This window comes from Diceros bicornis (genome assembly GCF_020826845.1).
Source record: "Diceros bicornis minor isolate mBicDic1 chromosome 1 unlocalized genomic scaffold, mDicBic1.mat.cur SUPER_1_unloc_6, whole genome shotgun sequence".
Lineage (NCBI taxonomy): Eukaryota > Metazoa > Chordata > Mammalia > Perissodactyla > Rhinocerotidae > Diceros > Diceros bicornis.
The window spans coordinates 663,659-735,747 of NW_026690859.1; the positions used below are offsets into that span (position 1 = coordinate 663,659).

At 39.3% G+C, this 72,089-nt stretch overlaps 2 long non-coding RNA genes across 2 annotated transcripts; one reads left to right on the top strand and one right to left on the bottom strand.

Annotated features, from left to right (window-relative positions):
- Window positions 1-15,396: 15,396 nt before the first annotated feature.
- On the bottom strand, window positions 15,397-43,694 carry LOC131401576 (uncharacterized). Its single transcript, XR_009217764.1, has 3 exons — window positions 43,639-43,694; window positions 17,733-17,918; window positions 15,397-15,844 (listed from the first exon to the last, which is right to left on the bottom strand). It is a non-coding gene; the product is annotated as an uncharacterized LOC131401576 (long non-coding RNA).
- Window positions 18,299-46,813, top strand: LOC131401577 (uncharacterized). Its single transcript, XR_009217765.1, has 3 exons — window positions 18,299-18,409; window positions 46,296-46,342; window positions 46,721-46,813. It is a non-coding gene; the product is annotated as an uncharacterized LOC131401577 (long non-coding RNA).
- The last annotated feature ends 25,276 nt before the right edge of the window (window positions 46,814-72,089 follow it).

Consider the following 72,089-nt stretch of genomic DNA (forward strand, 5'->3'; position numbering starts at 1 on the left):
TTTTATATAAAGAGGTTACATCAACTTTGCCTGATTATATTTTAAAATGTCTGACTGGGAATTCTTCCCTTGTCCAAAATCAGAAGACCAAGCCTATTAATAAAAGTCTTAATGATAACTATGTTTAAAGGTATAAGAGGTGATGAAATTTACATGAACTTTTGTACAAAAAACTGATGTTATTTCTATTACAGAACTGGTTAAGAAAAATAGTAATTTAAATGATGGCTAATTTTATCTAATGTCTTATGAAGTCTTATAGACAATCTAAATAATTATTGGGAACAAATAAATAGTTGTGAAAAAGATGAATGTTGGGTGAACTTTAAATAATAATTATGTGTTATGGTGGTTACAGCTTCCAAACTCTTTTTGGTGACATAAAACTTTAGAGTTTTGCTAAATTTTGTGATAAAAATTCACTGAGTATCATCATTTCCAAATAAAATAAGATATTAGACATTGATTGCTAAACTTACATTTGTCTACTTTTGGCTTTTCGTTACAGGAAAACTAAAAGGCGTTTTGGGTGTATTGGTAAAAGTGTGTCTTATTAAAAGATTGTACTATAAAGTAACATATTTCTAGAAGTTATGAAGTCTTTATAAATTTTCCAAGCCACAAGATCCTAGTGTAAAAGAAAGTTTATAATTGTTTACTTTGTTTTTAATTACAAATTGGGCTTTCTAAGAGTTAAAATTTCTAATTAGTATATGTGATTGAAGCTACAAAATATTAAGAAAATTATGTCTGTGTACAAGGATAGTAAGATGTATAAAGAAGGAACAAAGAATGGAGATATTTTATTTGATTGATTAAGAAAGATAAATTTGTCTTCAAGTAGTAGGAGGGAAAAGAAAGACATGGGACAAATTCTGAATGTAAAAAGAAAGTTATAGGTTTGTGGAAGAGGAATTCTGGAAAAGGTGTTTTTGTATGGTCAAGTTGGCACAGATTGAAATGAATTTAATTAAGTAAATGAGTTTTACTATCAGAAGGAAGCAGGTACAAAATTATAATTTGGTCTTATTTCTCTTAAAAGGATAATTTTCTTGAACTTGATAAAGAGGTTATAAAATATTTTTCGTTACCTTTGTGTAAGTCTACCTAAAAGACAGAAAAAAAAAACTGTTAAAATAATTTCCTGTGTTCAAAAGACTGAGGTCTCTCTATCAAGGTTTTTGGACTGTCAATGCTCTCTTTGCTTTAACGTTTTCTATTTTTGACAAGCTCCCCAAAATTCATATAAATAAAGTCTTTTTTTTACTTTTTTTCTTTGAGAATTTTCAAAAGGTCCTGGAACTTCTCAAAGAAATTTGCTCTCTTCCTATAAGGGGAAAGATACTAAATTTATTAGGCTTATTCAGTATGTTAAATTACATGGAAAGCATTGTCAGACAAGTGATGATAAGTCTGCTTAGGTGCTGTTATGTGGGCAAATGTTATTGACATAGGTGTTTTAAAATTGTATAACATTACTGAAATTCTGATCTGTCCTGATTATCAGTCATATTTCTGGTTATTATTATTTTAAAGTGTTGTATGTCACAAAATTAACCAAATTTCTCTGTCAATTGCCATTTTGAGGTCTTGTTGTTTACAGACTTATTTCTTTGCTCTAATGCTTTTGCAAAATGTTTCCACTTCAGAAAAAATCATGGAAAGTACTCTGACATTTACGCTGGAGTACAGGTTTCTGACAAACTTTCTGATCATAAAACTGAACTTGGTAAGAAATTACAGAAATCTGATGGAAAGACTGATAACTTCATGAAGCTGCTAACAAAAAGATTGGGATCAAGAATGGATTACACAGGACTGAATGAACTGATAAGGATGATTATAATTTTTATGATTTTTCATTTGAAGTATTGCTGAATTTTTAATGTTTTGTTTTTTTAGATATAAGGAAAACTTTTTCTCTTTTCTCCTGAGCTAGCTATGACTTATAACAATTTGGTAAATGATATTTTTGTAAGTAAAATTGAAGTATTTTTCTTTCTCCATCTGATCCCTCGAATTTGGAAACTCTTAGTAAGTGAGTATTGTTTTCATGGCAATATAGTTATTTGCATAAGTTCAATAAGAATCTGTTCTCCTTATAACAGGACACAATTGGAAACACTGGTTATATTACCAAGGTTGTGACTGGAACATCATATTTGCGATATAACCATACAGCTTTTGAGGAATGAAGATTGGACTTTATGGAATAAAGCCACGTGGAAATACTGGCCTGGTACCTTATGTTCCAAGCAGCACTTACCAGGATAAGTAAAGAATGTCACTTATCTGGCAGGTACAAGGAACCTCAAAATATTTTGGGGGATCCTCGGAGGAGAGGAAGTCACCTAAATCTGTAGGTATTACAGGCAAATTCTGATGACAAAATCCTTGGCTTGGCTTTCCTGGCCTGGAGAGGCCTTTAAAGTTCAATCTGAGATTCCTTATAAAAAGTTCCAGCAAAGCAGATTTAAAAGAGCCTATGTGATCAATTGCTATTCTTGCTGTACTTATGTAAATAATTGGGCCAACTCTATTGGAACTAGACTTATTTTGCAAACTACTTAGTTTTAATTTGTCTATCTTTGATAAAAATGAGGGTGATTTTAGAAAGAAAAATTATATTTCAGTAAAAACTATAGTGTACATTTGTGGATATTAGATCCTAGTTTTGTTAATTGTCTTTTAACGTTTTTGTTTTATATTGTTGAATTTACTGGACCCTGATTTCTTCTAGTCTCCTCAAATACCTGGCTACACATGTCCAAACTAACGTTTTTCATTTTTTCCATCATTTTCATTTCGAATCACTGAAAACTGAACCTGCCCTTTTTCCTGAAGCCTTACAAACTGAAGCTGATGGACTTGATATAAACTTAAGAGATTACCCGATGACATCATCAGAGACATTTTAAACTCAAAAGCTGCTTTGACATTGACATCTAAAAATCTTATCTGGCTCTCCTCTAAACTCAGAAACTGCTTTACAACTTGCTTCAACCATTAACCTTGTTTTTCTTTTGTTTACATAGAAATGTTTCCATTAAATAGTTGATTTCTTGCCTCCACAATATAGGTGTAACCTTGAGAACCCACCTGCATCACCACCTTCTAAAATGTATGTAATTGAACTATCTATTATCAGAACTAAGAAATGTGCTCAGTGAGATGAAACAATCTACCAACTCAGCTTCTGGACTATGAAACTTCTTTAATTTTCAAAAGGACTGTGAAACTTCTAGGGAAGTTTCAGGGGAGGGAACTGATGGTGCTCAGGGCAAGTTACCCCAGGAGGCACCACTCTGGTATGCAGATTATTTCAAGCTGAAGACAATAAGGACTCAGAGAACTCAGGAAGAATATTTGAGTTTCCCCTCCCAAACTGCCTAAAGAATTTAAAACAAAAGATCTGTTTCAGGAAGGAGTTATTATCATGATGGCTGTAAAGATAACATAGGATAGAGGTTACAACAGGAAAGACACCAAGCCCCTTATATCAAAAACTCTATCTCTCCCTGACCACATTATCTATAGATGACCCTGAGAGGAGTTGTCAGGCAAACATTTGCATTTCTATCTCCATGTGAGTTGCCTCTTGCTCTCTGAGATCCCAGACCACTACCCACACCCAACACGTTCCTCACCTTTAACTGCAATACTTAAGTAGGCAGCTTAGACAGAGGGATGAGTTGCTCATTTCTGAGTTTCTCCCATGTATACCTGTTATTAAACTTGGTTTTATTTTCTCCTGCTAACCTGTCTTGTTAATTATTTGGCCAGCCATAAGAACCTTAAGGGAAAGGGCAGAGGGAGATTCTCCCTCTTCCCCCAACAACAAGATTATCTGATTCCCAGAAAAAGAAAACATTACTATAAGATTAAGGCTGCAACTGTCAAAATGAAGCCAAGATAAACTCAAGTCAAGCTTTTGCTCAAAAGTTAATTGGCTCCTCTTTGAAACTGTATCATGTTTATTATGTCAGCATAATATAGAGCCTAGAATATAGAAAGTGCTTATTGGTAAGTTAACATTGTGATCATTTATTTTGTAAATGTTAGTATGAGAGATGTAATTTATTTTCTAGTCTATTCAGATTCTCAAGTTCTGCTAAACCTAAAGCCACATTACTGGCAAGTGGGATACCTCTAGCCATCTGAAAAATATGAATCCTAAACAGAAGCATATAAATTCTCTATTCATCAGGTTTTAAGTTCTAAAACATTCTAAGGTTTTGGAACAAATCAATGGCATTCCAAATTACAGTAAGACTACATGTGCCACACAGGATCCTACAGGAAGAGAAATCCAGATTTTAAATAGAGGAGATTATGCACAAAAATAAAGTAGGTTTTCAAGTCTGAAAGGGGATTTCAAGAAAGAAGAGACTCTCAGAACATGTGGGAAGTGGTAAATAACTTACCACGGGCTCTCTAAAGGAGAACATATTGTGGATAAAAGAACTTCACACCAGAGAGCTAAAATGGCATCTCAGGAATCCTTCCGATAAAACAGATGCTGAACTACTATTTCCTGAAACTTAAAATGCACCTTGGGCAGGCCCCGTGGCTTATAGTTTAAGTGTGCACGCTCCGCTACCTGCGGCCCAGGTTCGGATCCTGGGCGCACACTGACCCACCGCTTCTCTGGCCATGCTGAGGCCGCATCCCCCATACAGCAACTAGAAGGATGTGCAACTATGACAAACAACTATCTACTGGGGATTTGGGGGAAAATAAAAGGAGGAGGATTGGAAGTGGATGTTAGCTCAGAGCTGGTCTTCCACAGCAAAATGAGGGGGATTAGCATGGATGTTAGCTCAGGGCTGATCGTCCTCACAAAAAAAAATAAAAATAAAATGTATCTTATCCTCCAAACAAATACCACCTCCCTGCCTTGCAGCTTACCTGGACATAGTGATGTGTTGGAATCGTTTTTCTAATTCATTGGTTCTTCTTTCTTTTTTGAAGAGGATTGGCAGATGTTAGCACAGGGCTGATCTCCTCACAAAATTAAAAAAGATAGGCCTTGGCTCAAGCACGGAGTCTGCAGGTGGAGGAGGCCAGGAGGTGGGAAGCAATGCTGGGTTCCTGCAGGAGGAAACTGAGATGCCTCTCAGTCACGGGAAGACTGTGCCTGTCATGGTCCCCCCGCCCCCATGCCCAAATGCCATGTTCCTTTCTACTTCTATACCTTTCCTCTCTTCTCCCATTTGAAATCCTCACTCTTTCTTCCCTCCACCTGCTCAAAAGTGGTCCCTTTGAGGACTTAATCTAGTCCACATCTCCTTAGAAGCTGTCCTTAATTACAATTTCTCGATAACTTTCTCATTTTTTTAAGGTTCTGTAATACAACATACACTAAATAACTTGAGAGAATCAAATTATATCTTGCAAACAATTTCATGTATATGGAGGAGCTTGGAACCTTATAATTCGTTATATTTCCTTCAATACCTATCACAAATAACTTGCACATAGAGGTCAATGGATGTCCAGTAAAGTTAAATAGAGTTGAAGCACACTTTATAAGCTAAAACTTTTATGAGTTCAGTTATTTCTTTAGATCAGCTGCTTGAACCATTTGTTTTTCTCCACAGGTCAACAGTGTTGCCTAGCACAAATGAATTTTACACCTTCTCAAACTCAATAGAGCAAAGATGGAACTTCATTCCCCTTGCAAGCCTTACTGCCCCAGAGGAAAGCAAAAACATGTGATGTCTAATACTTTCTTCACATTCTCATCTCAAATTTTAGCTGTTTCCCAGTTGCTAATTGGTGTTCATTATTAAAACTGACAAAAAAGAGTGACGTTAGCATCACGGCGGAGTGAGATTTCCTGTGAACTCTTCCCCCGACAAGATACAACAAAAGCAACAGCCACAGACCAACAATGGAATCCCAGACAGTGAAAACCTAAAGCGGAGGGATCCACACTGCCACACATCTGAGAGCAGAACGTGCTGGGCCCCCGGAGGAAGTGGGGAGAGGTAAGGAGAACTCCGCTCCCTCCCCATCAGATCAGCGATCCCGGGCCACGCGGCTCCCAGAGAGGGGGGAGGGGCGGCCCTCGACGGGGAAACCATGGCTCTTTGGACTCTCTCAGCCAGTGGGAAACTCCCGCACAGAGGACTCAGAGGAGCCACAGGGCTACCATCAACATCTGAGCACCCCAGAGAGCGGATAAAGTGGGACAATCGAGAAGCTTCCCACGTCAGGAACCCAGAGGGCAATAGAGAGAGCTCCCCCCTCCCCGCAACCCGGAGTCTGCAGCTTGACCAGACCAGACCTAGCGATCCGAGACAGACCTGATCAAACGACTGGACCCGTGGATCGCAGTGGGAAAAAAAAAACAAAACTGCGGATCACAGCAGAAAAACCGGAGCAGAGTGCAAGAGGCTTAGACTACACAGCCCTTTACCACCAGACAGTGTCGGCAGGTAGAAATTGCAACCAGAGACTTCCAGGATGAGGAAAAACAAAACCAACACGGGAACCGCAATGCAAAAATATATGAAATCACCAGACAAGAAACAAAATGACAAGCACCCAGAAATCAACCCCGAAGACACAGAAATCCATAAACTAAATGACAGAGATTTCAAAATAGCTATCATAAAAACACTCAACGAAATACGAGACAACACAGACAAACAATTCAATGAGATTAGGAGTTTCTTCACAAAAGAGATTGAAATCATAAAGAAAAACCTATCAGGGCTGATGGAGATGAAGAACACAATGGAGGAGATAAAGGAGAATCTGGAATCTTTAAAGAACAGAGCTGACAATATGGAGGAAAGAATTAGTACTTTAGAGGATAGGAATACAGATATACTCCAGATGGAAGAAGAGAGAGAACTAAGACTAAAAAGAAATGAAGAAAGACCCTGAGAAATATCCGACTCTATTAGAAAATGTAACATAAGAATTATAGGTATTCCTGAGGGAGAGGAGAGGGAAAGAGGAACAGAGAGCCTATTCAAGGAAATAATAGCTGAAAATTTCCCAAATCTGGGGAAGGAGGAGGAAATACCAGTAAGCGAAGCCAACAGGACACCTATATATATTAACAGACAAAGGCCTTCACCACGACACTTAGTGGTAAGGTTAGCCAGGGTCAACGACAGATAAACAATATTAAGGGCAGCTAGACAAAAACAAAAAATAACGTACAAAGGAACTCCCATCAGGCTCTCAGCGGATTTCACAACAGAAACTTTTCAGGCTAGAAGAGACTGGAATGATATATTCAAAATACTGAAAGACAAAAACTTTCAGCCAAGAATACTCTATTCAGCAAAAATATCTTTCAAATATGATGGAGAAATAGTAACTCTCCCAGATAAACAAAAGCTAAAGGAGTTCATGGCCACGAGACCCCCACTACAAGAAATACTCAAGAAGGCCCTCAAGCCTGAAAAAAAAGAAGAGAAAGGGAACACAAAGCTTGAGGAAAGAGAAAAGTAGGTAAACAAAATCAGAGAAATAGTAGATCTTTACCAGAATAGGTTAGCAACCACTTAAATACTAAACTCAAAGATCAAAGGAAGAAATTCACCAAAAATAAATTTAACCTCATCACTGTAAACACACAGACACAACACAAGATAGAATAAGGTATAACAAGAGCAACTTAGAAGGGGAAGAGGAAAGTGACTGAATTGACTTAGTATAAGGAAATAGGAGGCTATCAGATAATGGACTATCTCATACACAAGATTTTTTCCCAAACCTCAAGGTAACCACTAAACAAATAATCAAAGCAAAACCACATATGATAAACACAGAGAAAACTAGAAGAATCATAAGACAGAATAACCAAACTGAATTGGCAGTCCAAAACAAATGGGACAAGAAACAAAGGAAATGCAAAAGAAACAGAAAATAAGTGACAAAACAGCAACATTAAGCCCACATATATCAATAATTACCCTAAATGTAAATGGATTGTACTCTCCAATCAAAAGATACAGAGTGGCAGGATGGATTAAAAAGCAAGACCCAACAATATGCTGCCTTCAGAAAACACATCTTAGCACTAAATACAAGCACAGGCTCAGAGTGAAAGGATGGAAGACAATACTCCAAGATAATGGCAAACAAAAGAAAGAAGGTGTTGCCATACTCATATCAGACAAAGTAGACTTCAAGATAAAACAGGTTAAGAAGACAAAGAAGGTAAATATATAATGATAAAAGGGACACTACATCAAGAAGACACATCACTTATAAATATATATGCACCCAACATAGGAGCACCAATGTACATAAAGCAACTATTAACAAACCTAAAAGGAAAAATCAACAACAACACAATAATAGTAGGGGATCTTAACATCCCACTTACAGCAATGGATAGATCATCCAGACAAAAAGTTAATAAAGAAATATTAGACTTAAATGAAAAACTGGACGAGATGGACCTAGTAGACATATACAGAGCACTCCATCCAAAAACAGCTGACTACACATTCTTCTCAAGCATGCATGGAACATTCTCTAGGATAGACCATATGTTGGGAAACAAAGTAAGCCTCAATAAATTTAAGAAGATTGAAATCATAACAAGCATCTTTTCAGACCATAAGGCTATGAAACTGGAAATGAACCATGAAAACCAAACTGGGAAAGTGACAAAAATGTGGAGATTAAACAACATGCTACTGAACAACCAATGGATCATTGATGAAATTAAAGGAGAAATCAAAAACTATCTGGAAACAAACGAAAATGATAACATGCCATATCAAACCATATGGGATGCAGCAAAAGCGGTCCTGAGAGGGAAACTCATAGCGATACAAACCCACCTTAACAAACAAGAAAAAGCCCTAATAGGCAACCTTAAATTACACCTAACAGAACCAGAAAAAGAAGAACAAACAAAGCCCAAAGCCAGCAGAAGGAGAGAAATAATAAAAATCAGAGCAGAAATAAATGATATTGAGACCAAAAAAACAGTAGAAAGGATTAATGAAACAAAGAGTTGGTTCTTCGAGAAGATGAACAAAATAGACAAACCCTTAGCCAGGCTTACTAAGAAAAACAGAGAAAAGTCTCCAGTAAATAAAATTAGAAATGAAAGAGGAGAAATTACAACGGATACCATGGAAATACAGAGGATTATAAGAGAATACTATGAGAAATTATATGCCAACAAATTGGACAATCTAGAAGAAATGGATAAATTCTTAGACTTATACAACCTCCCAAAATTGAACCAAGAAGAAATGGAGAATCTGAATAGACCAATCACAAGTAAAGAGATTGAAATAGTAAGCAAAAACCTCCCAAAAAATAAAAGTCCAGGACCAGATGGCTTCCACAGTGAATTTTACCAAACATTCAAAGAAGATTTAATACCCATCCTCCTCAAACTAGTCCAAAATTAGAAGATGGAACACTTCCTAAATCATTCTATGAGGCCAACATCACCTTGATACCAAACCAGACAAAGTCAATACAAAGAAAGAAAATTACAGGCCAATATCGCTGATGAACATTGATGCAAAAATCCTCAACAAAATATTGGCAAACCGAATACAACAATACATTAAAAAGATCATACACCATGATGAAGTGGGATTTATACCAGAGATGCAGGGATGGTCCAACATCCGCAAATCAATCAACGTGATACATCACATCAACAAAACAAAGAATAAAAACCACATGATCATCTCAATAGACGCAGAGAAGGCATTTGACAAGATACAACATCCATTTATGAAAAAAACTCTCAATAAAATGGGAATAGAAGGAAAGTACCTCAACATAATAAAGGCCATATATGACAAACCCACAGCTAACATCATACTCAACGGGGAAAGACTGAAAGCCATTCCTCTGAGAACAGGAACGAGGCAGGGCTGCCCACTCTCACCACTCCTGTTCAACATAGTGCTGGAGGTTTTGGCCAGAGCAATTAGGCAAGAAAAAGGAATAAAAGGATTCCAAATAGGTAACGAAGAATTGAAACTCTCACTATTTGCAGATGACATGATTTTATATATAGAAAACCCTAAAGAATCTGTTGGAAAACTATTAGAAACAATCAACAACTACAGCAAAGTTGCAGGGTACAAAATCAATCTGCAAAAATCAGTTGCATTTCTATATGCTTATAATGAACTAACAGAAAGAGAGCTCAAAAAGATAATACCATTTACAATTGCATCAAAAAGAATGAAATACATAGGAATAAATCTTACCAAGGAGGTGAAGGACCTATACAATGAGAACTACAAGACATTATTGAGGGAAATCCATGATGACATAAAGAAATGGAAAGATATCCCATGCACGTGGATTGGAAGAATAAACATAGTTAAAATGTCTATATTACCTAAAGCAATCTACAGATTCAATGCAATCCCAATCAGAATCCCAATGACATTCTTCACAGAAATAGAAAAAACAATACTAAAATTTATATGGGGCAACAAAAGACCCCAAATAGCTAAAGAAACCCTAAAGAAAAAGAACAAAGCAGGAGGCATCACAATTCCTGACTTCAAAACATACTACAAAGCAATAGTAATCAAAACAGCATGGTACTGGTACAAAAACAGACACACAGATCAATGGAACAGAATTGAAAGCCCAGAAATAAAACCACACAAATACGGACAGCTAATTTTCAACAAAGGTGCTAAGAACATGCAATGGAGAAAGGAAAGTCTCTTCAACAAATGGTGTTTTGAAAACTGGACAGCCACATGCAAAAGAATGAAAGTGGACCATGTGCTATCGACATACACAAAAATTAACTCAAAATGGATCAAAGACCTGAAGGTGAGACCTAAAACTATAAAACTCATAGAAAAAAATATAGGCAACACACTATTTGACATTGGTTTTAAAGGAATCTTTTCGGATGACATGCCTACCCAGACTAGAGAAACTAAAGAAAAAATAAACAAGTGGGACTTTATCAGATTAAAGAGCTTTTATAAGACAAATGAAACCAGAATCAAGATGAACAGACAACCCACCAGCTGGGAGAGAATATTTGCAAAATATACATCTGCCAAGGGGTTGATCTCCATATTATATAAAGAACTCACACAATTGAACAACAAAAAACAAACAACCTGATCAAAAAATGGGCAGAGGAAATTAACAGACACTTCTCCAAGGAAGATATACAGATGGCCAATAGGCACATGAAAAGATGCTCAACATCACTAATCATCAGGGAAATGCAAATCAAAACAACACTAAGATACCACCTCACGCCCGTTAGAATGGCTATAATCACCAAGACAAAAAACAACAAATGTTGGAGAGGATGTGGAGAAAGAGGAACCCTCATACACAGCTGGTGGGAATGCAAATTGGTGCAGCCTCTATGGAAAACGGTATGGAGATTCCTCAAAGAATTAAAAATAGAGATGCCCTATGATCCAGCCATCCCACTACTGGGAATCTATCCAACGCACCTGAAATCAACAATCCAAAGAGGCTTATGCACCCCTATGTTCATTGCAGCATTATTCACCATAGCCAAGAAGTGGAAGCAACCTAAGTGTCCCTCGACTGACGATTGGATTAAGAAAATGTGGTATATATATACAATGGGATACTACTCAGCCATAAAAAAAGACAAAATCGTCCCATTTGCAACAACATGGATGGGCCTGGAGTGTATTATGTTAAGTGAAATAAGCCAGAAAGAGAAAGACAAACACTGTATGATCTCACTCATATGTAGAATATAAACAAACACATGGACAGAGAAAACTGGACTGTGGTTACTAGGGCAGTGGGGGTGGGGGGTGGGCACAAGGGGTGAAGGGAGTCATATATGTGATGATGGACAAACAAAAATGTACAACCCACAATTTCACAATGTTAGAAACCATTAAAACATCAATTAAAAAAAACTGACAAAAAAGTTTCTCATTCTTTCTTTCTTTCTTTTTTTGTTTTATGAGAAAGATCAGCCCTGAGCTAACTTACAATGCCAATCCTCCTCTTTGTGCTGAGGAAGATTGGTCCTGGGGAAACAATTGTGCCCATCTTCCTCTACATTATATGTGATGCCACCACAACATGGCTCGACAAGCGGTGCATTGGTGTGCGCCCGGGATCCAAACCTCTGAACCCAGGGCTGCTGTAGTGGAGTGTGCTCACTTAACTGCTGCACCACTGGGCTGGCCCCTCTCTCTATTTCTAAAGCTAAAATGTCTAAATCTTTCTCTGGGCTAGTTGGAGTTTCCATAAAATGAAAATGTACATTCCAGAAAAATCCTTAACTTTTCCAGAATAATCTTTAATATGATAAACACCTTGGCAAAAATGTCACTGATTTTCAATGTCAGTGCCTCCACAAGGGTATCCTTACATTGTCTCCCCTCCCAACCACCTCTCACTTTGGCCCTCCCCAGGCTCATGGGATCAAACTGTTTACTGAGCACTAAGAATGATCAGAGTCTGAGGGAGACTTCACGGATGACTAAGCCATGGTTTCTGACCCCAACAATCACTCTCCATCTCTGCTTTAACCTCTATTTTTCTTACTCTGGTTTCTACTTTAGTTGTTTACTTGTCTTGTGAATTGTTGTTTTGTGGTTTATAATTACCATGTAAATTCATATTACTTGTTGCCTTAGAATTTAGAAAGAACTTACATTAAACAATGTTTTTTTCCCAGCCCTTTGATGTGTCTAATACCTTTCAATGAAATTCAAGTGGCTTCTTGTTTTTACGTCTCCATCATTATTTAGAATTATGTTCACCCCACATTTTTGAACTGACCAATGCTGCTTTACTCTTTAAACTTTTCTATGACAAGACTCATGTGAGGAATCCCTGAAGCACCATCAGCTAGGCATCCCCACATTCCTCACATCTGTTTCCTTGATTTGTTCCTAACTAAAGATGTTTCTGAAACTAATACTGAATTGTACCAAGTGCTCATTGCATAAAAAGCACTATCACAGATACCTTAAAGAGAACAAATGGAAAAGAATATTCAATTCCTCAGATAAGTTTGCAATCAAATGAGGCATTGAGGGGACCTGGGGGCACTGATCAGAGCAGGAATCTAAGAGAAGAGTTTTAAGTCAATTTCAAATGAGGTTAAAACTGGAATGAGATAGTATTTTAACAGTTATCTGAAACCATAAACATTTTTCTGACATTTGAGAATTTATTTGCATATAAACTGTACGTGTGGGGTAAGAGAGTGCTGATATTGTTTAATTTCTTTTTATTATTCATCACTTTGTAATAGATGTGGCTATTCACAATTAATAAATATCATAAAGTAGAGAGACCCAACTGCATCTTGTTATCAATTCTTACACAAAGCTAAAGTTGTAAAGATCAAACTTCATTCTAGTTACCTTTCCACTAGTCTATTTATATCAGAAAGATGCTGAGTTTTAGGAAAATACTGCAAAACACAAATTTTATATGTAATTTCAAAAGCAAAATATGAGTTAAAAATTGGGTGGTAACTAATTTTGCTGCTATATATTAAACTTTAACATGGGAGCAGACATTTTTAGAGAATATAATTGATATTTGCCTATTTATTTATTGTAGAATGTTAAAGGATTTACAGTTTTAATAGTATTTCAAATACCAGAGAATAAAAAACAGAACTGTTTCAGTTTTATGAAATAGCTTTTAGACATAGCAGATTTTCAGAGCATATTACTTGAAAATAAAACAATCAGTTAGTGAGGTTTAAGCCATGTGGTTTTATTTTAAACATGCTCATTCCATAGGAACATCAATAAAAGCCCTCCAGCAGTAGCTGACGCTCTTTCCTTCCACCTGAGCACCAGCTGTATTTTCTTTAAGCACCAAACTCCCGGGCAACACCATAGCCCTCAACTCTGTTTAGTTGAGAAAAGACTTTATGTGTCATGTGTTTTTTCTAGGGGTATGGTGCTCCTAGACTTATTAAGTACAGGGAGAGAGTAAGAGTCTGAACACATTCAATAAACTCCAATGTGCTCAGGTGAGAAAACAGGTGCCTGAACTGACATCTGAAAAACTTAGAGGATGCATTCTGACTCTGCTTTGTGCCTCTGACTAAGCAGTCCTGGACATCCCCGTTACAGCCACAAATAACACAGGCAGCCTTGATGGACCAGAAGTCCTCCTATGTCCATCATTTGTACAGAGCAAACTGGCTTAAGACATTTCATTTCCTGCTGCAGTGGTAATTTACAGAGATACAGAACTGCCCTCTAGTGACTAAGAGAGCAGCAAAATGCTTTACATGAAAAGTGAAATTCTGAGTTTTATAAAACAGAACAGTGAAGCACTAAAGCTGGTAAAGTTGACACAATGTGGCACACGAAAGTTATAGTAAACCTGAAAAAATGTGTAGGTGAACTAATCAGTTGCTCTCTATGCCTCTAAAACATGTCTTGACATCCGACTCATAAATAGTAGAGTTTAAATATTATAGAATAACTTTGGAAACAAACTTCTCATCTCATCTCATCCAATGCTGTTGGCAGGAGCCGATATTAAATAGCCAGATGGTGAGTACCCATGTTGAAGCACCAGTTTTATCACAGTGGAGAGAATATGAGGCATAAGACCAATGGACAGATGTTCAGATCTTCCCTCTTACCCTTGATCAATTTTGTAAACATAGATTTCTTTATCAGTTAAACATGAATTATAACAGTTACTTTAAAGGATTACTGTAAGAATTGCATAAGGGAATACAGTAAAGGAACTGGCGCACAGTAGATTGAGTTAATTCTCCTTCCCTGTCTCTCTTCTAAGAAACATACAGAAATAATCTAAGAATAGAACCCGTGTATAAAGTAAACTTATAACAAAGAGTCAATTGCTCCTGGAGTAAGGGACATCATTGTTGAGTGCTTAACCTGAACTGCCTCCAAATACTGTTAACTCTCAATTAATTTTATGTGTTTTCTGTCTTCCAGACACTTCACTGGCTACAAGGAAAGGAGAAGTGTGAAATTAATTTCACCCTTGAATGGCCTAGTTGTAACAACAGGTGTTTTAAATCACCTAGTTCTTCAGGTTTTCTGCTTATTACTATATAGTTTAACATGGTTCACAGCTGGAGAAAATAAGAAAATCATTATAATTTTACACACACGAATATGTCTTGACTATTACAGCTGAAATCTTAATATATAGAGCAATGTTGTACATGTTTTGTGCTTGTTGATAGTACAGAATACTTTTCTCCAGGTTTTCTTTAATTTTACAGAAAGGAATACTACATTCCAGAGAGCCTAAGTACGTTGTCACACACTAACTAGAAACAGACCTGGGCCTAGAACTCAGGTCTGAGTCACCTGACTTGTACTGGACCACACTCAAGGGAGCACACCCTCTTCTTACTGGTAATTTCTAATACTAAGCTATTTTCAAAAGCACAGTTGAGAGAAATTGTAAATAAATAAAACATGATTTTATATAAAATTAAAAGCTGTGACCCACAATTTCTATTCCATATGAGTGTTTCCTTTCTTGTAGGTTTCTTGTTTTTAATACTAAGTCCATTTTGGTAACCAAAAAAAAGACATAATGTTTAGTTTCTTTAGTAACATAAAAAAAGCTTCTGTGGAAATTAAAAAGACACTAACTAATGTCTCGTCTACTAAAGCAACTGAAGAATATTATTTGATTTTAGGAAAGCTCTGAGAGATTTTTTTAAAAATCATATCCACGTGACTATTAGTCCAGCCAGGCACATCTCCACATGACATCTCCTAGAGTGTCCAGTTTTCTGCTGGATCCAGCTATTGTCAGGCCCAATGCTCTGGCTGAGTAGAGAATGATGCCGCTTCTGAAAAGCATGTTCTCAGTTCCACTTCAAGGCTGATTGATGGAGACACTAGGAAAGGAAAAGATGAAAATATTACCCTAACCAATGATGTAAAACACAAGATATGAACAACCGTTAAAAGAATTTTCTATGAAATTGATCAATTCTACTATCACTACACCGGGCTATTTCCTATCAGTAATTTGACACATAAACAAATAGAATAGCGTATTTAATGATATCAATTCTTTTAGTTGTGTGCTTTTCCTTTTAAAACTACATATGCTTATATGTGTTTGCTTTATTTTCAGGTGGTGTCACCGTGTCAAGGCCTCGCGGGCAGGTGGGGTCTTCACTGAGGACTCCCAAGGCCCCCCCTACCCCCGGTGGCTGTGCATGTGCCCTTGGCCTCATGGGTTAAACCCAAGGTCACAGGGCTCCCATAGCGGCCAGAGAAAGAAGGGCCCATGAGAGAGGTATGCGAAGGCCGCAGGCTGTGCCAACTTCCTCTTCTCAGGTCCCTGAGAGAGAGAGACAGAGAGAGAGAGAGTGAGAGAGCGAGAGAAATCCCTGACCTCTACATTGCTGACTCCACCACTGGTGCCATGTCACACACCATCCCCCTTCCCCCAGCATCCCCATGCCACCCCTGGGAAGGCACCACCACTGGGAGGCCTGTTTCTGGTCACCTCCTTGTTGTCCCTTCAGGACCAGAGCCCAGTGCAGGGGAATTGGTTCAGGCAAACATTTACATGTCCCTCTCCATGAGAATTGTCTTCTGCCACTCTCACATCCCAAACTCCACCCCCAACTTTCTCCTTTCTCTTAGCTGAAGATAGTATTTAAGAGGAGCATCTCTGCCATTCTTTTGAGAGACTCCATTTCTCATGTGTCTCCCATGTATACATGTTATGAACCCAATTTAATCAGGCATGGATTCTTTTACTTGCCTATTTGCATCAGGAACATAATTACTAGCTAGAGAATTAATTAGAGAATATTCATGGTGAATGAAAGATGTCATTTCTAATAACGTAATGGAATCCTTGAGGCTTTATTCTTGGGACATGTGTAGGATTAAGTCAGGACACACTGTGAGAGTGATAAATAAGTTCTATATGTTTTTTTTCTTCAAGACCATGAATTTCAGCCACAGTTCATACCCATCTACTTTGCAACAATGAAAAACAATTAAACAATGATCTTGAATATTTTGCCCTCAGATTCATTAGTCTTTAAAGTATTAATTGAACAATTTAAATCTAGATGAGTGAAAGACTATGTAGACTTCTAGAATGTCACGTTAGGTCCTTTAGAAGTGAAGAATTGTTTTTATAAAACATTTCTATTCTTTCTTATACCTTGACAGTAATGTTACTCTGAATCTGTTTTAAAGAGGATAATGGCAGATTTACTTTAATTTGCACCCTTTTTTAAGTATAATTACCTAATATTTCTCAGTCTCTTGAAAACTTTTATCTTTAGCTCAACCTTCATTTAAATCACCAGACCTATTTGATGAAGGCGAAATTAACATTTACTCAAAAACTCCTCAGAAAATTACTAATTTAGTCTGTACTCTGGACAATCCATTGTAAAACTCAAACTGGATTTGCCAGGCCCCTCAAAATGGCTCATAACTCTGTTTGCACATTTATCTGGGAACATACTAGCTGAAGGTAATTGTTCACCCCAAATGCTTTCTTTAACTCAATCAGCCATACTTCCAAAGTTTTCATGTAAATGTGACCAATTTGGTGAAATCCAAGTGACTTTTTTTGTTTTGCATGCCTATGAGATTAAGAAAATAAGTATTTTAATTATTGTTATTGATTTTAAAAATCAGAGATGAATAAAACAAACTTCTTTGTCCACAGACATTTCTGCAAATGAAATTGTCTGAAAAACTGACAGCTAGCTCCCCGTTTTAACCACTAAACCATAAGAAATGTAATACCGTGGGCAAACACTTGAGTGTTGTCACCTGCAGGAGTCCCCAGCGCTGTTGCCCCATCAGGGCCACGGATCAGGGGAAGGAGTCAGTGGAGGGGAGTCAGCTGTGCCCTCAGCATCCTTCCTTCCTTGGTCAGAACCCGGTCCCAGCTGCTCCCTGTCTCATCTTCTGGGGAAGCAGAGAATTCTTCTGGAGACACAACACATTGGGTGTTAAGGATGTCATCGTTCTTTTATAAACAGATGTTAGATCGTGTAATGGGCTTCTCAGGACAGGAGAAACCACCTCAAGGGAAAGCAGAACTTCTCCAGGAGCTGAAGGTCATCCAGCGAGAGCAGAGTCAAGGGCTGCACAGCATCAGCCTGCTCCTGCTCTCCATATCATGGACACCTCGGTCCCCAATCCCCGACACCCCTCCCAGTGCCCCCACAAGGGTTCCCATTGTATCCACAGTGTCCCGCGCAAGCGCAGGACTGGTGCTCAGAGTGGCAGAGGGGCCGCTGAGCTGGAGAGCCCCAGGGCGCATGCACTGGGGGCAGAGTCCCTGATGCGGAATTAGTGGCCACTGGAGTTTGTGTGGGGGGGCTCGGGCAGTTTCTGGATCCTTCCTCCAGGATTTTCAGCGCGGGGAGCTCTCCTTTCTGCAGTGTGGAGGAGCACTGGGCAGGAGCGGCGCTGAGGTAGGCGGTGGGCAGCGGGCTCGGCGTGGAGATCTCCGCCGCATATGGCGGGAGCTTGGTGTCCAGGGCGGCGGATGGGACCAGGCGCTGGGGCTGCTGGCAGTCTGCTCCAGGCGGGGGAGCCCAACCTCTGTACCTTGGAGGAGCAGAAGAGCTCCACTTGGCCAGCCTGTCCCTGTGCCTTGGCGGCGACCCACCCCAGCGGGGCCTCACCTCGGCGGGGCCTCCTGCCCACCCATCCGAGGTTCAGGGGGCGGCAGGGAGTCACCTGCCCTGTGAGCCCGCCCTTGAGTTCGCGCCCCCTGGGACCCCATCTAGGCCAGTTCGCGACATCTCTGGGTGAAAGCTTTCCTTCGGAAGAGGGCCTGTGGTCAGCGCTCCTCTGCCTGACTCCGCTCAGGCTATTGGGCTCCTCATTGCCTTCATTAAACAAATGAACGGTTTCTACACCCTTGGGACCACCTTTATAGAAAAGCCTCATTGCATTCATGGTTTCTGATAATTGACTCTATATTTGCAAGGTGAACTTTGAAGCCTGTGAATTGTTGTAAACTGCATTTAATGAAAGGAGCTTTAAACAATCTTTGGTGCAAATTGTGTAGCTTCCTAATACTAACTCACCTTCTGTTAACATAGACTGATGACTGATCAATTGATGATTGACGTAATGTGTATGGAATTTTGGTTTCAGTTGAAAAGATTTTCTTGGCAGTTGGTGCTAAAATTAAAATCGGATAAAGAGGAGGATTTTGGAAGTTGTATGTAGTGTCTGTTTTGTCTCCATACTCATTTAGAATTGTAAGAATTTAGATTTGGAAAGCCCATAGAACAAGAAGTTTTAAATTTTGATTTGACTGACAAGGGAAAAGGTCAAATACGGTAGGATTTCATTTATGTAATATTCTAGAAAAGATAAACCATAGGGAAAGACAACAGATCGTTAGTTGTCATTAGTTTTCATATTTAGTTAATCATTTAGTTTAATAGTTTAATCATTAGTTTTAATTTTTCTTATTAAAAAATACATTTTAATGATAGCATCCTAATTATGCTTTTGGATGATACCAGAAGTTAATAACCTATTAAATTCTGCAGTAGGAAGAAATGACATGTTGGTTATTGGTGTCTTTAAAGTGTAAGTATTGGCGGTAATGAAACTTTTAAATGAGCTTTTTTGGATTCTAAACTACTGATTTTTTACTAGATCCTGTTGGGCATGGCATGTTACAAGTTTTAAAAGGCTCTTTAAATTATTGTAGTATGCTGAAGCTATTAAATTATAATGTAAGCTCTTTATAGATGAAACAGGCAAAAATACAAAAAGCCATTCATCAATTTATCTTTGTTAAAAAATCAAGTATATCTTACCATACACATGAATGACTTTTGGCTAGACAGACCTGACCTTGACAAGATGGACTCATTGGTATGGGGAACCTCTTTTGGAATGTTAAAATGGGAGAGGATATATAAATTTTACCTGAGGGTGACCCAAGTCGATATGGCAGGTTTAGTTGCTTTTACACTCTTTCTGAATTATGATCTTGATTAAAAACCTGGTCATAGGCATTCCAAGACAATTGGACCATTTTATGTATCAATATATTAAGATGTCTTATTTATCTGATACTTTCTGATTTCAGGGTGTCTGGGAAAAACAGTTTCTCAACATAAGTACTTTGGAATATAATTTTTGATTGTTGACTTATTGAATCATAGAACTGTTGAGTTGGAAATAATTTTAGTGGTTTAGAGCCTAACCTCTTCAATTTCCAGGAAATGGAAAGTGAGGTCTCTTGAGTTGTCGTCCACAGTCAGACTGCTACTTTAGTGGCAGAGTTGGAACAAAATGCTCAGATGCTTGTCTCCAGATTCCTAGTACAGTGATTTCTGTGCTACGTATTATTAAGTAGACAAACCAATGAGTTACCTTCTCATATCATATAAGTAGCCAGCAGCGTCGATTATTTCCCATATGCATTTCTTTCCTTTCTTTTTTAAATAACTTCTAACCACAATTAATTTATTCCCCTGCCATATTTAATGACTATCCTTGTGTGTGTCTCCTCGAGCACACGTGTGAACTCCCTAGAATGGACACCTGCCTGTGATTGGATTGTTGGGCCAGAGGATGATGTGCATCTGCATCTTGACGAGCTGCAGCCAAATCATCCTCTGAAGTTTTAAAAATTTCCATTCCCTCCAACAGTGTTTGAGTCATCCTTGCCCTGGGAATTGTCAGATTGGCATTGTCAGATTTTTAAATTTTTGCCAATCTGATGGGTGAGAAATGAAGTATTTGTTTTCCTCTTTTGACAAACGCATAGAGCTGTGCAACTCCCAAAACTGAGATACAGAACAGTTCCAGCACCCAGAACTCCCTTGAGCTGCTCTTTTGTAGACAACTCTTCCCCTAACCTTAACCACTGGTGGCTAATGATCTGTTGTCTTTCTCTATGGTTTGTCTTTTCTGGAATATCATATAAATGGAATCCTACAGTATTTGGCCTTTAGAATCTGGTCTCTTTCATTTAGCATGATACATTTATTTGAGTGTTCATCCATGTTGTTGACTGTATCAGCAGTTCCTTCTGTTTTATTGCTGAATGTAGTATCCATTGTATGAATTTACCACAGTTTATCCATCCACCAGTTGAAGGACATTTGAGTTATTTTCAGTTTTGTCTTTTTTGACTATGAATAAAGCTCCTATAAATCTTTATGATTTGAGAAGGCAAACAAGTTTTTGTATGAACTTGTCTTCTTCTCCTGGGTAAGCACATAGAAATGGAATTGCTGGGTCATATGGTATGTGCATGTTTAACTTTATTTTAAAAACTCTTTGTGATAGCAAAGTCATGGCCCACAAAGATGTCCTAATCCCTGAACCTGGGAATACATTAGTTTACTTGGCAAAGGTGAATTAAATTTGCAGACGGAATTAAGGTTGCTGATCAACTGACTTTAAAATAGGGAGATTATCCTGGATTATCCAGGTGGGTCCAGTGAATCTCAAAGGCCCTTAAAAGGGAAAGAGAAGCAGTAGAGTAGAGAAAAAAATAGAACAAGGGAAGCAGGGCCAGAGAGATCCCGAGTTCTTGGTTTTGAGGGTGGAGGAGGGGGGCCATAGGGTAAGGAATGTGGTGGTCTCTAGAAGCTTGAAAAGGCTAGGAAATGGATTAAGCTTTAAAGTTTCCCAAAAAGAACCCAGCTCTGCCAACACCTTGATTATAGAACAAAGAGACCCGTGTCAGACTGCTAACCTACAGAACTGTAAAACGATAAATCTGAGTTGATTTAAGCCATGAAATTTGTGCTAATTTGTTACAGCAGCATAACAAACTCCACTTTAAAACTGTTTTCCAAAGAGGCTGAAGCACTTTGCGTTCCCACCAGCAATGTAGGAGTGTTCCAGTTACTTTCCATCCTCATTAACACTTGGTATGGTCAACCTCTTTAATTCTAGTCATACCAATACGTACATAGCAGGATCTCAGTGTGTTTTTTATGTGCCTTTTTTTCATGATTAACGACCTTGAACATCTTTTCATGTGCTTATTTGCCATCTGTGTATCTTCTTTGGTGAAGTGTCCAAATCTGTGACCATTTTAAACTTGGATTTTCTTATTGCCGAGTTTTGAGAGTTCTTTATAGTCCTGTCAGATATGTGATTTGCAAAGGTCTTCTCCCAGTCTGTGGCTTGCCTTCTCCAGCCTCTCACGGGTGTCTTTGTAACGTCTGTGTAACGTAACTCGAGAGGTTTCACATGACCTTATCTTCCCTCAGATACAGAAACAGAGTGAAGTTGGAGAACCTGAGTCCAATCAGACCTTGATCAGATTTGGGTCTGAGTCTCAGTTTTAGTAAACCCAGGCCTTCCACTTTCCCCCTGTTCCTGTTTGCGGTGCTCCCCTTCCCCGCACAGGGGTCTGGTACTAAGTCTGGTAGATCTCTGTCTCCTCAGGTTTGGGAGCCCACAGAAAACTTAGTTACGACCGTCAGACATTTCAGCGTAGCTCTCCAGCCTCCTACCTTACATTGTTCACAATATGGCAAATTCCCAATAGGTCACACTAGCAGTATGTTGGACTTAGGCTACTTCCACCACTTCTGGAGGTTTCGCTTTGCTTTGTGGAAGCTTTTGGCCTATTTCCCCAGATTCCTGTGTGGCACCAAAACTTAACAGAGATGCTGTGAGGAAGAGCGGTTGTGTGTCTGAGAGCCTTCAGCTTTCCTCTGCCACACCAAACTAGAAGTTTGGCTAGCTTCTCTTTTCCCTAGCCGAGGCTCTGACTGAGCAAGCCAGATCCTCGGCAAGCACCCAGAATCAGAATATGCCTGCAGGAGAAAGAAAGATAAAAATCCCTGCTCACATAAAAGAGTTTTCTTCTTTCTGGAATTTTAGTTGGTTGGTTCTGAAGTTCTCTGATGCTCTAAAAATATATTTATAATTTATCTGGCTTTGTCCAGTTTTGCAGCGAGTGCTTTCCTGTCCTGGTCTACTCTAAAACAGAAGTTCCCTTGTCATTAGTTTTTAACTCCATCAGTTATAACCTGTCAATATTATTATTGTTTGGTAAAGTCATGTTTTCAATGATTTATTCAGACGTTTACCCTTTTTTATCCTCACGATCCATTTTTACATCTTAGCATTTCCTCTTCTATCAATTTCTTCTTGAAGAACATTCTTTTTCACTTTTTAAATTTTTTCCTTGAGGAAGATTAGCCCTGGGCAAACATCTTTTCCTATCTTCCTCTATCTTGCATGTGGGTCACCACCACGGCATGGCTGATGAGTGCTGTAGGTCGACACCTGAGATCCAAACCCATGAACCCAGGCAACCAAAGTGGTGCGTGGTGAACTTAAACCACTACACCAGGTGGCTGGCCCCCTTAAAGTACATTTCTTCGATGTTCCTTAATGAGCATTTGTTGGTGGTAATACTCTTAGTAAATGTTTGCATAAAAATATCTTTAATTCACCCCAGTTCTTGAGATGTGGTTTGATTGGGTATACACTGAAAGTGATCGTCTCTCTGTACCCTGAAGAATTAATCCAACTCTCTCTTGCCTTCCATTGTTAAGAAACGTATCATGGGACTAAATGTAAGTCTCCATAAGTGTTCTGTCACTCTGCGGGGCTTTGAATATCTTCTTTTGTATTTGGTGTTCTTTGGTTTCCCTGGATGGATCTGACTCTAGATTTATTTTTTAAATTCTGCTTGAGATGTATTCAGCTGCCTGAAGCTAGAGTAGAAGAATTTTATCAATTTTGGAAATTTCTGTTATTATGTGTGAATATTCCTTTAAATCATATATACATTTATATTTTTTAATTCAAATATATATACACATTCTTATTTATACACGTTCAATATATATTCATTAAATATATATTTATATTATTTAACACAATGTATTATATTATTCAATATAATGATTTATGTTATTCAAAAAATACATATATTATTCATATATATAGTTTCCTTTACTTGACCAAACTCAAGCCAGGCTCCTTTGAGCCCTCTTCTTCACTAGGCCTTGATCTTGGCCTATAATAACTACAGCCTCTCAGCACAAATGGTTTCACCCCACACACACACATTAAAGACTTAAACACTGACATAGTTTCTAACAGCTCATATCCACATCCTTACGATGACCTCTGCCCCCTTAGAGTGCCTACCTGAGAAAGCTCAAGGCAGCCAAAAGAATTGACTGTTTGTTCTGGCCAACACTCGATCATTGGCCCCTGACATCCCTTTCTTAGAGCATTTACCCAAAAGTGCTTACAACTGTGAATCTTTCTTCTGTCTTTTTGAGTTGTGTATGTGTCTCCTATAACTGCATTTCTCAAGGACCTGAGAGCCATTCCTTTAGATGAGGACAGGGTGTCTGTCTCCCAGACTCTGTGAGAGGAGAGAAGTTAAAATTTGATCATTTCCAACTAGCCAACACAACTGGCCAGATCACACTGAACTGACCAACACTCTGTAGCTTTTCCCTCCCTGACTCTACTGAGCCCCTGCTCACCCCTCTGCCTGCTCCCTCATTCTCCCTTTCAAATGCCCAGTCACCTATGTACAAATCAAATTGAGTTCAGCCCTGTTCCCTCTTCCCTACTGCAGTGGTATATTACTGATTAAAATCTGTTCTGATCATTTTAACTAGATTCTGACTTTGTGTATACTCTACATTTAACACACATTCTGATAATCTCATGCATATGCATATATATGCATATACCAACACAACCAGGTGCCCTCCAGGACCAGTTCAGCTGAGCCCATCTTATCAACAGAGTAGTTCCGCATTTTATTTCAGGAACTGACACCCCTCGTCCAGTTCAGGCCAGTTGAGACCACCAACCCATCAACCGGGCCTGCGCACATGCTTGATAAGTGACCTTTTTGACATCAAGCTAAAAGCTCCATCCTCAGATCATGGTAACACTGCCAATTTGTGAACACACATCTGATGAAGAGTCATGAAGCTTGACTTTGCTTGTGCAGATCATCAATTACCTCACTTCTCCTTACTTCCAATCATCTACCTCCACACATCAGACCACCCTGTCCTTCATCCCATAAACTGTAACCCAAGCCCTGGCTCAGGGAGACAGATCTGAGACAAACACGTGCCCCCGTCTCATTACAGATCAATCTCACAAAATAAAGCTACAATTCTATCCCCAAAAGCTAATGCCAGAATAATTGCGTTTTTTAATGTAGATTGGGCAAGAGAATCTCAATATTGTGTGGTAACATCAATACATATATATATACTTAATGGATGTTTTATCTTCTTTTTCTTTTTCTTTGCTGAGGGGGATTCACCCTGAGCTAATATCTGTTGCCAATCCTCTTCTTTTTGCTGAGGAAGATTCACCCTGAGCTAACCTCTGTGCCAACCTTCCTCTATTTTGTATGTGGGTTGCCACCACAGAATGGCCAAATGATGAGTGGTGTAGGTCCATGCAAGGAACTGAACCTGGGCCGCTGAAATGGAGTTTTCTGAATTTAACCACTAGGCCATGGGTCTGGCCCATCTCTAATTGTTTTAAAGATGTTATTAGAGATGTAATTGAAGTTTCACTATGATCTCTGAATTTCCTTGCTGCTCCTTTAGTCCCTCACTTCAGTGTATGTGTTTCTTGCTCCATCTTTCATTCTAGAGGAATTCCTCAAATATCTAGTGGTCCTTGGCTACCCATTCGTATTTCTGTGATGAGGAGGAAACAGCTGAGTATGATCTCTGTGGGCCTGATGGGGCCTGTGTCTGTCTGGACTCAGTGTTTCTTCAGGGGTGTAGAGTGTTGACATAAACAAGCAAACAATGTTGGTACCCACGCTCTCTGTCTTTTTGTGTTAAATAAGTTAACATACTTATTCCACACATTCCCACAATGACAGACATCCTCTGAACACTTGGAAATGCTGACAACACACACACACAGACACACACAAACATACACACTATTTGCAAATGACCAGCAGCATTCAGACAGTAAACTGCACCTGATAATGCACACTGATAATCAGAACATACACACAAACTCACACTCATACAGACCACTCACTGTCTCAGAGCCCACAGTGACTTGAACTCTCTAAACACACACAGACATCAACAAAACACACCTTCACAGAGATGCTATAATAGCCATGCACCCTGTGACCATACAGAATTGCTGAACACACACATCCACACAACCAGGAACGTGACCGTGCACGTGTGGGCTTGATCAGGGGATTTTTCACACCTCAGCATCAACATGGACACCCCGGGGCGAGAGGGAGAGGCAGAGGGAACAGGGAGAACATGTGTGGAGCAGAGAGGAGGCACTTGCATAAAGCAAATATGATACCTGCAAAGCTGGTTCCTAAATGACATATGACTCAAAGGTATGAGGAGCCAAGAGGATCTGAAATGGTACAAAGGAGGTGACTGATACAAACCCATCACAAGATATTGAAATGTAAAGGACAGTGATATTTTAAAAGACACTGAGGAGAGTTCATCAAAGCTTAGCTATAATTCCAGACAATGAGTGACATGGTATTCTGGCCAAAGAACAGCCATTATTGCTGTTAAAATGCCTATTTAAATGTTTCTTATAAAATTATACTCCTTGAAAAATGACAAATATTCATTGGTTTAAAACATTTAAAACATTTCAGGATAAAATTACTGCAGGTTCCACTTTTATTGAGTAGCTTTCCTTGGTCAACTATAAAAGCTGGACAAAGCACACAGAACAGCTTCTTGAAGGGTCAGAGAACATCCTGTGCAGGCAGGACTTGGGGGTTTATAATCTCTGAGATGAGGGAAGCACAAGATTGTGAGCATCAGCTCCATGCAGCTTCTTCCCTAAGGCATTGCTATTTCAACAGTGAGAGAAGAGAGTCTGAGTAGAAAGAGGAGGAAAAATGAAATGAAATTTGGTTCCAGCAAAGTCCAGTAACTTCTGCTTCCAGTCATATGTGGTAAAGGCAGAGCAACAATTAAACATTGATTTAATAAGTACAGTATGTTTGAAAACACCAAAGGGATGTGGAAGAAACAGGACTAGATGAAATAAAATTTCAAAAAGGGAAGAGCCTTTTTAGGTGAGATTGCCAGACACGCCCTCACCCGGGGAAATTTGCGTAATCTGGACTGTGGCAATCAGACTTGTGTTAGCAGAAGACAATAGTAAGTATAATCTGTCATAATTGATCTATGTTAGCATTTTAATATCACAAGCTTTGTTTCCCTGTTAAATTTTATTGCCTCCACTAGAAGACTCTGTGAAGGGAAGGACATTGTATCATTTGCCACGTGATCTCCAGAACATTCTTCAGTTGGGGCTGTATGACTACTGTAAATATTTGTTAATTGTTGGTTCCATGAATGCTATGGACTGAATGTCTATGTAACCCAATTTCATACGTTAAAATCCTAATCCCTGACGCGATGGTATTTGAAAGTGGGGCCTTTGGGAGTTAATTAGGTTAGGTGAGGCCATGAGTGTGAAGCCACCATGATGGGATTAGTGCCCTTATAAGGAGATGGAGGGCCAGAACTCTCTCTGCCAAATGAGGGTAGAGCAACAACCTGTCCTTCTGCAAAACAGGAAGACAGCTCTCACCAAAAACAAATCAGCTGGAACCTAGATCTTGAACATCCCAGTCTACAGGACTGTAAGGAATACATTTCTGTTGTTAAAAGTGTCCAGTCTAAGGACAGCCCAGTGGCGCAGCTAAGTGTGTGTGCTCCATTTCAGCGGCCTGAGGGTTTGCAGGGTCGGATTCCGGGTGCACACTGATGCACCGCTTGTCAAGCCATGCTGTGGCAGCGTCCCATATAAAAACTAGAGGAAGATGGGCACAGATGTTAACCCAGGGCCAATCTTCCTCAGCAAAAATGAGGAGGATTGGCATCAGATCTTAGCTCAGGCCTGATCTTCCGCACACACACACACACACACACAAAAACCCAAAAGTGCCCAGTCTAGGGCCTGCCCCTCCACCTAGTAGTTAAGTTCAGTGAGCTCCTCTCCGGTAGCTTGGGTTTGGTTCCTGGACACAGACCTACACCACTCATCAGCAGCCATGTTGTGGGGGTGAGCAACATACAAAATAGAGGAAGACTGGCATGGATGTTAGCTCATGGTGACTCTTCCTCAGCAAAAATATAAATAAAGAACCCAATCTATGGTATTTTTGTTACAGCATCCCATACTGACTAGGACACTGAGTGTGTGAATAAGTTCATCTAGATCGATGATCCTTCTTCCACATGACACATTATTGCCAATGATTCCTAATTTGGTGTGAGTCAAATTTCCCTTAAGGATCATAAAGACGTTAGGACACTTCTCTGTAGTTATGCACATATTGATATGCATGAAAACGTTGCATCAAGTGCTTTATCGATGCCTTAGTCTCACACCTCATCCCATTAGCCTTCAATGAACCTCAGTGTTACAACCAGTGCTTTGGGAAATAGAGGAAAGTACCTGGACAGAAGAGGGTCTTGTATCCATCGTGCAGCTCCTGTCCTCTGCCCAGCCAGCTCCAGTGCAAGATCAATTTATAAGATGGGTTTTCCTCCAGGCAGTTCTGTCTTTCTCCCAGCCTGTTCTCATTTAGGATGATCTCACCAAGAGCAATGAGTGGAAATTGGAAAGGAAGAGCTACAGAAGGCATCTGCCAAGAGAAATTCTTTGTGGTTACATGACCTAGAATATGGACACTTGGCTGGTCTAAGGTGTCCTGAAAATGGAACCCTTCCCATGTCTGCAATATCCCTCTATGTCCTCTTTCCCCACCATCTCTCTGTTCTTGGTGGTAAAACTCCCTTGGCAACTACAATATAAAAATGCAAATAGAGAATGGTCTTTTTCCAGGCTCAGAATTCTGTGAAATTTTACTGCCTATCCCCAGTCTCCCAGGACTAACACCATTTTCACTGTTTTAAGATTAGATCACATTTTAATCTCCTTGAATCAGAGTTTTCTCTCATCCTTGTTATGTATATACATTTTCTAACACAGAATATTGAAAACATTATTTTTGGCCCTACAATCTCCAGATTAATTCATAGCTATATTCTGATGGATGCATGCCTTTTTAATTATGCTTATAACTCCATTAACTATAGAAATTGACTAAATGATGAGTAGTAATGTACTAATACAGGAAAATGGCCCATTTTTATTCATCATAATATTTCATGTTTTCATCAAGACAAATACACGAATACTTAATTATTCAGCAAAAACTCTTACTGTGTATATGTAAGCAATTATAAATCTATTGGAGTTGGTTTACCTTGTCGATTATTCCTTGTTTCTGCATTGTCCCTTCACCATTTCTATGAACATTTTAGAATCCTGCATCTTTATCCTACTATTTTAAATACTGGGTCATTGACAAAACTCCACATAACTTATCCAGTTGTGGCTAATGGGTCCTTTGTAGGGTGTCTTTCCGGGTACGTTTTCCAATGTGAACTCCAGCTGATGGCCTTGTGACACTGATGTAAATACTGGTGTCTCCACATATCATGGCGCCAGTGGTGTGTGGTTCTTTACGGAGTCATATATAACCTAGTACTTTTCATTCAATCAGTGTAAACAATGCTATGGAAAGTAGATTGGGGACAATTAATAAAAGAAGATTGATTATGAACATGCTGTTAGGGAGAAAAATTGAACCTCTGGCTATAAAGGTTTATGTTTATGCAATTAATCAGCCACCCTAACAAATCTCGTTCATAGGCAGGGCTATATACATATATATATATTAGATTAAGATTATATCATTCATTAGTTTGAATGAGCTTTTGTAAAGTATGCCTTGTTTCTCTTGCCCTTTCATACTGGGAGAAAAACGGAATAGATAGAAAACGACTGGCTCACTCTGGTCCTAACTCAGAGCACATAGGGCTTGAGTCGTTGAACAAATGAGCCATTACCGGTGGCTACACCACTGGAATTTCCTGATCCAACATCGGTTATACACCCTATTGTGGATATGGACTCTAGAATAAGATTGTGCTGTTATCCTCACGGTAACTTGTTCTGTTGATCAATATTTTGGATCAATAAGTGATAAAATATTTTGACTAGCTGGTCTAGATTTTAATCACTCGGTGGTGACCAGACCTTGCAAAGGCAACATCATCATTTGTTGTCTAAATGAGAACTTGTATGAACGGCCACTCGAGGGTTTTACTCTCTCTTACGTTTAAACAGTGAAATTGACCTTTGTCTCAAGAGGCGGGAATGACAAAATAAGACGAGAAAACCCTATGGAGCTTCAATGAATTAAAAAAACACAAAGGTAAGCCAAATCAAGGGATAACAAAACTTAAATGGACTAACAATTTTGTTTGGGGTGACCTCAGAGAAGAAAATAACCTCTGAGTGATTAAAATCTAGACCAGCTAGTCAAAATATTTTATCACTTATTGATCCAAAATATTGATCAACAGAACACGTTACCCTCGGGATAACAGCACAATCCTATTCTACACTCTGTATCCACAATAGGGTGTATGTCTGTGATGTTGGATCAGGAGATCCCAGTGGTGTAGCTGTCATTAATTGCTCATTTGTTGAATGATTCAAGCCCTACATGATCTGAGTTCAGACCAGAGTAATCCAGTCAGTTTCTATCTATTCCATATTTCTCCCAGTATAAAAGGGCAAGAGAAACAAGACACACTTTACAAAAGCACATTCAAACTAATAGATGATATAATGTTAATCAAATATATATATTTATATAGACCTGCTTATAAACGGGGTTTGTTAGGGTGGCTGATTAATTGCATAAAAAGTAAACCATTATACCCAGAGGTTCAATTTTTCTCCCTTAACAGCAGGTTCATAATCAATCATCTTTTATTAATTGTCATCAATCTACTTTCCATAGCATTCCTTACACTAATTGAATGAAAATTATTAGGTTATATATGACTCTGTAAAGGACCTGTCTTGACGTGAGTACAGCCATGTTTGGCTGCTCCATCGACATATAGCCACCAGCACACAAAGAAATACAAAGCTGCTTTCTGTGTGGTGGGAACTGGCCTTTTCCTGAGAACTGGCCTTTCTCCCATGGAGAGAGTTGAAAGTTGTAACATTTCAAGGCTCTTGGAGCATCGTAGCGTGGGATGGACTGGCTATCTGTGCCGGGCTAAGACGATAACCAAAGAGAACAATGCACGTACACAACTACTGAGCTGGGACGTTAGCTAAGGGGCTCAGTGCACGTACGCCACAGACAACCATTTTGTGCATGGGAACACTAGATGTGTGCTCTGTAAACTCTGTAACTGCTTATATAAACTGCTGGAAATTGAGACCTGGTGAGAGTTCCACCTGTGGAAGGGACACCTTGTCCAGGACTTGTGATCCTTGCCCAGCCGCGTTGATTGACAGGGCTTTCCCGGCAGTGGGGCGTGGATGTTGTGAGTAATTGATTTGATGTGAAGTAATTGATTTGATATGAAGTAATTGATTTGATGTGTTCTCTTTTCGGTCAACCTGGTGTTTCTCTTTCCGGTTGACTTGTGTCATTTCTCTTCAGCCGATGTGGATGTTTTCCTTTTCCAGTCGGGCTGATGTTTTTTCCCTCTTAATATTTGACCTATTCGGGTCTGTTTGCAGACTCTCGCCTTTACTATCCTCTATATAATAAAATATACCTTCAGTCCATTTGTTTGGAGTGGAAAGTGTCTTTTACATCTCCGATCGAATCCCTGAACCTCTCATAACAGACCACACATCTTTGGCCCCATGATCTGTGGAGACACCAGTATTTATATCAGTGTCACAAGGCCATCAGCTGGAGTTCACATTGGAAAATGTACTCGGGAAGACACCCTACGGAGAACCCATTAGCACACAACTGAACAAGTAATGTGGACTTTTGTCGATGACCATGTGAAAACGTACCTAGGAAGACACCCTACAAAGGATCCACTAACACACAACTGAATGAGTAATGTGGACTTTTGTCGATGACCTAGTATTTAAAATGGTAGGATAGGGCCAGCCTCGTAGCTGAGTGGTTAAGTGCGTGCGCTCCATTGCTGGTGGCCCGGGTTTGGATCCCAGGCTTGCACCGACACACTACTTCTCTGGCCACGCTGAGGCAGCTTCCCACATACAGCAACTAGAAGGATATGCAGCTATGACATACAACGATCTACTGGGGCTTTGGGGGAAAAATAAATTAATAAAAATTATTTAAAAAAATAAAATGGTAGGATAAAGATGCAGAAATCTAAAGTGTTCATGGAAATGCTGAATGCACAATTCAGAAACAAGGAATAATCGACAAGGTAAACCAACTCCAATAGATTTATAATTGCTTACATGTACATAGTAAAAGTTTTTGCTGAACAATTAAGTATTCATGTATTTGTTTTGATGAAAACATAAAATTTTATGTTTAAAAAATGGGCTATTTTCCTGTATCCGTACATTACTACTCAGCATTTAGTCAATTTCTATAGTTACTGGAGTTATAAACATAATTACAAAGGCATGCATCCATCAGAAAATAAATATGAGTGAATCTGGAGATTGTAGGGCCAAAAATAATGTTTTCAATATTATGTATCAGAACATGTATATACATAACAAGGATGAGAGAAAACTCTGATTAAAGGAGATTAAAATGTAATCTAATCTTAAAAGAATAAAAAGAGTGTCAGTCCTGGAAGACTGGGGATAGGCAGTAAAATTTCACAGAATTTTGAGACTAGAAATGGGCCATTCCCTACTTTCATTCTTTTATTGTCATTGCCAAGGCAATTTGGCCACCAAGAACAGAGAGATGGAGGGGAAAGAGGACATGGAAGGATATTGCAGACATGGGAAGGGTTCCATTTTCTGGACGACTTAGAACAGCCAGGTGTCCATATTCTAGGTCATGTAACCACAAAGAATTTCCCCTGGCAGATGCCTTCTGTAGCTCTTCTCTCCAAATTTCCACTCATTCCTCCTGGTGAGATCATCCTAAATGAGAACATGTTGGGAGAAAGACAGAGCTGCCAGGAGAAAAGCCTATCTTGTAAATTGACCGTGTTCTAGAGCTGGCTGGGCAAAGGACAGGAGCAACACGATGAATACCGACCCTTTTCAGTCTAGGGACTTTCCTTTATTGCCCTTTGGGGAATAGACTGACTGCAACACTGAGGTTCACAGGAGGCCAGTGGGATCAGGTGTGAGACTAAGGTGTCAATAAAGCACTTGACGCAACATGTTATCATGTGTATCAATATGTGCATAACTAGGGAGAAGGGCCTTAACATCTTTATGATCCTTAAGGGAAATTTGACTCACACCAATTTAGGAATCATTGGCAGTAACGTGTCATGTAGAAGAAGGATCGTCAATCTAAATGAACTTATTCACACACTCAGTGTCCTAGTCAGTATGGGATGCTGTAACAAAAATATCATAGACGGGGTACTTTATTTATTTATATTTTTGTTGAGGAAGATTCACCATGAGCTAACATCTGTGCCAGTCTTCCTCTATTTTGTATATGGGTCACCCCCACAGTATGGCTGCTGATGAGTGGTATAGGTCTTTGTCCAGGAACTGAACTCGTGTTACCGAAGAGGAGCTCATTGAACTTAAAAACTAGGCCAAGGGGCAGAGCCCTAGACTGGGCATTTCTGGGTTGTGTGTGTGTGTGTGTGTGTGTGAGAGAGAGGAAGATCAGCCCTGAGCTAACATCAGATGACAATCCTCCTCTTTTTTGCTGAGGAAGATTGGCCCTGGGTTAACATCTGTGCCCACTTTCCTCCACTTTTTATATGGGACGCTGCCACAGCATGGTTTGAGAAGCAGTGCATTGATGCATGCCTGGGATCTGAACCTGTGAACCCTGGGGCCACTGAAACGGAGCACCCACATTTAGCCACTGCACCACCTGGCCATCCCTAGACTGGGCACTCTTAACAACAAAAGTGCATTCCTCACAGTTCTGAAGACTGGCTTGTTCAAGATCTAGGTTCAAGCTGATTTGCTTTTGGTGAGAGCTCTCTTCCTGTTTTGCAGAAGGACAGCTTCTTGCTCTACCCTCATCTGGCAGAGAGAGCTCTGGCACTCCATCTCCTTGTAAGGGCACTAATTCCATCATGGTGGCTTCACACTCATGGCCTCATCTAAGCTAATTAACACCCATAGGCCCCAATTCCAAATACCCTCAGGTCGAGGATTAGGATTTTACCGTATGAAATTGGATTACATAGACATTCAGTCCATAGCATTCATGAAACCAACAATTAACAAATATTTATAGAAGTCATACAGCCCCAACTGAAGAATGTTCTGGAGATCATGTGGCAAATGATACAATGTCTTTCCCTCCATAGAGTCTTCTAGTGGAGGGAGTAAAAGTTAACAGCCAAACAAAACTTGTGATATTTAAAAGCTAACATAGATCAATTATGACAGACTGTACTTACAATTGTCTTCTGGTAAGACAGGTCTGATTATCAGAGTCCAGATTAAGCAAATTCCCCCGGGTGAGGGCATGTGCGGCAATCTCACCTAAAAAGGCTCTTTCCCTTTTGAAATTTTCTTTCATCAAGTCCTGTTTGCTTCCACATCCCTTTGGTGTTTTCAAACAGACAGGATTTATTAAATCAATGTTATTTGTTACTCTGCCTTTACCACACATGACTAAAAGCATAAGTTACTGGACTTGGCTGGAACCAAATTTCAGTTCATTTTTCCTCCTCATTCTGCTCAGACTCTCTTCTCTCACTGTTGAAATAGCAAATGCCTTAGGGGAGAAGCCACGTGGAGATGGTGCTCACAATCTTGTGCTTCCCTAGTCTCAGAGATTGTAGACCCTCAAGTCTTGTTTCCACAGGATGTTCTACAACCCTTCAAACAGCTGTTCTGTGTGTTTTGTCCAGCTATTCTAGCTGGCCAAGAAAAGCTACTCAATAAAAGTGGAACCTGAAGTAACTTTATCCTGAAATGTTTTAAACATTTTAAACCAATGGCTATTTGTCATTCATCAAGGAGTATTTCTATAATTTTATAAGAAACATTTAAATAGGAATTTTAACAGCAATAATGGCTGTTCTTTGGCCAGAATTCCATGTCATTCATTGTTTGGAATTATGTCTAAGCTTTGATGCACTCTCTTCAGTGCTTTTTAAAATATCACTGTTCCTTACTTTTAAATATCTTGTGATGGGTTTGTATCAGTCACCTCCTTTGTACCATTTCAGATCCTCTTGGCTCCTCATACCCTTGAGTCATATGTCTTTTAGCAACCAGCTTTTCGGGTACCATATTTGCTTTATGCAAGTGTCACCTGACTGCTGCCCACATGTTCTCCCTGTGCCTTCTGCCTCTCCCTCTCGCCCCGGGGTGTCCATGTTGATGCAGATGTGTGAAAAAACTCCTGATCAAGCCCCGATGTGCACGGCCACGTGCCTTGTTGTGTGGATGTCTATGTGTTCAACAATTCTGTATGGTCACATGGTGCATGGCTATTATGGCTTCTATGTGAAGGTGTGTTTTGTTGACGTGTGTGTGTTTAGAGAGTTCAAGTCACTGTGGGCTCTGAGACAGTGAGTGGTCTGTATGTGTGCGTGTTTGCGTGTATGTTCTGAGTATCAGTGTGCATTATCATGTGTAGTTTACGGTCTGAATGCTGCTGGTCATTTGCAAATAGTGTGTGTGTGTGTGTGGGTGTGTGTTGTCAGCATTTCCACGTGTTCAGAGGATGTCTGTCATTGTGGGAATGAGTAGAATAAGTATGTTGTTAGAGATCAGTGTGGGCACCAACATTGTTTGCCTGTTACTAGTTCAACTCTCAACACCCCTCAAGAAACATTGAGTCCAGACATTCACAGACCCCATCAGGCCCACAGAGATCTTACTCAGCTGTTTCCTTCCCATCACAGAAATATGAACAGGTAGCCAAGGACCACTTGATATTTGAGGAATTCCTCTAACATGAAAGATGTAGCCAGAAACACATACACTGAAGTGAGGGACTAAAGGAAGAGCAAGGAAATCCAGAGATCATAGTGAAACTTCAATTGCATATCTAATAACATCTTCAAAGCAATTAGACATGGGTTGGTCCCATGGCCTATTGGTTAAGTTAAGAAAACTCCACTTCAGTGATCCAGGTGCAGTTCCTCGGCATGGACCTACACCACTCACAAGTGGCCATGCTGTGGTGGCAACCCACATACAAAATTTAGGAAGGTTGACACAGGTGTTGGCTCAGGGAGAATCTTCCTCAGCAAAAAGAAGATTGGCAACAGATGTTAGCTCAGGGTGACTCCTCTAAGCAAAGAGAATAAAAAAATAAAACAACCAGTAAGTGTATATGCATGTATTGATGTTACTGCACAATATTGGGGTTCTCTTGCCCAATGCACATTAAAAAAGCCAATTATTCTGGCATCAGCTTTTGGGAAATGAAATGTAACTTTATTTTGTGAGATTGAGCTGCAAGGAGACCGGGGGCATGTGTCTGTCTCAGATCTGTCTCCCTGATCCAGGTCTTGGGGCACAATTTATGCGATGAAGGGCAGGGTGTTCTGACATGTGGAGGTAGATGATTGGAAGTAAGGAGAAGTGAGGTAATTGATGACATGCGCAAGCAAAATCAAGCTTTGCAGCTCTTCATCAGATGTGTGTTCACAAATTGGCAGTGTTACCATTATCAGAGAATGGAGATTTTAGCTCCTTGATATCATAAAGTTCACATATAAAGCATTTGTGAACTCCCAGTTGATGAGTTGGTGGTCCCAACTTGTCTGAACTGGAAGAGGTGTCTCAGTTCCTGAAAGAAAACTAACTACTCTGTTTATAAGATGGGGTCAGTTGAACTGGTCCTGGAGGGCCCATGGTTACATTTGTATATGTGCATCTATGCATATGCATGAGATTATCTGTATGTGTGTTAAATGTGGAATATACAGAAAGCCAGACTCTAGATAAAGTGGTCAGGACAGATTTTATTCAGGCATATACCACTGCAATAGGGAAGAAGGAACAGGATGAACTGAACTCAATTTGATTTGTACAGATGTGACTGGGCATTTGAAAGGGAGAATGAGGGAGCAGGCAGAGGGGTGAGCAGGGGCTCAGTAGAGTCAGGGAGGGAAAAGTTACAGAATGTTGGTCAGTGCAGTGTGATCTGACCAGTTGTGTCTGCTAGTTGGAAATAATCAAAGTTTCACTTCTCTCTTCTCACAGCATCTGGGAGACAGACACCCTGTCCTCATCTCAAGGAATGGCTCTCAGGACCTTGAGAAATGCACTCCTGAGTTATAGCAGACACACCTACAACTCTAAAGGACAGAGGAAAGATTCACAGTTGTAAGCACTTTTGGGTAAATGCTCTAAGAAAGGGATGTCAGGGGCCAATGATCGAGTGTTGGCCAGAACAAATAGTCAATTCTGTTGGCTGCCTTGAGCTTTCTCAAGCAGGCACTTTAAGGGGGCAGGGGTCATCCTAAGGATGTTGATTTGAGCTATTAGAAACTGTGTAAGTGTTTAAGTCTTATAATATGTGTGGGAATGTGAAACCATTTGTGCTGAGAGGCTGTAGTTATTATAGGCCAAGTTATTATAGGCTCAAAGGAGAGTGGCTTGAGTTTGGCCAAGTACAGGAAACTATATATATAAATAATACTCGTATATTTTTTCAATAATAAAAATCACTATATTGAATAATATCATATATTGAATTAAATAATATAAATATATATTTAATGACTATATATTGAATGTGTATATGTATATATATTTGAATTAAATAATATAAATATATATATATGATTTAAAGGAAAATTCAGATATAGTAACAGAAATTTCCAGAATTGATAAAAGACTTCTACTCTAGATTCAGGCAGCTGAATACATCTCAAGCAAAATTAAAAAAAAAACAAATTCTAGAGCCAGATCCATTCAGGGAAACCAAAGCACACTAAATACAAAAGAAGATATTCAAAGCCCCTCAGAGGAACAGAATACTTACAGAGACTTACATTTAGACCTATGATACATTACTTAACAATGGAAGGCAAGAGAGAGTTGGATTAAATCTTCAAGGTACAGAGAGAAAATAACTTTCAGTGTATACCCAATCAAACTATATCTCAATAACTAGGGTGACTTAAAGATGTTTTTATGCAAACATTTACTAAGGGTATTACCACGAACAAATGCTCATTAAGGAATTTCTAAAGAATGTACTTTAAGGGGGTCAGCCACCTGACGTAGTGGTTTAAGTTCAGCACACTCTGCTTCCAAGGCCTGGGTTCATGAGTTTGGATCCCAGGCGTGGATCTACACCACTCATCAACCATGCTATGGTGATGATCCACGTAGAAAATAGAGGAAGATTGGCATAGGTGTTAGCCCAGGGCTAATCTTCCTCAAGGAAAAGACTTAAAAAGTAAAAAAGAATATACTTTAAGAAGAAAGAAACTGGGACAGCCTCGTGGGTAAGAAGCTAAGTGTGTGCGCTCCGCTACTGGTGGCCTGGGTTGAGATCCTGGGTGCGCACCGATGCACCCCTTCTCTGGCCATGCTGAGGCCGTGTCCCACATACAACAACTAGAAGGCTGTGCAACTAAGACATACAACTATCTACTGGGGTTTTGGGGGTAAAAAAAAGGGAGGAGGATTGGCAATAGATGTTAGCTCAGAGCTGGTCTTCCTCAACAAAAAGAGGAGGATTATCATGGATGTTAGCTCAGGGCTGATCTTCCTCACAAAAGAAAAAAGGAAGAAGAAACAAACTGATAGAAGAAGAAATGGTAAGAGGTAAAAATGGATTGTGAAGATAAAAAAGGGTAAACATCGGAATAAATCATTGAAAGCATGATTTTTCCAAACAATTATAATATTGACAATATATAACTGATGGAGTTAAAAACTAATGACAAGGGAACTTCTGTTTTAGAGTAGACCAGGACAGGAAAGCACTCGCTGCAAAACTGGACAAAGCCAGATAAATTATAAATATATTTTTAGAGCATCAGAGAACTTCAGAATCAACCAACTAAAATTCCAAAAAGACAAAAAAGTTTTTTATGTGAGCCCTGCAGGCGTTTTCTGATTCTGGGTGGTTGCCGAGGATCTGGCCTGCTCAGCCAGATCCTCGGCTAGGAAAAAGAGAAACTAGCCAAACTTATAGTGATTCTGCAGGACTGGTGTGGCAGATGAAACCTGAGGGCTTTCAGACACACTACTGCTCTTTCTCGCAGCACTTGTGCTAAGTTTTGGTGCCACACAGGAATCTGGGGAAGTAGGCCAAAAGCTTCCACAAAACAAAATGAAACCTCCAGAAGTGGTGAAAGTGGCCTAAGTCCAACATACCGCTAGTCTGATCTGCAGGGAATTTCCCATATTGTGAAGAGATATCAGGTGGAGGCTGGAGAGCTGTGCTGAGATGTCTGAAGGGTGTAGCTGAATAGTCTATGGGCTCCCAAACTTGAGGAGACAGAAATCTACCAGACTTAGAACCAGACGCCTGTGCGGGGGAGGGGAGCACAGCAAACAGGAACGGGAAAGTGGAAGGGCTGGGTTTACTAAAAGTGAGACCCAGCCCCAACTCTGATCAAGGTCTGATTGGACTCAGGTGCTCCAACCTCACTCTGTTTCTCAATGAAGGAAAATAAAGTCATGTGGAACCTCTTGAGTTATGTTACACAGACCTTCCAAAGACACTGGTGAGAGGATGGAGAAGGCAAGCCACAGACTGGGAGAAGACCTTTGCAAATCACATATCTGACAGGACTATAAGGAACGCTCAAAACTCGGCAATAAGAAAATCCTAGTTTAAAATGGGCACAGGTTTGGACACTTCACCAAAGAAGATGCACAGATGACAAATAAGCACAGAAAAAGATGCTCAACGTCATTAATCGTGAGAAAGATGCACATAAAAACCACATTGAGATCCTGCTCTGTACCTATTAGAATGACTAGAATTAAAGAGGTTGAGCATACCAAGTGTTAATGAGGATGGAAAGTAACTGGAACACTCTTACATTGCTGGTGGGAACACAAAGTGGTTCAGCCTCTTTGGAAAACAGTTTTATTTGTTTATTTACTTTTTTGTGAGGAAGATCAGCCCTGAGATAACATCCATGCTAATCCTCCTCTTTTTGTTGAGGAAGACCAGCTCTGAGCTAACATCTATTGCCAATCCTCCTCCTTTTTTTTTTCTCTCCAAAGCCCCAGTACATAGTTGTATGACATAGTTGCACATTCTTCTAGTTGCTGTATGTGGGACGTGGCCCCAGCATGGCTGGAGAAGCGGTGCATCGGTGTGCACCCACAATCCAAACCCGGGTCACCAATAGCGGAGCAGACGCACTTAACCACTAAGCCACGGGGCCAGCCCCTGGAAAAACAGTTTTAAAGTGGAGTTTGTTATGCTGCTGTAACAAATTAGCACAAATTTCATGGCTTAATACAACACAGATTTATAGTTTTACAGTTCTGTAGGTTAGCAGTCTGACATGGGTCTCCTTGGGCTAAAATCAAGGTATCGGCAGAACTAGGTTCTTTTGGGGGGACTATAAAGTTTAATCCATTTCCTAGCCCTTTCAAGCTTCTAGAGAACACCACATTCCTTAGCCTATGGCGACCCTCCGCCACCCTCAAAACCAAGAACTCGGCATCTCTCTGGCCCTGCTTCCCTTGTTGCAATTTTTTCTACTCTACTGCTTCTCTTTCCCTTTTAAGGGCCTTTGTGATGCACTGGGCCCACCTGGATAATCCATGGTAATCTCCCTATTTTAAAGGCAGTTGATCAGCAACCTTAATTCCATCTGCAAATTTAATTCACCTTTGCCAAGTAAACTAACGTATTCCCAGGTTTAGGGATTAGGACATCTTTGTGGGACATGACTTTACTACCACAAACAGTTTTTAAAATAAAGTTAAACATACACATACCATATGACCCAGCAATTTCACTTCTAGGTGCTTACCCAAGAGAAGAAGACGAATGTTCACACAAAAACTTGTTTGCAAAGATTTATAGTAGTTTTATTCATAGTCAAAAAAAGGCAAAACCGAAAATAACTCAAATGTCCTTCAACTGGTGGGTGGATAAACTGTGGTACATTCATACAATAGATACTACATTCAGCAATAAAACGGAAGGAACTGCTGATACAGTCAACAACATGGATGAACACTCGAATGTACGTATTGCGCTAAATGAAAGAAACAAGACTCAAAACGCTGAATACTGTAGGATTCCATTTATATGATATTCTAGAAAAGACAAACCATAGCGGAAGACAACAAATCATTAGCCATCAGGGGTTAAGGGTGGGGGAAGAGTTGACTACAAAATAGCAGCTAAAGGCAGTTCTGGGTGCTGGAACTGTTCTGTATCTTGATTTTGGTAGTTGCACAGCTCTATGCTTTTGTCAAAACTAACGTACAAAGAGGAAAACAAATACATCATTTCTCACTCATCAGATTCGCAAAAATTTAAAAATCTGACAATGCTGATCTGACAATTCCCATGGCAAGGATGACTCAGACACTGTTGGCAGGAACGGAAATTGTTAAAACTTCAGAGGGTAATTTGGCTGCAGCTGGTCAAGTTGCAGATACACATCAGCCTCTGGCCTAGCAATCCAATCACAGTCAGGTGTCACTTCTAAGGAGTCCACGTGTGCTCGAGGAGACACACACACACACAAAGTATAGTCATTAAACATGGTAGGGGAATGAATTAATTGTGGTTAGTCGTTATTTAAAAAAGAAAGGAAAAAAATGCATATGGGAAAGAATCAACCCTGCTGGCTACATATATGATCTGGGAAGGTAACTCATTTGTTTGTCTACTTAATAGTACGTAGCACAGAGAGCACTGTACTAGGAATCTGCAGACAAGTATCTAAGAATTTAGTTCCAACTCTGCCACTAAGTAGCAGTCAGACTATGGATGACTTAACTTGAGAAACCTCACTTTCCATTTTCTGGAAAATGAAGAGGTTAGGCTCTACAACCACTAAAATTATTTCCAACTCCACAATTCTATGATTCAATAAGTCAACAATCAAAAATTATATTCCAATTTACCTATGTTGAGAAACTGTTTTTCCCAGACACCCTGAAATCAGAAACTATCAGGGAAATAGGACATCTTAAAATATTGATACTTAAAATGGCCCAAATTTATTGGTACATCTATGACTAGCTGTTTAATCAAGATCGTAACTCAGAAAGAGCATATAAACAGTGAAACCTACCATATTGACTTGGGTCACCCTCAGGTAACACATATGTCCTCTCCCATTTTAACATTCCAAAACAAATTCACCATACTAATGAGTCCATCTTGTCAAGTTCAGGTCTATCTAGCCAAAAGTCATTCATGTATATGGTAAGATTTACTTCATTTTTTTAACAAAGATAAAATGATGAATGGCTTTTTGTATTTTTGCCTGTTTCATCTATAAAGATCTTACATTACAATTTAATAGCTTCAGCCTGCTACAATAATTTAAAGAGCCTTTTGAAGCTTGTAATATGCCACGTCCAACAGGATCTAGTAAAAAAATCAGTAGTTCACAATCCGAAAAAGCTCATTTATATTCATTACCAACAATACTTACACTTCAAAGACACTAATAACCAACATATCATTTGTTCCTACTGGAGAATTTAATAGGTTAAATTCTGGTATCATCCGAAAGCATAATTAGGATGCTATCATTAAAATGAATTTTTAAATCAGAAATATTAAAACTAATGATTAAACTAAATGATTAACTAAATATTAAAATCAATGGCAACTAACGACTTGTTTTCTTTCCCTATGGTTTATCTTTTCTAGAATATCATATAAATGAAATCCTACCGTATTTGGCCTTTTGACTTTTCACCCTATCAGTCTAATCAAAATTTGAAAATTCCTGTTCTATGAGCTTTCCAAATCTAAATTCTTACAATTGTAAATGAATATGGAGACAAAACACACACTACATACTACTTCTAAAAACCTCCTCCTTATCCGATTTTAATTCTATCACCAACTACCAAGAAAAATCTTTCCACTGATACCAAAATTTCTTACACATTATGTCAATCATCAATTGATCAGTCATCAGTCTATGTTAACAGAATGTGAGTTATTATTAGAAAGCTACATAATTTGCACCAAGGATTGTTTAAAGCTCCTTTCATTAAATACAGTTTACAATAATTCACAAGCTTCAAAGTGTACCTTGCAAATATACAGTCAATTATCAGAAACTATTAGTGCGATTAGGCTTTTCTATAAAAGTGTTCCCAAGGAAGTAGGAATATTTATTTGTTTAAAGAACGCAATGAGGAGCCCAATAGCCTGAGCAGAGTCAGACAGAGGAGCGCTGACCACAGGCCATCTTATGAAGGGCCGTGTTCACCTGGAGATATCCCAACCTGGCCTAGACAGGGTCCCGGGTGGCAGGACTTCAAGGGCTCGTACAGAGGGCAGGCGACTCCCTGCCGCTCCCTGCACCTCTGCTGGGTGGGCAGGAGGCCCCGCTGTGGTGGGGCCCCGTCAAGGCAGAGGGACCGGCCTGCCAGGCTGCTCCTCCAAGGGACTAAGTTGGGCTCCTCTGCTTAGAGCAGCCCGCCAGCAGCCCCGGCCCCCGCCCCCGACACTGTGCTCCCGCCATCTGCAGCGGACATCTCCACACCGAGCCCGCTGCCCACTGCCGACCTCGGCGCCGCTCCTGCCCAGCGTTCCTCCACACTACAGAAAGGCAAGCTACCCAGCGCTGAAAATCCTGGTGGAAGGATCCAGAAACCACCAATCCTCCCACACAAACCTCCGAGGCAGCCATGTCCACACCAGGGACCCCCCCCTCCAGTGCACACGCTCTGGGGCTCTCCAGCTCGCCAGCCCCTCTGCTGCTCTGAGCGCCAGTCCTGCGCATGCTCGGGCATCTCCGAGGATACAATGGGAACCGCTGGGGTGGGCGCCAGGAGCGGTTGGCGACTGAGATGTCCTTGAGAGGGAGAGCGGGAGCGGGCTGTCCCTCTGCAGCTCTTGACTCTGCTCTCCCTGGATGACCGTCAGCTCCTGGAGAAGATCTGCCTTCCCTTGAGGTGGCTCCTCCTGTCCTGAGAAGTGCATCACATGAATTAACATTTGTTTCAAAAAGAACGATGACATCCTTAACACCTGATGTGTCGTGTCCCCAGAAGAATTCTCTGCTTCCCCAGAAAACTAGACAGCAAGCAACTGGGACCGTGTTCTGACCCAGGAAGGAAGGCTGCTGAGGGCACACCTGTCTCCCCTCTGCCGGCTCCTTCCCCTGATTTGTGGCCCTGGTCGGGCTATAACGTTGGGGACTCGTGCAGGTGACAACGCTCAAGTGTTTGCCCATGGTATTACATTTCTGATGATTTAGTGGTTAAAATGGGAGGCTAGCTGTCAGTTTTCCCGACGATTTCACTCACAGAAATGTCTTTGGATAAAGAGGTTTGTTTGCTTAATTTCTGGTTTTTATAATCAATAACAATAATTAAAATACTTATTTTATTAATCTCATTGGCATGCTAAAACAAACAACTCACTTGGTTTTCACCAAATTGGCTACATTTTCCTTAAAACTTTGGGAATATTGCTGTTTGAGGTAAAGAAAGCATTTGGGAAGAACAATTACCCTTAGATAATATCTTCCCAGATAAATGTACAAACACATAGTTATGAGCCATTTTGAGGAGCCTGCAAAATCCAGTTTGAGTTCTACAATGGATGATCTGAAGGTTAAATTAGTAATTTTCTGAGGAGTTTGCCAGTAAATGTTCATGTCGCCTTCATCAAATAGGTCTGGTGATTTAAATGAAGGTTGAGCTTAATGATAAAATTTTTCAAGAGACTGAGAAATATTAAGAAAATGTACTAAAAACAAAAAGGTGCAAATCAAAGGATAGCCTGCCATTATCCTCTTTAAATCAGAGTCACAGTAGCAGTATTGTCAAGGTATGAGAAGGAATAGAAATGCTTTATAAAGTCAATTCTTCACTTCCAAAGGACCTAACGTGACATTCTAGAAGTCTCCATAGTCTTTCACTCATCTAGATTAAAATTGCTCAATTTATATTTTAAAGACTAATGAATCTGAGGGCAAAATATTCAAGGTCAGTGTTTAATTGTTTTTCATTGTTGCAAAGTACATGGGTATAAAGTGTGGCTGAAATTCATGGTCTTGGAGAATAAAAATATATAGAACTTATTTATCACTCTCACAGCATGTCCTGACTTAATCCTACAAATGTCCCAAGAGTAAAACCTCAGTGAATTCCATTCTGTTCTTAGATATGACATCTTTCATTCGTAACGGATATTCTCAAATTAGGCTCTAGTTAGTAACTATGTTCCTGATGCAAATATGCAATAAATAAGAATCCATGCGTGATTAAATTTGGCTCAAGAGGACTACTTAGAGCCCAAATTTGTTTTTTGCTCTGTTTTTCTTTATCGATTTCTTTCTTTCTCCTCAGCAGAGTCGGCAGATAGATGACACAGAATGTTGAGAGACTGGAGGGCAGAGTCTTGAAGAATGTGGGATTTCCTAATCTTCCAGATATTTTTTATCTTTAAAATTCTACGATTTTTCTATTTATATAGGGGTTCATTTTTTTCATTATTTCTAATAGTGATCATAATAGTGAGACTAACAAAACTTAGCACTTGGGGAACATTTTTCATCATAAAAATTTACGTTATTCTGACAATTGTTAATATATTAAAAAGCCACTGAGAACTAATCTGATCCTCAGAGGATTTTTAGGTTACTGAGACTGTTCTGTGCATAATGGTGGTTACATGTCACTATATGTGTGTCAAAACCCATGGAACTGTACAACACAAAGTGTGACCCTTAAACTAGAGACTGTAGTTTATAACAACGTTTCAAGATTGTTCATTCATTATAACAAACGTATCACACTAATGCAAGGTGTTAATAATAGGGGAAACGGGGCTTGGGAGAGAGGAGAGAGGCAGTGTGGTGTGTGTATGGAGCTCTATGTACTATCTGTTCAATTATCTGTAAATCTAAAACTGTACTCTTAAGAATAAAGTTTTTTAAAGTTTTATTGAAAGGCACCGAAAGGTAAGCTAACACTGTAGGGCATCTATTTTGTGCAGAAGGACAAAGAAGAAGTTGAAATGATTTAAAAATTTCACCTTGTGAAGGTTTGAATTGTGGTGTGTTTCTGAAGCCTTAGACAAGGGCAGGACATAGAATTTGAGACATGGATGAAATAAATGAGAAGGAAGACATCAGAGTGATCAGAGCTGATCAAATAAATTTAGGACAAATTACTAAATCGGATGGATTTGTTTTTATTTTCTTTGCTTTTTAGAAATCTTACACCTTTCTATGAAAGCCACACGTGCACAGTGTCCACAGGTATGTTTCCTACTGAGAGGCACCTGCTTCTCTCCCTCTGCATCTTCTATTCCTTTCCCCCTCCTCTCACTACCTCTGACTGATGGTCCCTGTTTCTATCTCCCTTCCTTACTCTCCCTCTCTCCTGTTTGTTTGTTTGTTTTACTCTTTATCTTTGTGTTTTCTTTCTCCTCTTACACATCAGACTAACCATAACCTTCCTGGTCATTGTTTAGTTCCACTGAAAGATCTCAGTATTTTCCATCAAGAAATGACAGATCAGTGTTCTGGGAAAATTTTCTCTATTTCAGCTACTTCACACTCAATCTGAAGCAGGAAAATTTCTTGAAAGTTAAATCAATTGTTTATTTTTTTTTCTTTTCTGAATCCAAATTTCAGAGCTCCTGGTCATATTGGAAAAATTCCTGAAGACGGCTGCCTGGAGTTGAGCCATAGGAGTTCTTCCTATGGCCATAAAGGGGAATCCTTATTTTGGCCATGTGGCCTCAGGAGAAGCCCTCGTGAGAGAGGAATCTTTGCTAACCCTATGTTGTACCTAGGACTGGCTTCTCTTAAGACAGTGGTTCCTGAACTCCAGTGTGCATTAGAACCGTGTGGAGGTCCCCTACAACACAGAGTGCTGAGCCCATCCCAGAGTTTGTGATCCAGCAGGATGGAGTGACATGAGAATTTACGTCTCTGACCGTTTCCCAGGTGATGCTGCTGACCAGCCACACATTGAGAACCACCGGCTTAGAAACCCTAGGTTTCAAAGGATGCTTTGCTTGAGCAGACAGCCAAAAGTATCAAAATCGTAATCAAGATTCACCAACAACTTGAATGTGTTGGCATTTGGATCTAGAGGCTCCTGAATTTTCAGGGGCTAAAGCAAACATTACTCTGAGTTCAGGGTTTGTGACTCTCCTAAGTGTCACACAATTCCTTTGCTTGCTTCCCTTGAACCCTACCTGGCTAAGAAAGAATATTAAAAACAAAGCCAGCTTTGATTATTTAATCCTCAGTCAATTAAGACATTTTTGAGTGAGGTTTTTTTGACAGAATAGCTAACTTTATCTACACTATTGGAAACGAATTATTACTGATAACAATGGTTATTTACTAAGGTCCCAATATGTCTCAAGCCCTTTACATTTATTTCTCTGCTTCTCAGAACACTACGGGATCCCAGGTGTGTTTACTCTTTCTCCACAACTCCTCTAAGGAACCCCCCAGAGCACACTCATAATTGACCTCACCATGTTTTCTCTCATTTAATTTAGCAGTAGATTAAAATTACTGAAGAAACTTGAAGGGATCTTGAGCTCCAGCAGGAGAAGGTCTAAAGTCTATCCAGGACAAATGGCTTAGTGTTTGTTTCTGACAAGTTTCCAGGGACAAAGACTCCACAACCTTCAGAAACCAGTTCTGTTGATTATTAATATCTCTAATCAATGATATACATTAATTGTCTTTTTATTTATTGGTTGATTGTTTGCTATATTACTTTGCCATATAATAAAAGTTTTCTTTGTGTTATTTAAATAATTTTCACTTTATATCCACTTTTTAAAATTCGCCTTCTCTGGACTTCCTCATACATTGAAGATGGGAATTGTCCCCTATTAGCATTTTCCTCTTCAGTTTAGATAACCTCAGTTTCTTTACTGTGTTAAAAATATTTAATAAGTGTAGTGCTTTTTTTTCCTCCAGTTCTTCTCTAGGTTCAACTTATTAGGTAGTGTCGGGGGAAGAGGGAGAATCTCCCTCTGCCCTTTCCCTTAAGGTTCTTATGGCTGGCCAAATAATCAACAAGACAGGTTAGCAGGAGAAAATAATACCAAGTTTAATAACATGTATACATGGGAGAAAGCAGGGACACTGCGTTTCTCAACACAATAGCAGAAATTTTCGTCTTAAATACCATGTTCAGCCAATGACAAAGGAGGATTTTGGGGGTGATGGGAGTCACTTACAGGAGATTACCACTAAAGCACAGTAAACAAGATTAAGGTTATTATGCAGCTTTAAGGCCTCAACTTCCACATTGATAAGCCTCTAGAAATGAGGCCATCCCCCTCTCTTCTCAAAACAGAGAGGGAGATACCTTTACAAATGGAGATTTCCCTTATAAATGTAAATGATTGTCTGGCAACTCCTCGCAGGGTCATCCAGAGAATGCGGCCAGAGAGACAGAACTTCTGATAAGAGGGGCTTGTTGGTGCCTTTCCTATTGTAATCTCCACCCTACATTATCTTTATAGCCATCATGATAGATCTGTTCCAGGAAGGAACCACCATGTCAAATTCTTTAGGCAGGTAGTGGGGGAGGTCAAATGTCCTTCAGAGAAAACAATCAAGGTAAGAGATATATTTCAGGGTGGCCAAATCTTGATCTCCCACAGTCCCACCTTTGAAACTAAAAGTTTCACAGTCTTTTTGAAACTTAAAGAAGTTTCATAGTCCAGAAGCTGAGTTGGTAGATTGTTTCATCTCACTGAACGCATTTCTTAGTCCTGATAATAGATCAGTTCAATTAAGTTCATTTTGGAAGGTGGTGATGCAGGTGGGCTCTCAAGGTTATGCCTATTTTATGGAAGCAAGCAATCAAGTATTTAATAGAAGCATTTCTATGGAAACAAAAGAAAAACAAGGTTAATGGTTGGAGCAAATTGGAAACGTGTTTCTGAGTTAGGGGACAGCAAGTTAAGAAGATTTTTAGATGTCAGCGTCAAAGCAGATTTTGCAGTTTAAAATGTCTCTGATGGTGTCGTCAGGTCATCTCAAGTTTATATCAAGTCCATCAGCTTCATTTTGTAAGGTTTCAGGAAAAAGGGGAGGTTCAGTTTTCAGAGATTTCAAATGAAAATGATGGAAAAAATCAAAAATGTTAGTTTGGACATCTGTAGCCAGATATTTTAGGAGACTAGAAGAAATCAGGATCCAGTCTAGTCAACAGATATAAAACAAAAACCTCAAAAAACAGCAAAATTAGGATCTAATATCCGCAAATGTATACTAGAGTTTTAACTGAAATATAATTTTTCTGTCTAAAATCACCCTCATTTTTATTAAGATAGCCAAATTAAAAATTACTAGTTTGCAAAATAAGTCTAGTTCCAATAGAGTTGGCACAATTATTTACATAAGTACAGCAAGAATAGCAATTGATCACATAGGCTCTTTTAAATCTGCTTTGCTGGAACATTTTATAAGGAATCTCGGATTGAACTTCAAAGGCCTCTCGAGGCCAGGAAAGCCAAGCCAAGGATTTTGTCATCAGACTTTGCCTGCAATACCTACAGATTTGGGTGAATTCTTCTCCTCCGAGGTTCCCCCCAAATATTTCGAGGTTCCTTGTACTTGCCAGATAAGTGACATTCTTTACTTATCCTGGTAAGTGCTGCTTGGAACATAAGGTACCAGGCCAATATTTCCACGTGGCTTTATTCCATAAAGTCCAATCTTCATTCCTCAAAAGCTGTATGGTTATATTGCAAATATGATGTTCCAGTCACAACCTTGGTAATATAACCAGTGTTTCCAATTGTATCCTATTATAAGGAGAACAGATTCTTATTGAACTTATGCAAATAACTATATTGCCATGAAAACAACAATACTCACTAAGAGTTTCCAAATTCGAGGGATCAGATAGAGAGAAAAAGATAAATATTTCAATTTTACTTACAAAAATATCATTTACCAAATTGCTATAAATCATAGCTAGCTCAGGAGAAAAGAGAAAAAGTTTTCCTTAAATCTGAAAAAACAAAACATTAAAAATTCAGCAATACTTCAAATGAAAAATCATAAAAATTATAATCATCCTTATCAGTTCATTCAGTCCTGTGTAATCCATTCTTGATCCCAATCTTTTTGTTAGCAGCTTCATGAAGTCATCAGTCTCTCCATCAGATTTCTGTAATTTCTTACCAAGTTCAGTTTTATGATCAGAAAGTTTATCAGAAGCCTGTACTTCAGTGTAAATGTCAGAGTCCTTTCTATGAGTTTTTCTGAAGTTGAAACATTTTGTAAAAGCATTAGAGCAAAGAAATGAGTCTGCAAACAACAAGACCTCAAAATGGCAATTGACAGAGAAATTTGGTTAATTTTGTGACATACAACATTTTAAAATAATAATCAGAATTGTGACTGATAACAAGAACAGATCAGAATTTCAGTAATGTTATACAATTTTAAAACACCTATATCAATAACATTTACCCACATAATAGCACCTAAGCAGACTTATCATCACTTGTCTGACATTGCTTCCCATGTAATTTAACATACTGTATCAGCCTAATAAGTTTAGTATTATCTTTCTCCTTAAGAGAGCAAATTTCTTTGATAAGTTCCAGGGCCTTTTGAAAATTCTCAAAGAAAAAAGTAAAAAAAAGACTTTATTTAAGATATGAATTTTGGGGAGCTTGTCAAAAATATAAACAGTCAAAGCAAACAGAGTATTAACAGTCCAAAAAGCCTTAATAGAGAGACCTCAGTCTTTTGAAAGTAGGAAATTATTTTAACAGTTTTTTTTTTTTAGGTAGAATTACTCAAAGGTAAAGAAAAATCTTTTATAACCTCTTTATCAAGTTCAAGAAAATTATCCTTTTAAGAGAAATAAGACCAAATTATAATTTTGTACCAGCTTACTTCTGATATTAAAACTCATTTACTTAATTAAATTCATTTCAACCTTAGCCAACTTGACGATGCAAAAACTGCTTTTCCAGAATTCCTTCCGCAAACCTTCTATAGCTTTCTTTTCACATTCAGAATTTGTCCCATGTCTTTCTTTTCCCTCCTAGTACTTGAGGACAAATTTATCTTTCTTAATCAATCAAAAAAAATATTTCCATTCTTTGTACCTTCTTTATACATCTTACTTTCCCTGTACACAGACATATTTTTCTTAATATTTAGTGGCTTCAATCACATATACTAATTAGAAATTTTAACTCTTAGAAACCCCAATTTGTAAGTAAAAACTAAGTAAACAATTATAAATTTCTTTTACATCACTATCTTGTGGCTTGGAAAATTTATAAACACTTTATAACTTCTAGAAATATGTTACTTTATAGTACAATCTTTTAATAAAACACATGCTTATCAATAGACCCAAAACACCTTTTAGTTTTCCTGTAATGAAAAGCCAAAAGTAGACAAACGTACATTTAGCAATCAATGTCTAATATCTTATCTTATTTGGAAATGATCTAGATACTCAATTGAATTTTTATCATAAACTTTAGCAAAACTCTAAAGTTTTAAGTCACCAAAAAGAGTGTGCAAGCTGTAACCACCATAACACATCATTATTGTGTAAAGTTCATCTAACATTCATCTTTTTCACAACTATTTAGTTACTTGTTCCAAATAATTATTTAGATTGCCTACAAGACTTCATAAGACTTCAGATAAAATTAGCCATCATTTAAATTACTATTTTTGTTAACCAATTCTGTAATAGAAATAACATCAGTTTTTTTTCTACAAAATTTCATGTAAATTTCATCACCTCTTATATCTTTAAACATAGTTATCATTAAGATTTTTATCAATAGGTCTTGGTCTTCTAATTTTGGACAAGGGAAGCATTCCCACTCAGACATTTTAAAACATACTCTGGCAAAGCTGATGTAACCTCTTTATATAAAATTAGCTGAAACATTCCAAGCTTTATAATCTTATCAACACTTAACATGTTCTCAAGTCAATTATAACCTGAGTCAAGGTCTTAAGGCTAGTCAAATGTTTTCCTTCCTTTTTCTGGCCTTTTCTTAGGTACCAAATAAATAATTATGTGAGAGCTCTAAAAACATTTTTTTTCCCCATTTTAGAAGTTTTTCCAATTCAAAGGATCCGTCGTCTGGCCATTGACGAGTAGGATCTTCATTTGTATATTTATTCCAATAGTGACTTGAACCAATATGCCTTTTTAAGGAAAGACCCGGGGGTAAATTTCCACGCTTAGAATAAATCTTTACCATGGACGCAAGAGGCATCCCTGGTGAGGGCGCAGATGATGTAGCCCCCATGATCCACAGAATGCACTCCCAAAGATATTCAGAGACAGTAAAGACCTTCGTTGCACAGGTGGTAAGGATGGTGTCTCCGGTCTCCCACAATAGTGTGGGACGCCTCCAGTCATATACCCGCTAATCTGTGACACTGGGCAGGCGATACTGGAATGAGATTTTTCCAGCACTAACAAGCAACAAAGGTTAAGACGACAAAAGCCCTTATGGACTGGGCCCTTTATGACAAACTCCCCTGAGAGCTTGGCACAGCCGGACAAAGAGAGTTTGGAACCCCAGTCTACTTGACTGACCACCAAGGGGCACCCCGGTAAATGCACCTTCCGTATGGTGGAGACCAAGGAGAATATTCTCACTGGTCACAAAGCCAAGTTTTCAGGACACAGAACAAGACAAAGACCACTCTAGGAGGAAAAAGGATCAAGATCAAAACCAAGAGTACTCTACCAAATTTAAACTAAGAGTCACTAAAAGCACAAGAAACTAGTTTCCCAAATATTTTCTCCTGCCAATCTAAATTTAGAAAGAGAAAAAATTCTCACCATTTCCTTCCGCCGGACTCCGCAGATAGAGATTCCAGGAGGCTGACGTGGTAAGAAGTCTTACCTTTTTGCCGGCTTTCGTCAGGCGTTCCCGTATCTCATCATCTGCAGTAGTCCAGGGAGAAGGCAGGTCTTCCAGCCAGAGAAGGCAACTTGCCAGCCAGTGAGGCTCCTGGCGACTTCGCCAAAACTCTCGGGGGAAGAGGGAGAATCTCCCTCTGCCCTTTCCCTTAAGGTTCTTCTGGCTGGCCAAATAATTAACAAGAGAGGTTAGCAGGAGAAAATAATACCAAGTTTAATAACATGTATACATGGGAGAAACTCAGAAATGAGCAACTCTTCCCTCTGTCTAAGCTGCTTGCTTAAGTATTGCAGCTAAAGGCGAGGAATGTGTTGGGGGTGGGTAGTGGCCTGGGACTTCAGAGGGCAGGAGGACAATTCTTTTCAGGGTCATCTATAGATAATGTGGTCAGGGAGAGATAGAGTTTTTTGATAAAAGTGGCTTGGTGTCTCTCCCATTGTAACATCTACCTTACATTATCATTACAACTATCGTGATAGAAGATCTGTTCCAGGAAGGAACCACCATGTCAAATTCTTTAGGCAGCTAATGGGGGAGGTCAAATGTCCTTCAGAGAAAACAATCAAGGCAAAGAGATACATTTCAGGGTGGCCAAATCTTGATCTCCCACACAACAAAGGTTAAGACGACAAAAGCCCTTATGGACTGGGCCCTTTATGACAAACTCCCCTGAGAGCTTGGCACAGCCGGACAAAGAGACAGTTCAGATCCCCAGTCTACTCGACTGGCCACCAAGGGGCACCCTGGTAAATGCACCTTCCGTATGGTAGAGACCAAGGAGAATATTCTCACTGGTCACAAAGCCAAGTTGTCTCAGGACACAGAACAAGACAGAAGGAAAAACCTCATCCGTTTTTTTTCTTATGTGCACAATGACAGCTTTAGCCATGCCTTAGGTCTCTTGGAGTCAGAATAATACCTAGGGGGGGAGGTGCCACGGGGTTGGGGACTGTGTGGTTTGCAGAGTACCTCGTCGTTGCATGGACATTTTCTTGCAGTTGGCGGGAGACCTGTGTCATCTACCCTGTTCTGTGACTCAAATTATCCTGTCACGGGAGCCTTCTGAAAGTGGTGAGCGCCCTAATGGCTCTTAACTGCTCGACCCGTGCCCACCAAATTTGCGGCCTTTTTGGCTTCCAAGATGCCCCTGGCAATGGCCTTAACTTCATGTGCATATTAACCCACAGCAAAGTTTGTCTAAATAGATGCCAGTCTGCTGAGACCCGCAAACTCACCAGTCTGTGGGGCCGGCCAGGACAGTAGGCTCATAGGGCCTATGCCTGCATCCTATCCTATAGTATTTCCTTCTTATGACACACGATACAAAAGACAGAGACAAAAGAGAAAAACAGAGACTATCTCTGGGAGGAAAAGGGATCAAGATCAAAACCAAGAGTACTCTATCAAATTTACCAGAGTCACTAAAAGCACAAGAAACTAGTTTCCCAAATATTTTCTCCTGCCAATCTAAATTTAGAAAGAGGAAAAAATTTCTCACTACTTCCTTCCACCGGACTCCACAGGTAGAGATTCCGGGAGGCTGACGTGGTAAGAAGTCTTACATTTTGCCGGCTTTCATCAGGGGTTCCCGTATTTCATCCGCTGTAGTAATCCAGGGAGAAGGCAGTTCTTCCAGGCAGAGAAGGCAACTTGCTAGCCAGTGTAGCCCCACCTTGGGCACAAAAATTCTTATTTGATTTCTGATACTGGTGATTTGTGTTTAATTTCAGTGGTTTATTAACTTTATTAATATTTTTAAAAATAACTTTTAGCCTGATTTGTTTCTTTAATATTTTTCTATTTCATTGATTCTTATCATTATTATTGTTTCCATTCTGCACTTTTTCCAGTGTGATTCTCTTTTAATTCTTAAGACAGAAGTTGAGATTATGGATTTCGTGTCTGTCTTCTATATTCATACATTCATTTAAGGCTACACACCATTGTCTTGCAAGCACAGATGTAGCTAGTATCTCTTATCTTCTCTAGTATATTTCTAAACTCTGTGCTGTAAGCCATGTCTGTCCCATAGGATCTCCAGCCCATGAGCCTGCAGCAATGCCAGCCTTCGTGTGTCTCCATCCCTCTACCTGAAGCTGATATATTCTGTCCAGTGTCACCCTCTCATATGATTGCAGCCCACGTCTGACCTTTTGTGTTGTCAAGGTTTTCTCTCCCCTCTGTCCATACCACCTCTCAGAAGTCTCCATTCCTTGTTCCTGTAGTCCATGGCAACCCATATGAGTCTCCATTCCATCTCTCTAAAACCCATGTCAGACACCTAATTTCATTCTCTCACATACTTGCAGTGGATATCTTTCCTCGAGTGTCTCTATCTCCTGTGCCCACATTTGATACCAGACCTCACATGTCTCTCTCACTCCATGTGTCTGCATCCCTTTCCATCCCTGAGTGTGCCTCTCAGCTGTGCTTCAGCCCATGCCAGCTCGTGTTTGTCTGCGTTCTCTATGCCTCCAGCCCATCTAGACAACCATTATTTTCATCTACTGTTCCTCTAGGCCCTGTCTCAACTCGTGTGTTTCCTTACCCTGTGCCTGTAGCACATGTGTTCCTCAAGTATCTTCACCAAGTGTCCCACACTTGGGTGTCATTCACCCAAGGGACACTGGTTCCTCCTAGGTTTTGGTCATTGTGAATAAAGTTGCTTTTTAGATGTTCTTAGGGGGTCTGTGTGTGGATGTATATTTTCACGGTAGTTGGAGAAATACACTGGTGCACAATTGGTGCATCATATAGTGACACTGTACTTAGGTTCACAGTAATTAGCAAGATGTCTTCTTAAGAGGTTATACTATGTGTATTCCCATCAGCAATGAATGAGATTTCCTATTGTCCCACATCCTCACCAGTAATTGGTATTGTCAGTTTTGAGATTTTAGCTATTCTACTAGAAGAGTAGAGTATCTCATTGGTGTTTTAATTTGCTTTTTCTTAATGCACGATGGATTTTATTTTCCAATAATTCCTTGTTGTTGAGCAATTTATATATGCTTATTTCCCATGTATATATATATATTTTTTGGTAACTTGTCTATTCATATTTTGGTCTATTTATTTTAATTTGGGAGGTTTGTTTTCTTGTTGCAGCGTTTGACTGGTTCTTTGAATAATTTGCATGCAAGGTTTTCTGCAGATATGTTTTTTACAAATGTATTATCTTAGTCAGGAGTTTGTATTTCCACTCTGTGAATGCTGTCTTTCCCAGATTGGAGAATTTAAATTTAACCAAGTCCACATGATTAATTCTTTTCTTCATGGATTGTGTTTTTTGTGTTGTATATGAAAACAAATCATCAAACTATAAATCATGAAGATTTTCTCTTATTTCCCAGCATGAATTTTATAGTTTTGTATTTTATATTTAAGTTGATGAGTGAATTTGAGTACATTTATTTCTAAGGTGCAAAATTTGTGTCTTTGTTCATTTATTTCCATAGGGTCGTCCTTTTGTATCATCACCATGGTTGATGATGACTGGAGACTAAAAGACTAAAGACTAAAAATCTATTATTTTTTATGTTGGAGTGCATTTATTGTCATGACCAAGATCAAGTTGTCTGTACTTGCAGAGGTCTATGTGTGGACTTTCCGTGTTTTTTCATTTACCTCTGTGTCTATTCATTTTAAAATATCACTGTCTCTTGATTATTCTAGTATTGTAAAATAGCACAGTCTCTTGACTTTGTAATTAATCTTGAAATTGAGAAGTGTGAGTTCATCAATTTGTTCTTCATCAGGATTGTCTATCTGACAAAGAAAGTCTGTATGTCTGTGTTATATCCAATGCTGAAAACTAACAAGCTTAAATAAGCTTTTATTTACCAAATATTATTTCATATCATGTTAACTGGAAAAACATTTGGATTTAGAAATAACTTTTCTAAGCACTTACTTCAAATTAACTGAATAGAGCTCTTAATTTTGACCATACCCTCCAGAGGTAAAATACCGTGCACATATAACATACATGTAGACAGACACATATGAAGAAGAGACAGATTTTGGCGCTGACCCTGTGGCTTACTGGTTAAGTGCGCAAGCTCCGCTATTGGCGGCCCGGGTTCATATCTCGGGCAGACACTGATGCACCGCTTCTCTGGACATGCTGAGGCTGCGTCCCACATACAGCAACTAGAAGCATGTGCAACTATGACATACAACTATCTACTGGGAGCTTTGGGGAAGAAAAAAAGGAGGAGGAATGGCAATAGATGTTAGCTCAGAGCTGGTCGTCCTCAGCAAAAAGAGGAGGATTAGCAAGGATGTTAACTCAGGGGTGATCTCCCTCACAAAAAAAAAAAGAAAAAAAGAAAACCGGTACTCAATTCTGCCTGTCAGTGGCAGTTTGGTGAGAAACTGAAGAGCCAGATTGTATGTATAACTGAGATCAAATGGTATTTGTCTTTCTCTGTCTCGGTAATTTCACTTAGCATAATGACCTCAAGGTCCATACATGACATTGCAAATGGCAAGATTTTCTCTTTCTTATTGCTGAATAATATTCCATTGTAAATATGTACCACATTTTCTTTCCTTTTTTTTGTGAGGAAGATCAGCCCTGTGCTAACATGTGCCAATCCTCCTCTTTTTGCTGAGGAAGACTGGCCCTGGGCTAACATCCGTGCCCATCTTCCTCCACTTTGTATGGGACTCCATCACAACATGGCCTGACAAGTGGTGAGGCAGTGCGCTCCCAGAATCTGAACCCCAGGCTACCACAGCAGAACACATGCACTTAACCACTACGCCACCAGGCCGGCCCATACTACATTTTCTTTATCCATTCATCTATTGATGGACATTTAGGTTGTTTCCATATCTTAGCTATATAAATAATGCTGTAATAATCACAGGGGTGCATATATCTTTTCAAGTTAGTGTTTTCATTTTTTTCGGATAAATACACTGAAGTGTATCTATTTTTAATTTTTTCAGGAACCTCCACTGTCTTTTCCATAGTGGCCCCACCAATTTAAATTCCCATGAACAACGCACAAGTGTTCCCTTTTCTTCACATCCTTGCCAACACTTAGTATCTCTTGTCTCTTTGATGATCACCATCCTTACACGTGTGAGATGATAGCTCTTTGTGGTCTTGATTTGCATTTCCCTGATGATTAGTGACATTGATCTCCTTCTCATGTATGTGGTGGCCATTTGGATGTCTTCTTTGGACAAATGTCTACTTAGTCTTTTGCCCATTTTTCGATTGGATTGCTTTTTTCTTATTGGGTTGTATGAGTTCTTTATAAATTTTCTTATGGGTTGTAAAAGCTTTTTATGAATTTTGGATATTTAACCCTTTATCTGATACGTGGTTTGTAAAATTTTTCTCCCAACCTTTTGATTTTGTTCATTGTTTCTTTTGCTGGTCAGAAGCTTTTAAGTTTGATGTAGTCCCATTTGTTGATTTTTTCTTTTGTTGTTTGCGGTTTTGGTGGGCTAGCCACAAAATCATTCCCAAGACCAATGTCGGGGGACCTCTTCACCTATGTTTTCTTCTAGAAGTTTTACAGCTTCAGGTCTGAGAATGCACAAAAGGCCGGGAGGAGCAATGTCCCTTTTTTTCGCAGCTGAACAGATTCAGTCTCTCATTTCTCTATCAAGCAGTTTTGTTCAGAACTTATAAAAACAATTCTTTCCAATTTTAAGCCAAATTAAAAAGGTCAGCCTGCCTCATTCACTCCAAAAGTGCCCTCTAGGCTTCTCTGGTATAGGAAATACCCCTTGGATTTCTCTTTCCTAGGAATGCTCCCCTGGGGTCCTCTGACCTAGGGTATGTACCGGTACCCCCTTAAGACACCTAGCCTTAAGACTTGAAAACAGCTCAAAGAAACTCTGAACTGTTGACTTACAATAAGGAAGTCCGGGTTTCAGGAGAACTCACCGGGATCACCTGAAGAATGCAGTGATGTGGGGGGCCCAATGGGCCCTTATTGGTACCCAATGACAGTTCAGTGTAGATTCTAGGTGGTCTCTGGTAGTTTTCTCTGAAATCCTGCCATGACTACACCAACAAATGTCTACGTCAATAATCCATAATCAATCTATAAATCAAAATTGGAGTGAGTTTATTATGAGCAAACGTTTGAGGACTGTGCCCCTGGGTCTTCCTTTCCTAAGGAAGGAAGGGCACCAAAGAATTGGGGTGTACAGAGCGGTTATATACCATCAAAGAGCATGTATCACATAGGATTGTAATGTCCCTTTTACTATAGCAACAAGATCACCCTGTCAGATTGCCTGGCCAGAATAGCTATTGATGGACACAGCAGGGAGCAGGTCTGCTATCTCGATGGGCTTGGCTGGATCAGGTCTGTTGTCTCGAACTGGGTGGTCACAGGATGACTGCAGCAACCAAATCCTAGCTTAGGGAGAAATGCTCATCCTTAAGGTAATGTCAATGAGGGGGAAGTTGCATCCTTATCTTAAGGGCATTTACTTTTCTCTTTCGGACACGGGAAAGCTGATACACAATGCAGGAGACAAGCCATTTTGGAAAAACAAACTCTGGCCAAATTAGTTTTACCCCAAATGGCTTCCTCATGTGCTCCAATATATCCTATTGCTTGCCATTTATTTATCAGTTCCTTAGTACTCATTGTGTGTCTGTTATGTTTATAGAATATATAATATCCTGGGGAAACAGGAGTCATACCATATGGTGCCTGGAGGCAGGGAGCATATAACCCTACTTGGAAAATAACTACATTTCTGAAATGCTAAACAGAAATACAGCAGAGAAAAAGACATGCCTCGATGGTCGAGGAAACGCCACAGCAAAGTTATTAATTGAATGCAAAACAGCGACAATCAGCACAAATGCCAAAAAAGCTCTGGAGACTCAAGTTTGCTCAACTAGCATCTCATAATAAAGCAAAGATTCAGCACTGGTTCTGGAGAGACCTTGATGTGGACATATGGTGATGACATTGAATTCTTCTGAGGAAGATTTTTTAATCTTTTTTTTTTTGTGAGGAAGATCAGCCTTGAGCTAACATCCATGCTAATCATCCTCTTTTTGCTGAGGAAGACCAGCTCTGAGTTAACATCTATTGCCAATCCTCCTCCTTTTTTTTTCCCCAAAGCCCCAGTAGATAGTTGTATGTCATAGTTGCACATCCTTCTAGTTGTTGTATGTGGGACGTGGCCTCAGCATGGCTGGAGAAGCGGTGCGTCAGTGCCCGCCCGGGATCTGACCCCAGGCCGCCAGTAGCGGAGCACATGCACTTAACCACCAAGCCACGGGGCCGGCCCTGAAGAGGATTTTTTAAACACAGGAAATAATGTGTGATTATTCTAACTAAACATAGATTTTTAAAATCTCAAAACAAGTGGTACTCCTGGTGGGTTATTTCTGAATAACAGCTGTCATTGTCTTAGCTCTTTCCACATAGTAGTTGCCCCTGCGTCACACCAGCCCTACGAATAGGACCAAGGCGAGTATCATTCCTGATCTCCTGGTGAGAACACTGAGGACTTGTAAAGTTAGGATATCTGTCTGGGCCCCAGTGTTGATGATATCCTATGATTTTTGTCTACTCCCTATTTTTATTTATCTTCTGTAATTGCCATTAGGTTTCGATATAACTGATAACTTGTTACCTTGGCTTTTCAAATGAAACCCACAAAGTTTTTCGGTGTCTTTTGGTACCTTTTAATCAAATGAGGAAAATGATATTACCAGCTACAGCTGCTGCTCATATTGACAAGTCATTTCATTTATTTTTCTACCTGACAAGCGTGTTCATTCAATAGACATTAAGCGGCTGTTATGTAGTCATCGTGACATTGTCAAGAGTGGGTGGATTGACAGGACAAGTGTGCACACTTCTCGTGCTGAAGAGGCTTTCAGTGCATTTGAGGGAAGATGAAATACACTCAGGAAATTGTTAAGCTGCCACCCTTGCAGACAGCACAACATTGTTGTCAAAACGAGGGGTGCAGGTGTGCCGTGTCTGTGTGCTGATTCCGGAGTGGTTCACGTGAGCTGGGGCTTCAACTTGACTTTAGTGATTGATGAGACTCTGTGAGGGGAGGACCAGGGAGGGCCTTCTAGTGGAGTGGAGCTTGACTCAGGAAACAGGGAGAGACGAATTTGGGGGGTGGACGAGAGGCATGTAGAAAAATTTAAGTGATAGTCTGGTTGAAGAGATGGCATGTGTAGACACTAAAAAACCATGAAAGAAAATGTGTTTTCCTTATTTGCTGCTACTGGATCCATGAGGTGAAGGAGAGGTTTTGAGATTACATCACAGCACTGCAATATGTGAGAGTCCTGGGGTGTGGCTGAAAGCCTGGAGGACCAACTGAACTTTCCATATATATAGTTTATATGGGGTTGTATAGAATGCTTATAGCATACATTGTATTGGGGTGAACATGGAATCTTAAGTGAAACCGTTTATCCCTTTGGCTGTTGGTCTTGCCTGTTTTATATGGAGCCAGTGAAGTCCAAGACTGAATGGCATTGTGTTAGGATGATGAAGCGCTCTAGGCAAGAGTCCCTTAATCGGGGGATGTGCAGCTCGCTACCCGGATAGATGCCCGGCTACACCTTCCATGAAAGTTTCACATGATACAGATGTGAAGGAGGCAGGATCCTGTGCCTAAAGGCTGGCAACAGACAAGGAGACATTTTCCTAAACCAGCAGCTGGTGCAGCACTGTCAGGACATCACCCCTGACATCCTCTCTTGCTCGACTCTTACCTTCTTCCTCTAAGTATGAGGATATTCTCTGATGTTTTGGCCAATCCACATATACGGAATCCCTTCAGTTTCACCAATGAGAGCTCATTTCTAAATTCATGCTAATTAAACGAACCACTCATTTCACCAGTGAAAAGCTATTTCTGATATTCAGTAAGCTAAGTAGCGAAGCCTCTGGTGCTTATCAAGATATGACTAGCTTAAAGAGACGTGAATAGCTGAAACGCACAGCCAGGTCTGAAATGTGACACTTTCTGATACAAGACTAGCTGACTCCTGGAATCTGAATTCTCTATTATGGTCAATGACTCTCCCTGAAGGTAAAGCTTGAACTAACTGATCTATGCATTGTATATTACCGTCAATGCTGAAGAATATTTTATGAATTTTTTAATTTGTTAAAACATTTCAGAAAGAGCACCTCCTGTCCATCAGTTAATTCAGTTTACTTTATAGTCTCAACATGATGACTATAGTATGATTTTTATTTTTAGTTTGCTCTTTACCTCTGCCGCACAGTTATTGTCTTCGCTTTGCTTTATAATCAACAAAGGTTTAGTGAAATATACATATAAGTAAGTAAAATATCATGAGGAGAAACCAGGAAATGAATATATTGAACACACACATCCTAAATATGTTGTTGTTCTGAAATCCTAATGAGTAGTTTTGCAAGGTTTTTATAGGCCTCAAAGTGGCCTCCCTTGTGAGATTTCCACTTTACTTCCTGGTGCCAGGTGTAGTTATGAGCCTTCTCATTCTGTCCAGATTCTATTGGTCTGTAGCTGGGAAAAGTATTCTTTGCCATCAGATGCCTGTCTAATTCTTTTATTCTTGTCTGGTTTATTTACTTTTTCACTATAATCCTCCCAAATAGTTCCCAACTTGGACCCAAGATAAGACAGTTTCCTGGACCTTTTGTTGTTGAAGGCAGGGAAGTTATTATCATCCTGTGGTGCCTAGTATAGGCTGTCCTTTGACTTGGCCACACGTATTCAAACAGATGTTAAAGGTACAGCATATTCGAATGTATTAAAGATGCTAAAAAGTTGCTTAAAAGATGCTTAAATTTCAGGGAGTTCTCCGATTGAGTGTCTGGATTTTCTGATCTTATAATCTCTGCCCATATGCCATCTCTACCTGTAAAGAAAGAGACTTATCTTCCCAAAGAAACAGCTCTTAGTTTCATTGAACGTTTCTATTCTTTTTCTAGCCTCTCTTTCATCTATTTCTGCTCTGATTTTTGTTATTTCTGTCCTTCTACTGACTTTAGGCTTTGTTTATTCTTCTTTTTCTAGTTCTTTTAGGTACCGTGTTAGATTGTTTATTTGGAATTTTCCTCGTTCCTTGACGTAGGCTCCTATTGCTATAAACTTCACTCTTAGTACTATTTTTGCTGCATCTCATAAATTTTCATATGTTGTTCTTCATTTTCATTTTTCTCTAGTAATATTTTGTTTTCTCCTTTGCTTCATTCATTGATCCAATAGTTGTTCAGTAGCATGTTGTTTAGTGTCCAAATATTTGTGACTTTTCCAACTCTTTCTTGTAGTTGATTTCTAGTTTCACACAATTGTGGTCAGAAAAATGCGTGATATGATTTCCGTCTTCTTAGAATTATTGAGGCTTGCTTTGTTTCCCAACATATGTCTATCTTTGAGAATGTTCCATGTGAACTTGAGAAGAATGTGTATTCTGCTGTTTTGGGATGAAATGTTCTCTATATATCTATTAAGACCATCTTGTCTGATGTTTCATTTAACGCCACTGTTTCCTTGTTGGCTTTCTGTCTGGATGATCAATCCATTGATGTGGGTGGGGTGTTGAAATCCCCTAAAATTATTGTATTGCTGTCAATTTCTTCCTTTAAGTCTGTTAATAGTTGCTTTATATAGTTTGTTGCTCCTGTGTTAGGTGCATGTATATTAATGTGTTATGTCTTCTTGGTGGAATGTCCCTTTTATCTTTATATAGTGACTGTCTTTGTCTCTTGTCAGGCAAGGGAAACAAAAGAAAAAATAAGAAAGTGGGACTACATCAGACTAAAAAAATTCTGCAAAGCAAAGGAAACTGTCAACAAAATGAAAAGACAACCTACCAACTGGCAGAAAATATTTGCAAATCATATGTCTGACAAGGGGCTAATTTCCAAAATATATAAAGAACTCATACAACTCCACAAAAAAAAAATGAACGACCTGATCAAAACATGGGCAGAGGATATGAAAAGACATTTTTCCAAAGAAGTTATACAGATGGCCAACAGGCACATTAAAGTTGTTTAACATCACTAATTATTAGGGAAATGCAAATCAAAACTACAATGAGATATCACCTCACACCCATCAGAATGGCTATTATTAAAAAGGCAAGAAATAACAAATGTTGGAGAGGATGTGGAGAAAAGGGAACCCTCATACATTGCTGGTGGGAACGGAAACTGGTGCAGCCACTAGGGAAAAATGATGGAGATTTCTCAAAAAATTAAAAATAAAAATACCATAAGATCCAACTATTCTACCTCTGCATATTTATCCAAAGAATATGAAGTCAGCAATTCAAAAAAATGTATGCACCCTCATGTTCTTCACAGCGTTATTCACAATAGCCAACACTGAGTAGCAACTCAAGTACTTATCAATGGATGAAAGAATAAAGATGTGATATATATACATATTTACCATAAAATACTACTCAGCCATAGAGAAGACAACCTCATGCCATTCGTGACAGTATGGATGGACATTGATGGTATTATACTAAGCGAAACAAGTCAGATAGAGAAAGAAAAATACTGATTGATTTCACTCATATGTGGAAAATAAACAAAAACATAGATAAGGAGTACAGATTAAGGTTAACAGAGGGAAAGAGAGAAAGGTGTAAAGGGGCACATATGTATGGTGATAGATGAAAACAAGACTATTGGTGGTGAACATGATCCAGTCTATACAGAACTGAAATATAGTAATGTAGACCTGAAATTTACACTTATAAGCTATATGACCTTAATAAAATTAAAAAGAAATTTATTTTTAAATATAGCAAGACCCACTTTACACCTGGGCTGCAGGCAGCCCACACACTCACTGAATTACAGAGAGGGGCAGTTTCCCAGTTGAGTCCTGTCTGTTTTGTCACCATCGGAACCTCCTGATGAAGAACACAGGCCCAAGGATGCTGAGGCATGTGGGACCCCTGGAGCAGGGAATGGTCTGAGAGTGTGTGACACAAAGTATCTGTGCAGTGCATACTGGGTTGTGAGTTTGTGCTTCTCTTCAAGGTATGCCTTTGATCATAATCTGCAGGTAACTCAAGGAAAATCACTGGTAGGCTTGTTAAATGGAAAATTCTCATGTCCCAACTTCAATGCTGCTGAGTTAGAATTCCAGGGAAGGGGACACTGGACTTGTCCATTTATTACCGTGTAGACTGAAGTCTGAGTAGCACTGCTGCTGGCGTCCAGCTGTAGCCACTGCCCGAGGTCAAAGCTCCACATCTTGTGAGGCCTGAGACGGCTCCCAGGGGAGATTTCTGTCTGTCGTCTGCAGAGGGGCGGCCACCTTACCTCTTCCCACTGACTCGCTTCCCTAACTGGCTTCCTTGTGCCTCTCTTAGTCCTTTTCTTTACCTTCAGAGATAACTGGGAGAGGCAAGATAGAGATACAAATTTTACTAAATCTAACATTTAAGTAATCTTTAAAAAATTGTACAGCATTAAGATGTAATATTTAATTTTATTTGGGGTTGTTTTTTGTCTTTGTGCCTTTTGTTGTTTTAAAGTATTTTGTGTTATTGGCTGGGAAGATAGCATGAGATTAACATCAGCTTTATATGGAACCGTAAACCAGGAAAGCACTTTATATTTGTCACACAAAATTAAGAATCACATTTGTGTAATGATGTATAAAGGAATTTGGTTGTTTTATTATTTGTTTTTTCTTCTTTTTGGCATAATAAAGTCCCAGTTTCTTCTTGGTGGACTGAGCAGGACTGTTGATGTCTGATCTATAAGTGAAGAGTTAATAGAAGGGCATTGTTACTATTCAGAAATCTCTCCTTCACCAACTTTTCTTAAATGGTAGCATGGGTGTTAGAGTTAAGAATTTTGATGTTTCCCCCATTGGATTATAGAGAGAAATATAGTCATTAGAGACTTAACTTGGAGTTGTAGTCAAAGAGCATAACCTAAGAGCACTGAGCTTGGGCTCTGCCATTTATCAGCTTTGTAACCTGGGTGAGTTTTCTAGCCACTCTACCCAGTCTCTTCATCTGTAAAATGGTAAGAAGAAAAACATCTACTAGATCAGGATATTTTGAGGGATATAAGAGTTCATGTATGTTTAAGCAGAGAAGTAACATTCAGATTGCCGTGCCTGGTTCAGTAGAAGTGTTTGCTGCTGTTATTATAATTATCATTATTTTATCTCCTTATCTTCCTCATGAGTTCCCTGTAAAACCAACAATGATCCACAGTGTCAACAGTTTTATTCTTGGTCCCTGCTTAAAGGCCTGCAAAGGGAGCCTCGTGCTTATAACCTCCTGTTTTATCCCAGTCTCTGGAGGGATGCATTGACCTCTTTCTTCTTTGCACTAGGCACTGAATGGGGGCCCACACCCAACCCCGCATGTCCTCCTTTTAGTATCCGATGCTTTTGAAACACTGCTTGGTGTTTACTTGGTGGACTATACTCCTTGACATGAACAACTCATGGGAGATAAGATGTAGGAAACATTGTTCTATGTAGGTCTCTGAGTTTATCATATAGCAGAGTACAGTTGATCAAGGGCCAAGGTAGAGTTCCTTAATGCAAAGATCTTCAGAGATGAGGGTGTTCTAATGTGACACCACCTGAAAATAAAGTAAGAACATAAAAGCATATGTAGTTTTACAAGGAAAAGCACACAACTAAAAGAATTGATCCCATTAAATACACTATTCTATTTGTTTATGCATCAAATTACTGATAGGAAATAGCCACGTGTAGAGATAGTAGAATTGATCGATTTCATAGAGAATTCTTTTTAACAGTTGTTCATATCTTGTGTTTTACATCATCGATTAGGGTGATATTTTCATCTTTTCCTGTCCTAGTGTATTTATCTTTCTCAATTTTTCTAAGGGATATATTTATAATATCGTGTAAAATTCTAGGGCAATTTAAAAAAAGTTATGAAACATTTTAAGTTGTTGATATTGTATATTGGAGGAGCACTAGATTGCAAGTGAATTAGTGATGATTAGAGTTTTAGTTTGGTGAAAGATGGTAGTTGGAATTGATACCAGGATGTTTGTAACCCAGTTTTTTCTTCATTTTTTGATGTAGGTTTCAACATGACAGAGCAAGTAATTTTTAATATAATAACTTGTCTCATTTTAAAATATGTGTTCTTGGAGAGGGTGATGGAGGTAGGTAGAAAATAGTTTAATGTAGTGACTTGTTTTTCTCCAGTTGATCTTTTATAAACCCAACAGCCATATAGCATCCTTTTGTCCAAATGACCTGATGGCACTTTCTTGACTTTTCTTACTGTGACTCTAGTAATCTGAGGTCACACTATCTTCTCCCTCCTAGTCATGTTTTCAGTAGTAAGATTGACATTGTCAATAATATAGTGACAACTTTGCACACAGTCTACTATTTACTAAAATATATATATATATCAATTGCAAACTTTGATAACATAATTGTTAAGTTTGAACTATTTGCAGTGCACTTGACAACTGATTGTTGCACATTATTGTGTAGTGACATCATAGTTAAAATCATTATTTGTAACATGTGACCCCTTTCAATTTTATTTTAAAGGAAAGGGTTCAATGACTCTTTTCTTTTTGAAGAAGAAAGACTTGCATTTCCATCTTAGAAAATTGAGAACTGGTTTTTTGCCTTTATTTTTTTGTCTTCAGCTCTTTTTCCTACTGGTTACTAATTCACATGTCCAGTTACTTCAGATTCATGGTGCTACCTTCTCTGCCTTTTTCATGGCCCTCACTTTAATTTTTCCATAATCCCTTCTGTGAAAGAGGTTTCTCTCCATCTTCATAGATCAAGGAAGGAACCGACCCTCCTTTGTATGAACTTGGAGACAGAGGCCAAAGTGAAGCCTTGGTGCCCCTCCCCACCAGTGAATTGCAGAAGGGCTGCAGATTCCTGTGAATCTTTTGCTCCCCTCCTGGCTCCCTACATAGTTGGCATTGTCTCCAGGGAGGAGCTCAGCTTGGTACAATCAAATTTTTAAGTCTATAGAAGCCTGCTGAAAGATAAGACTGGCTAGAAAGGACATCCGCAAGCAGTGTGTTCCAAAAGTTGGTAGCAGAAACATTAAGAAGAAGAAAACATTTCCGTTTATCCTGTTTTCTCTTTATCTTCTCTCCCTTCCTTTTCCTATACCTAGATGGTACAAAACATGTCCACCCCCCCATGGTGGTTGTTTTTTTCCTCAAAACCCCAGTACATTGCTATATATCTTAGTTGTATGTCAACCCATGGTGGCTCTTTTCCTGGAGTCCCATGGCATTTTATTCATATCTCTTTCCTTCAAATTATTTCTGTAGTGTAATTTATCTGTTTATACATATCTGTCTTACTTGCAGACTGCCAACATTTCAAGACCTTTGGGCTCATAGTATATACTTAAGTATTTGAGTAAATAAATGAAGCTCTTTTGTTGAATAAGATCTAAATAAATAAAGTACCTACTCAGCACATGAGTGCAAGCATTTGAAAGGGAGTTTTGTGGCTGCTAAAGCAGGCTGTGGGTCAGTTTAGGGACTCAGTGCCAAAGTTACTCAATAGATTTAGATAAAATGAAAGAGATAATTAACTTTAGTTTTAAAATTCATGGAGAACAGGAGCAGGATATCTAGGTGTGAATCAGGACTTGATCATTCTTGTTGCATCTTTGGAAAATCCAGTCCTTTATGTTTCTATGAAAATGTCACTGGCCAATAGAATGAACAGAGGACTGATTTTTAGAAAGGCAATTTGGTCACAGGAAGTCCTGGAGGAAAATATATGGAAGGAGAGCTGGCAGAAACATGGCAGAAACGTTTTGTGTATAAACCCTAAAAATTGGGTTTACATGCTGTCTGAAAGTACTGTAACCCAACATTTCTCCAATATAGATTTGAGCAGCTTTTAAATACCTAGGTATACAAAAGGATTACAAAGGAAAATAGATCAAACTGAAAGGAGTTTAGAATGGAACAATGCAATGAAGCTGAAGTAAGCCAGCACACTGAAAAGTGTTTCGGAAGGACCTGCAGTTTTCTTTCTTTTTTTTTTCCTTCTTTTTATTTATTTTTTCCCCCAACACCCCAGTAGATAATTGTATGTCATAGATGCACATCCTTCTAGTTGCTGTACATGGACGCAACCTCAGCATGGCCGGAGAAGCGGTGCTTTGGTGCGCGCCCGGGATCCGAACCCTGGCAGCAAGTAGCGGAGTGCATGCACTTAACCACAAAGCCACGGGGCCGGCTCAGAAGGACCTGCAGTTTTTAAAGGTAGTTGGAAATGTATCCCTCAAGTTTAAAGTAGAAAGGGTAATGGGAACAATTCTCTATCGTCTCATGTCTATGAGATTAAAAGCAACAGTCTCTCAGAGAAGCAAAACTTTTCTGGTCTCTAATGTCCCAAAAAGTGTTTTGAATGGTGCCTAATGAAAGAGATTCTGTGTGACATAATGCAAATACGGTATCATCAACTCATATCCAAGTTTAGTTCAAACATTTTAGGACATGTTCAATTGAGATAATGCAGAATTCTATAAGGGACCAAGTAAGAGGCCGACAGCATTCTCTCTCAGCTTTTCACTTGACCAAGTGAGAAAATGTTCTTGAACAGATTGACCACGTCTCCTCAAGGCAATGCTCCATTTTCAATTTTTCTTTTTGTAAACTCAGCCTGCGTTTCCCATTACATTTGCAAGCTAAAGCCTGTTTGTAGACATCCTTCGTTGGCAATGAGGAGCAGATCCATACTATTAAGTAATCAAATACGCAGAACATCTGGTTGGAACTTTTTAGGAAATTGACAGGTTTAAGCCAACCTTCATTGGTGGAAGGACATGTTATATCAGAATTAAAATATCTACCATTTATTATGCAGCTAATCATAAGTCATGCTATTTAAATGAAACTGAATGAATTCTTCTTCTATTAAGTTGACTAGATTTTAGTCAAACTGATGTGTAATTTTATATAGGTGCATTTTTACTTAAAATGTAAAACTCTTTAGAGACCTCTTCATTCAGTTTTAGAGGCATATTTTATATATTTTGGTGATTTTATTTATTTTCCTTCATAGCAGAGAGGCACATCCTACTCTTTTTCTTGCTGCCCTCTCTCTCCAAGATAAAACTCATCCAAGTTTATTTTGTTTTATAAGGCATAGGCTTACATTGTGATGATAAAGAGATCATTTCTGAAACATATTTGGAACTGTAGGGAGTCCAGAATTTTAGATTATGCTCAGAATTTTGTGAGGTAACTTCAATAAAGATGGAACATTTAAAGTTTTGCCAAGAAAGTTTTCTCCTACTTTTCTTCACAGTAATTAAAAAAAAAAGTTTAGTTTCTTAATTCTTCAGATGGGTGATTGTAGGAGTTGGCAGGATTATATGTACCCTTGAGAGATCTCTCTGAGTTACTCTTTCAAAACAACCATCCTGGGCAGGCCCCATGGCTTAGCAGTTAGGTGATCACACTCCGCTGTTAGCGGCCCTGGTTCAGATCCCGGGCGCGAACCGACGCACTGGCTTCTCCGGCCATGCTGAGGTCACATCCTACATACAGCAACTAGAAGGATGTTCAGCTATGACGTACAACTATCTACTGGACCTTTGGGGGAAACAAATAAATAAATAAAATTAAAAATGTAATTAAAAAGAAAAACACCATCCTACTTCATGAATATTTAATGGGGACTCTGTCAGTCCCAGAGCTGTTGAGAGAAGCAGTTCCCAAAGCTCCAGCAGGTCCTGGGAGAGGAGAGCGATGGTAATCAGTGTCATCAGAGTTTGGATGAGCAGTAGTCATTCTCTGGATGTTAGAACTGAGTGGAGTTTGCAAGCGCAGCCCAGTGACTCTAGACCTGAGCCCTGCTCAGAAACCAGTTGACTTCTCATTTGCTCTGAGCACGGTGTCTTCACTCTGCTCGTGCCCCTTTTTGTCATTTCTCATGATCCTCCTGACTCTTTCTCTTTCCTACACCTACTTTCTTCTTTTTCTCTCTTTCTTACTCTTACTCTATTATATTCCTTCTCCTTAGCCTTTTTTTCTTCCTTGTCTTATTGTTCTCATTCATTTTCTTTTTATTTTGTAGTACAGATACTCTGTACATCACTTTCATCTTAAAATCTTGACCCTCTACAATTCTTATACTTCAGTTAGCTATTTTGAAGAGAGTATTTTGATAAATTTCTCTTAGAAGTTATAACATGCTGATTCAAGGAGATAAAAACTATCACGAAAGGGATGGGGATAGAGAATGAATTCAGTTCAGGTAGCCATGGAATTAGACAGAGGGAAACTGAGAGCTTAGGTGTGGGTGTTCAAAGTATTTCCTGATACATCTTTGTAGTTCATTGTTGTGGTAAGCTGCACACAGTCTTATTTACTATTGGAGCCTAGAAATTTGCTACTCTGGGCAGGTCAGGTCTCGGCCCGTAGAAAAGAAGCTAGGAAACACTGCATGCATTTCTAACGTAAAGAACTGTTAGTGTTCCACCAGGAGACACTTTGGGCTCTTCCCTGCACTATCTGAATAGAAAAAGAGGAAGAGAAGCTTTTCTCCATCTGCACAAAACCAGGACTTTATCTTGAGTTGGAGAGAGTTTGCATGTGACTGAAAATAAAAGTTTTCCTGAGTTTGGATTTGCTTTAATAGGATCTATTGGCTGGCTTTGATGTTAAAGGTCTTTATTCCAAATTGGCTACCTCTAGTGCTAAGTTCAGAGTGGAGATTTGTCAGTATAAGTGAGAAGAATCCCTTTTGGATTAACTCAGTGAAATATAGTATTTGGGAAAAAGATTATATTTGAAGGCCACTTGTTAATATTCTGTCGCCACAGTGACATCTGTTGGTAAGTGACTATTTCATGCTATTCTCAATGATTTCTGTTTGAAAGACACACCCTGAGCTTGATAAATAAATGGCAAGCAATAGGATATATTGGAGCATATGAGGAAGTCATTTGGGGTAAAACTAATTCGGACTGAGTTTGTTTTTCCAAAAGGGCCTGTCGCCTGCATTGTGTATCTGCTTTGCCGTGTCTCAAAGAGAAGAGTAAATGCCCTTAACATAAGGATGCAACTTCCCCCTCATTGACATTGCCTTAAGGATAAGCATTTCTCCCTAAGCTT